Genomic DNA, 72,089 nt, shown 5'->3' on the forward strand with positions numbered 1-72,089 from the left:
CATTACAGTATCTAATTCTGCATCCATTTATTCCTGTATTGGAATTTAACCCTGTATGAGCTCCCTCTTTCTAAGAAAGCTTAACTCAAGCAATTCCAGATAGAAGATGCAAAGAGAACTTAATACTTTAAAACTGTAGATTCCTTGAATGTTTTAAACATTTAAGGATCTCATTGAATATTTACACAAATTAAGTTTTCAATCTGCGGTATACAAATTATTTATATTATGTATGTATTTTCATAAAATTGTATAAATTGAAATCAATTAGAATCAGTTATACACACAGATATGCACACACACAGATCACTTAAATAAATGTTTCCTTTGTATTATGCTGAGTTGATGATGCTACATTTCACAAGTAAATTGATCAAAATTTGGTGTTAAAGTTTCAGCTTACTTCTAGTATTGTCATTTGTTAGAAATGTATCATTGATCTGCTGAATTTACTTCTGTCAGCCTGTAGCCTGCAAATAAAACAGGCATAAGAGTTAAATGAGGATATACAGTGACTGCTTAGCACCTGGGACATGCAAGTGGTCAGTGTGCTGGTTCCTAACTGGAGTGGGAACTGCCCCCGTGCAGATGCCTCCTGCCATGTCCAAAGAAGTTGGTATACTGGGGAGTGCTACTGGCATCTAGCAGATGCTGCAAAATACAATACACAGGACACTCAGAGAACAAAGTTATCTGGCACAAAATATAGCTATTGCAGAGGCTGAGAAACTAAATTAATGGTAGCTTTGATCTTCTTTTCCATCTTTTCTTCATTTACACACTCATCATCTAAGATTATACAATGACTTTTTTCATATTGTTCTTATACTTCTCTTTTTTTCATTTTTCTCCTTATACTCTTATTTGATTTTCATAAAAACAATGCCATCTTGTCCATGCTATTCCTGTTATGCCAATTTTGCTAAAGGTTAGTGCACAAAGCAGCATGTAACCTCTTCCCCCTCACCGCGCCAACATTACACAGAGGAAGCAACACACTCTAGTACAATTGTGGAGGACTTGACTCAAGTGTTGTCTTGATTCCCGGAGATCTGTGTAGCCCAGTTCAATTCCTTTCTCACATGAGTGGACACTCCCCAAGCCTGTGTCCATCTCAGTTTGGCCCTTATCTCTTACAATTCAACTATCATGTCCTTAAACTGGCTCTGAAGACAAAACAAACACAAAACTGATGTCTGTACGTGTTCTGCAGGCACTCTGTTAACATTGTTGTATAAAAGGCTCAGCGCTGGCATCTCCCATAGCCTTATTATGAAATCTGTCTGTTAATGGACCCTGAATCTCCTTCAGGACATTTAATCACATGGGCAAAGGGTGATTGAATATGGAACTAAAATGTATATAATCATTTGAAGTGCATACATGTGAATATCTTAATTGCCTAGAGTATATAATCCACATGAAAATGTCACAATACAGACTTTGTCACCTTTGCTGTCACCTTCATCTGCTCTATGTCAGAGATTCTGCAGCAGGCTCTAGCCACATCACAGCAAATGCCCTTTCCCACAGTCCTGAGTCCCCTTCCCTGAGACGTCCAATGTGTTATATCTTACTTATATTCTATTTCTTTTTTTAAAAGATTTTATTTATTTATTCATGAGAGACAGAGAGAGAGAGAGAGAGAGAGAGAGAGGCAGAGGGAAAAGCAGGTTCCATGCAGGGAGCCCTATGTGGAATTCAATCCCAAGACTCCAGGATCATGCCCTAAGCAGAAGGCAGATGCTCAACTGCTGAGCCACCCAGGAGTCACAATTTTAACTATTTCTTAAATAAAGCACTTTATACAAATTCATTTGGTTAGCTCAGGATAAATACATTTTTCTGCCATTTGTCATTCTATTCTGGTTCACCTATATTTTTATTTTAGCATCCATCACTCATATCATCAGGTTTCAAGTGTCTCTATTTCATGGATATGGCAGCATTGAGGGTAGGGCTATGTCTTATTCCCCATATTCAGGTACACAGTTCATACATAACATCAAACACTTCACTATTTTTCATCTTCCTTCTATCGTGGATTATTTGTGATCAAAAAAAGTTCTTCTCAGAATTGAAGATAATGCAAGTTTTAGACATAAGTAAAATTTTGTCTTTAAAAAGACCACAAGTATCCATCTGATTCTTTGAATTTCACTTTATTTCTTAAAAATTTGTGTATATAGTAATTTATATACATTACAACCCAAATATAATTTTTTTGAATTCCTCTATTTAATGAGATGTGGATTCATTAGTGAGTTATCCCAGGGCTTAAGACAGAGCAGTTGTTTACTAATTGTATTTAAAGTGTTCCGACAGCATTGGAGGTTTCACCATAAAAACACAAGTTAGAGCCAATACATCACTGTCTTTCTCACTTCTGGGCAGTGCCACATACATTTCCCAAGTAATAAACCTAGAGTACATTCTGTAAAAAGGTACAAACTCACCTCTACCTTCTGTACATAACATTTCAGATACACCCATGGAGACACATCTACAATCATGAGTATGGGCTTCTATACTTAGAGGTCGAACATAGTATTTGTTGTCTTGTCTGTGTTCATGTGTCAATGACCCCTGAGAATAGGATGGAGAGAGTCACTAATAATACAGAATGGCCTCAAGCCAACCTAGGGGGAGGGGTTATGAAAACTTCCTAGATATTTTCACAAAATTTTGTTTCTGTCAAATCCTTGGATAAAAAAAACATTATCTATTTTAATAATGCTTATTATTAAAAATAATTTTATTCAAGTTTTCTGATTTATCTATTACTAATATCCAATAAGTGAATAGTTAAGCTATGCTTACACATACTATTAATTTGATAATTTTTATTAAATTGATCAGCTAATCTAATAAATTAAAATGGGATAATTTAACATATATAATTATATATAATAGGTTGTGTACTTAAATATTATATATTTAGGTAACATTTATTATAATATATATGCATCTTTATGTACATATATGTACATGTATAAATGTACAGAAAAGAAACATGTATATATACATATAGTATATATGATATATATCCATATATTTACATATACTATATACATATGTATAAAAACAAAATGTTATTTACTTTAATATTTGTTATTATTGAAAAAATAATTATATTCAAGGTTTCTGTTTTTTTACGTACCAATATCTAGTAAATGTTTACTATGTAATCTCATAAATTAAAATTGGATAAATTAGCATATATAATCATATTCATTAAACATATAAGGTAATATATATCATGATATACATGTATATATGTATATATCATAATATATATGTACATATATGTGCATGAATACATGTACCCACCAGAAAACATGTATATATGTATGCATATTGATATATTAGGTATATTTTATATGCATATGTATATGTTTTATATTTGGTATATATTTATGTATATATGTGATATATGTATATATCATATATATAGTAAGTATATACCTAAATTCTTTTGTGAAGATTAACAGTTGATTTTCACATTAAAAATTGAAAAAGCAACAATGTTTGAAGATAGAGTTTTGTTTGTTAAGATTTTATATATTTAGTTGAGAGAGAGACAGACAGAGAATTAGTGAGGAAGTGATGAAGGGAGAGGGAAAAGCAGGTTCCTCATGGAGGAGCACAGGAGGATGTGGGTCTCCATCCCAGGACCCTGAGATCATGACCACCCTCAAAGTCAGATGCTTAACTGACTGAGCAACCCCGTCAATATGAAGATAGTGTATATTTTCTCCTATTTAGAGGACAAAATAAAAATGATGACAGTTTTAAAGAACTTTATTTGACCTTTAGAAGAAAGTTAGGGAAAAAATTCTACAAAGAAGTAAGATATTTTGTACTCTGCTTAAAATGACCCCTGGTCAGAAGGATAGTTATGGGGGATCTGATAAGCAGTGCCCTTAGAGGAATTTGGAAATGCTAATCTGTGGGTTTTTTGTGGTCTGCAACTGAGAGCAAAATCATCCCCAGAGAACCACAGTGGGCAGTACATAGGATGGCTATAGGAGAGTAGAGAGGTCAGGAGGGCTGTGTGTCTCCAGTTACCAGCACAGCCTGGAGAATTGTACAAGGTTATGGCATGGGATTGGCTGGTGCTTGGAGCAGACAGTGGAGGGAAGATAAGGCAGAGCTTGGAGGGCACTGATGCCAGTGAAAGACAAGCTGGAGGCTCAGCCAGCATGTGGGAGAGGACGTCAGGACACTATTCCTTATTCCACACAGTGCATATCCTGTGCCAGGAGAGCCAAAAATGAGGAGGATAGGATAGGGATACATCAACGTCAGACTCAGGACCACAATTAGGATCAATATATCCAAGGAAGCTGGTGAGAACCAGAGAATTATCTCAAGCCACAAAGTTCTCTAATTGCAGTTATAATCATAAGACCTTTCACAAAACCACTCTGATATCTTTACTGAGTCCCAGGAAAAAAAGGAGGAAAAAGGAAAGAAAAGATTCTTGATGTAGCCAAATATAAATCTTGGACCAACATCTTGTAAAGAAAATCATACTTCAGTTACTTGAAAGAGCAATGTTATAGTTTTAAGTTTTTTTTTCCTGTGAATGAAAGTAGGGTCTCATAAAATAAGATGATTCAATTCAGATAAATAAACTAGTATTTTAGTAAATGATAATGATAGAATACAGGAAGCAAAATATAAATGAAATCAGAATGAACAAAATGCAAATCGACATGGACATTCCTAACACATTCACTAAAAGTACAATTACCTGTTTTATTTCCAAATACTCTTAAAAATATTAATTATAAAGAAAATTTTAAAACATTTTATTTATTTATTCATGAGAGACACACAGAGAGAGTCAGAGACATAGGCAGAAGGAGAAGCTGGCTCCCTGCAGGGACCCTGATGCAGGACTCCATCCTAGGACCTTGGGATCATGGCCTGGGCCAAAGGCAGACACTCAACCACTGAGCCACACAGGTGCCCCCTATAAAGAAAATTAATATTACTTAGGAATTTATGTATATTTTTGAAATAACCTGATTAAGTCTATTTTTTCACATTCTTCTAAAATATACAGAGGATGCTACACTTGCAATTTTTAAAAGAAGAAAAAATTTCAGTCATTTGTATCACCATATATTTTCCATAAGCATATCACAATACTTGATATTATGATGAATTCTTCCCAAAGGAGGCGGGACAAGATGGCGGAAGAGTAGGATTCCCCAAGGCACCTGCTCCACCAACTTACCTAGATAACATTCAAATTATCCTGAAAACCTAGGATTGGGTCTGAGATTTAAAGAGAGAACAGCTGGAATGCTACAGTGAGAAGAGTTCGCGCGTCTATCAAGGTAAGAAGGCAGAAAAAAATTAAGAAATAAAAAAGCATCCAAGGGGGAGGGGCCCCCGAAAGGAGCCCAGCTAAGGCGGGGCACCGAATGCCCCCAGGAGAAGAAAGGCCCATCCTGGAGAAGCAGAAACTTCACCAATCTTCCCGGATGGAAAGGTGCTAGCAGGGAACTTAGGCAGGATCCCAGGAGGCGTAGGGATGCCCTCAGGCTCCCAGGGGCACTAACAGAGGAACTGCGCCCCGGGGGAGCGTGCCACACCCCACGGCCGAGCTCCCTGAAGGGCTGCAGCGCTCTCCCAGCAGGGTCTCGGGAGCAGCTCCACAGCTCAGGCAGCGGCTCCTTGACGATGGGGCTGCCCAGCCCCAGGAGCGCGATTCCAGCAGTGCAGGCCCCGGAGCCCAGGGCGCCAGGGGACACAGCCCAGGATCTGGCAATCCTGGGAGAGGTGGAGGACAGGAAGACCCAGAGGAGCAAGGACGCACCTGCCACCCGGCACCCTGAGCTTTACAGATCAGCGCCCCCATCCCTGGAACATCCAGGCCTCTGAGGACCTAGCTAACTGCGGTAGCTACTGCAGGAGCTGATTCCAGGGCTAGATAGCTGGCCGCCACCACTGTTGTTGTTCCTCCTGGTGTCACCTTGTACCTGGAACTGAGCAGGGGCATAACAGGATAAAGAGCTCTCCCACTGAGCCCTGCACCTGGCAGGGGGCTAGGCAGCTCTCCAAGGACCACACACGACAGCAGGCCCCTCCCCCAGAAGACCAGCTGAAAGGAAAGAGGAAAAGAAGTTATTGACCAAGCAGCACTGGAAAGTTCCAGGGGAAGTCAAGGGATTTACAATATAAAAAATCAGATGATACTCCCCCTTGTTTTCTATTTTTTTCCTGTTTGTTTCCCCCACCCATTTTTTCCCTCTCTCTTTTTTTCTCTTCTTTCCAGTACAACTTGTTTTTAGTCACTCTGCACTGAGAAAAATGACTAGAAGGAAAAACTCACCACAAAACAATCAGAAACAGTCATCTCTCCCTCAGAGTTACAAAATCTGGATTACAATTCAATGTCAGAAAGCCAATTCATAAAAACAATTATAAAGCTACTGGTGGCTCTAAAAAAAAAGCATAAAAGATTCAAGAGACTTCATGTCTGCAGAATTTAGACCTAATCAGGCTGAAATTAAAAATCAATTAAATGAGATGCAATCCAAACTGGAGGTCCTAATGCCAAGGGTTAATGAGGTACAAGAACGAGTGAATGACATAGGAGAGAAGTTGATGGCAAGGAAGGAAGCTGAGGAAAACAGAGAAAAACAATTAAAAGATCATGAGGATAGGTTAGGGTAAATAAATGACAGCCTCAGAAGGAAACATCTATGTTAAATGGGGTTCCAGCAGGCGCCGAAAAGAGACAGAGGACCAGAAAGTGTATTTGAACAAATCATATCTGGTAACTTCCCTAACTTGGGAAGAGAAACAGGCATTCAGATACAGGAGATAGAGAGAACCCCTCCTAAAATCAATAGAAACCGTTCAACACCTGGACATAGTGAAGCTTGAAAATTCCAAAGATAAAGAGAAAATCCTTAAACTAGCAAGATACAAGAAAAGCCTAACCTTTACGGGGAGAAGTATTAGGTTAACAGCAGACCTATACAGAGAGACCTGGCAGGCCAGAAAGGGCTGGCAGGATATATTCAGGGTCCTAAATTAGAAGAACATGCAGCCAAGAATCCTTTAACCACGAAGGCTCTCGTTGAGAATAGAAGGAGAGATAAAGAGCTTCCAAGATAGGCAGAAACTGAAGGAATATGTGACCTCCAAACCAGCTCTGCAAGAAATATTAAGGGGGACTCTGTAAAAGAAAGAGGAAGTGCAAGGAAACAAACCACAAAAGCAGGGACTTAATAGTTATTATGATGACACTAAATCCATATCTTTCAATAGAAACTCTGAATGTGAATGGGTTTAATGACCCCATCAAATGACACAGGGTTTCAGACTGGATAAAAATGCAAAACCCATCTATTTACTGTCTACAAGAGACTCATTTTAGACGTAAGGAAACCTACAGCCTGAAAATAAAAGGTTGGAGAACTATTTACCAATAAAATGGTCCTCAAAAGAAACCAGGGGTACCATCCTCATATCAGATAAATTAAAATTTGTCCCAAAAACTAGTAAGAAATGAAAAAGCGACACTATATCATATTTAAAGGATCTATCCAACAAAAGGACCTAACAATCATGAATATTTATACCCCGAGTGTGGGAGCTGCCAAGTATATCAATCAATTCATAACCAAGTTAAGACATACTTAAATAACAATACACTTATACTTGGTGACTTGAACATAGCGCTTTCTGCAATCAACAGATCTTCTAAAGACAACATTGCTAAAGACACAAGACCTTTAAAGGATACACCAGACCAGATGGACTTCACAGATATTTGCAGAACTTTACATACAAATGCAACTGAATATGCATTCTTCTCAAGAGCACATGGAACTTTCTCCAGAATAGATCACATACTGGGTCAAAAATCAGGTCTTAACTGATACCAATAGATTGGGATCCTCCGATGCATATTTTCAGACCATAATGCTTTGAAACTAGAACGGAATCACAACAAGAAGTTTGGAAGGTTTTCAAACACATCGAGGTTAAGGACCATCCTGCTAAAAGATGAAAAGTCAACCAGGATATTATGGAAGAATTAAAAAGATTCATGGAAACTAGTGAGAATGAAGATACAAACATTAAAAATCTGTGAGATACAGCAAAATCAGTCCTGAGGGGGAAAAATTTGCAATACAAGCATCCATCCAAAAACTGGAAAGAACTCAAATACAAAAGCTAACCTTGCATCTAAAGGAGCTGGAGAAAAAAAAAACAGCAAATAGATCCTACACCCACCCAGCAGAAGAAGAGAATAAATAAAGATTCGAGCAGAACTCAATGAAATAGAGACAAGAATAACTGTGGAACAGATAATCAAAACCAGGGGTTCGTTCTTTGAAAGAATTAATAAGGTAGATAAACCATTAGCCAGCCTTATTAAAAAGAAGAGAGAAAAGACTCAAATTAATAAAATCATGAATGAGAAAGGAGAGATCACAACCAATACCAAGGAAATACAAATGACTTTAAAAACTTATTATGAGCAGCTATATGCCAATAAGTTAGTCAATCTAGAAGAAATGGATGCATTTCTGGAAAATCACAAAATACCAAAAATAGAACAGGAAGAAATTGAAAACCTGAACAGTCCAATAACCAGGGAGGAAAATGAAGCAGTCATCAAAAACCTCCCAAGACACAAAAGTCCAGGGACAGATGGCTTCCCTGGGGAATTCTATCAAACGTTTAAAGAAGAAACCATGCCTATTCTACTAAAGCGGTTCCAAAAGATAGAAAGGGATGGTATATTTCCAATCTCATTCTATGAGGCCAGCTTCACCTTAATTCCAAAACCAAAGACCCCACCAAAAAAGGAGAATTATACACCAATATCCCTGATGAACATGGATGCAAAAATTCTCAACAAGATACTAGCCAATGGGATGTAATAGTACATTAAGAAGTTTATTCATCATGACCAAGTAGGATTTATCCCTGGGATGCAAGGCTGGCTCAACACTCGGTAAGCAATCAATGTGATAGATTGTATCAGCAAGAGAAAAAAAAAAAGCAAGAACCATAGGATCCTCTCAATAGATGAAGAGAAAGCATTTGACAAAATACAGCATCCATTCCTGATCAAAACTCTTCAGAGTGTAGGGATATAGGGAACATTCCGCAGCATCTTAAAAGCCATCTACAAAAAGCCCACGGCAAATATCATTCTCAATGGGGAAACACTGGGAGCCTTTCCTCTAAGATCAGGAACAAGACAGGGATGTCCACTCTCACCACTGCTATTCAACATAGTACTAGAAGTCCTAGCGTCAGCAATCAGACAACAAAAGGGAAAAAAAAGGCATTCAAATTGGCAAAGAAAAAGTCAAACTCTCCCTCTTGGCAGGTGACATTATACTGTACCTACAACACCGAGAAGACTCCACCCTAGAACTGCTGGAACTCATACAGCAATTTGGCAATACAGCAGGATACAAAATCAATGTCCAGAAAACAGTGTCATTTCTACACACTAATTATGAGACTGAAGAAAGAGAAATTAAGGAATCAATCCCTTTTCCAATTGCACCGAAAAGCATAAGATACCTAGGAATAAACCTAACCAAAGAGGTAAAGGATCTATAACCTGAAAAATACTGGACACTTCTGAAAGCAATTGAGGAAGACACAAAGAGATGGAAAAATATTCCATGCTCATGGATTGAAGGAATTAATATTGTGAAAAGGTCAAGGCTACCCAGGGTAGTTTACACATTCAATGCAATCCCTATCAAAATACCTTGGACTTTCTTCAGAGAGTTGGAAAAAATCATCTTAAGATTTCTGTGGAATCAGAAAAGACCCCAAATAGCCAGGGGAATTTTAAAAAAGAAAACCGTAGCTGGGGGCATCACAAAGCCAGATTTGAGGTTGTACTACAAAGCTGTGGTCATCAAGACAGTGTGATACTGGCACAAAAACAGACACACAGATCAATGGAACAGAACAGAGAATCAGAAGTGGACCCTCAACTCTATGGTTAACTAAGATTCGACAAAGCAGGACAGACTATCCACTGGAAAAAAGGCTGTTTCTTGGATAAATGGTGCTGGGAAAATTGGACAGCCACATGCAAAAGAATGAAACTAGACCATTCCCTTACACCATACACAATGATAAACTCAAAATGGATGAAAGATCTAAATTTGAGACCAGATTCCATCAAAATCCTAGAGGAGAACACAGGCAACACCCTTGCTGAACTTAACCACTGCAACTTCTTGCAAGATACATCCATGAGGGCAAGAGAAACTAAAGCAAAAATGAATTATTGGGACTTCATCAAGATAAAAAGGGCCGCCTGGGTAGCTCAGTGGTTTAGCACTGCCTTTGGCCCAGGGTATGATCCTGGAGACTCAGGATTGTGTCCCACATCGGGCTCCCTGCATGGGGCCTGCTTCTCCCTCTGCCTGTGTTTCTGCCCCCCCCCTCCTGTGTGTGTGTGTCTGTCATGAATGAATAAATAAAATTTTAAAAAAGATAAGAAGCTTCTGCACAGCAAAAGAAACAGTCAACAAAAGTAAAAGACAACCTACAGAATGGGAGAAGATATTTGCAAATGACATATCAGATAAAGGACTAGTATCCAAGATCTATAAAGAACTTATTAAACTCAATCAAAGACACAAGCCATCCAATCATGAAATGGGCAAAAGACATGAACAGAAATCTAAAAGGGGAAGACATAGACATGGCCAACAAGCACATGAGAAAATGCTCCGCATCACTTGCTATCAGGGAAATAAAAATCAAAAGCACATGGGATACCACCTCACACCAGTAAAAAAGGGGAAAATTAACAAGACAGGAAACAACAAATGTTGGAGAGGTTGTGGAGAAAGGGGAACCCTCTTACACTGTTGGTGGGAATGTGAACTGGTGCAGCCACTCCGGAAAACTGTGTGGAGGTTCCTCAAAGAGTTAAAAATAGATCTTCTCTACGACCCACAATTGAACTGCTGGGGATTTACCCCAAAGATACAGGTGCAATGAAATGCTGGGATGCCTGCACCCCTATGGTTATAGCAGCAGTGTCCACAATAACCAAACTGTGGAAGGAGCCTCGGTGTCCATCGAAAGATGAATGGATAAAGATGTGGTATATGTATGCAATGGAATATTACTCAGCCATTAGAAATGACAAGTACCCACCATTTTCTTCGACGTGGATGGAACTGAGGGTATTATGTTGAGTGAAATAAGAAAATCAGAAAAGGACAAACATTATATGGTCTCATTCATTCACTTGGGCAATAAAAATTAGTGAAAGGGAATAATGGGGAAGGAGAGAAAAATCAGTGAAAATATCAGTGAGGGTGAGAAAACATGAGAGACATCTAACTCTGGGAAATGAACAAGTGGTAGTGGAAGGGGAGGTAGGCATGGAGTTGGGGTGACTGGGTGATGGGTGCTGAGGGGGCACTTGGCGGGATGACCACTGGGTGCTATGATATATGTTGGCAAATTGAACTCCAATAAAAAAATTAAAAAGAAAAACAGATGTGCTTATGTCTTACTAGCAGAATGGAACAGTGAAAGAAGATAAAGACAGATTCATTTTCCGGAAGAAAAAATAATAAAGTTAGCAAAATATTAAGAGAAATTCTGATAGTATGTTGTTGTGTATTTTTTTAATTTAATTTAATTTTTTCTAAATTTTTTTAATTTTATTTATTTATGATAGTCACAGAGAGAGAAAGAGAGAGAGGCAGAGACACAGGCAGAGGGAGAAGCAGGCTCCATGCACCGGGAGCCCGATGTGGGATTCGATCCCAGGTCTCCAGGATCACGCCCTAGGCCAAAGGCAGGTGCCAAACCGCTGCGCCACCCAGGGATCCCTGTTGTTGTGTATTAAGGCATTCAAAGTTAAGTATTACAATAAGCAATTTAATTCCTTTAAGATAGCAAAGCTCTCTTGTGACAATCAGATATTGTGAAAGAAATGTGATTGTGTTCTTTCTTTTGCAGTTGTATCCTTCTGAATCATGTGATCACCAAAGTCTCCATGGAGAAGTCAGAGATGGATGGCTGGAAATGATACATTTTACTCTTTTGTACTAACTTCACATAGTTATTATTTAAATTTCACGGCATCTGGGAAATATGGAAGGTCATCTTGATATTTGTTAAGCACTGTCTTTGGCACATATGCTGCATATAATGTAAAAGAAATTAATGAACAGTTACTATTAATGAAGAATGGTCTTATATCTTAATAAATGAGGGAGCTGAGAAATCTAGGTAATTCTTATATTCAATTTTGTTTCTTTTTGACAAAGGAGGAAAGACAGTCTCTTCAATAAATGGTGCTGGGAAAATTGGACATCCACATGCAGAAGAATGAAACTAGACCACTCTCTTTCATCTTTTTATTGGTTTAGAATAATTTGCCTCTGAGTGGGATTTTAAAATATATCTATAAATATTAATGAACAAATGAACATGCATCAGTAAACAGAGTTAAGAGATAAAGTCACAAATGACCACTATTAGAGGAAGCGGTTTTTAAATACTCATACTACAACTATGAGAAGAGCTTGTTATTTAACAAAGTACAAATAGGGAAAAAAATACTAAGACTAAATAAATTGTCCAATCTAAGTGTATTAGAGATCGTAAAATAACAAAATGATCCCTGGCACAATTTATCACTAAGCAAATGTACATAGATCATAGATTGACAGTTTTATTGATTACCAACTCTCATTATTATAAATATGACCCAGTCAGGCTTTACAGTACTGACATATTACTCTTTGAACTTGCTACTTCATAGCCTATATATTTTAGGTATGAGTCTTTTTTTTATAATTTTTTTTAATTTTTATTTATTATTTATGATAGTCACAGAGAGAGAGAGAGAGGCAGAGACACAGGCAGAGGGAGAAGCAGGCTCCATGCACCGGGAGCCTGACGTGGGATTCGATCCCGGGTCTCCAGGATCACGCCCTGGGCCAAAGGCAGGCGCCAAACCACTGCGCCACCCAGGGATCCCCATAGCCTATATATTTTAATAGAAGCTCTTGTAGAAGTGATGATCAGTGGCAGCAGAGATTTAAGAATACTGACATTAATATTCCAACCCCAGTTTGACTTGCTATGGTGTAGGCTTTGTGTGATGTACTGGAAAGTCTCAGAAAAGGAAAACAGGGTGAAAGGCATAGGTATCAAGATATTCTTTCTCCTAATAATGACCAAACTCTACAGTCCGAAAATCTTTGTGAGACTAGTTAACACATATTTCAGGCCTGGTATTCCCAGCATGTAGCTCAAATAATTAATGTGGTATTCCATATCAGTTTCTTGATTGCTTTAAATACCATGGCTTTTCAGTTTTCTTTATTTACCTATACTTCCTAAAATGGCATTAAACAGGCAGAAAGTTAAGGAGTGTTGAGTATTCCTATAATTTTTAATCAAAGAATTATTAAGACAACTGGTGGCCATTTTTCAAATCACACTATTAACTTCATTTATGACAAGGAAGAAAACAACAAACAGTGATACCAATAATGGGAAAGTTACACAGAATTTTGATTCACTTAAGGAAGAAAAATCAAGCCTTATTGGATTATATTCATGTTAATAGATTCTAAAAGGCTAGTTTCTAAACCACTGAAAGGATATTGCACATAAACACCTGATTTCTAGTGTAGCAAACCCTAAGTGTTAGTTTTTAATGGCATACTATGATCCCAGGTGATGACAACCTAGAGTCCAAGACAGTGGGGTAAGCGTTCTATCAATTTTTTATTTTTTAATTTTAATTTTTTTAATAAAAAATTTATTTTTATTGGTGTTCAATTTGCCAACATATAGAATAACACCCAGTGCTCATCCCATCAAGTGCCACCCACCCCCCGTGCCTGACACCCATTCACCCCCCACCCCCCGCCCTCCTCCCCTTCAACTACCCCTAGTTTGTTTCCCAGAGTGAGGAGTCTTTATGTTCTGTCTCCCTTTCTGATATTTCCCACTCATTTCTTCTCCCTTCCCTTCTATTCCCTTTCACTATTATTTATACCAAATGAATGAGAACATATAATGTTTGTCCTTCTCCGATTGACTTATTTCACTCAGCATAATACCCTCCAGTTCCATCCACGTTGAAGTAAATGGTGGGTATTTGTCGTTTCTAATGGCTGAGTAATATTCCATTGTATACATAAACCACATCTTCTTTATCCATTCATCTTTCGATGGACACCGAGGCTCCTTCCACAGTTTGGCTATTGTGGACATTGCTGCTAGAAACATTGGGATGCAGATGTCCTGCCATTTCACTGCATCTATATCTTTGGGGTAAATCCTGAGCAGTGCAATGGCTGGGTCTTAGGGCAGGTCTATTTTTAATTCTTTGAGGAACCTCCACACAGTTTTCCAGAGTGGCTGCACCAGTTCCCATTCCCACCAACAGTGCAAGAGGGTTCCCCTTTCTCCGCATCCTCTCCAACATTTGTTGTTTCCTGTCTGGTTAATTTTTACCATTCTCATGGTGTGAGGTGGTATCTCATTGGGTTTTGACTTATATTTACCAGATGGCAAGTGATGCGGAGCATTTTCTCATGTGCTTGTTGGCCATGTTTATGTCTTCCTCTGTGAAATTTCTGTTCATGTCTTTGGCCCATTTCATGATTGCATTGTTTGTTTCTTTGCTGTTGAGTTTAATAAGTTCTTTATAGATCTTGGACACTATCCTTTTATCTTATATATCATTTGAAGATGTCTTCACCCATTCTGATATGGTCTATCACATTGATTGCTTTACGAGTGTTGAACTAGCCTTGCATCCCAGGGATAAATCTCACTTGGTCATGGTGAATAATCTTCTTAATATATTGTTGGATCCTATTGGCTAGTATCTTATTGAGAATTTTTGCATCTGTGTTCATCACGGGTATTGGTCTATAATTTTCACTTTTCATGGGGTTTATCTCTGGTTTTGGAATTAAGGTGATGCTGGCCTCATAGAACGAGTTTGGAAATATTCCATCTCTTTCTATGATTATGAACAGCTTTAGTAGAATATGTATGGTATGGTTTCTTCTTTAAACATTTGATAGATTTCCCCTGGGAAGCCATCTGGCCCTGGACTTTTGTGTCTTGGGAGGTTTTTGATGACTGCTTCAATTTCCTCCCTGGTTATTGGCCTGTTTAGGTTTCTATTTCTTCCTGTTCTAGTTTTGGTAGTTTGTGGTTTTCCAGGAATACGTCCATTTCTTCTAGATTGCCTAATTTTTTGTATATAGCTGCTCATAATATGTTTTTTTAAAATTGTTTCTATTTTCTTGGTATTGGATGTGATGTCTCCTTTTTCACTGGTGATTTTATTAATTTGAGTCTTTTTTGTTTTTAATAAGGCTGGCTAATGGTTTATCTATCTATTAATTCTTTCAAGGAACCAACTCCTGGTTTTGTTGATGTGTTCTACAGTTCTTCTGAACTCTCTTTCATTGAGTTCTGCATGAATCTTTATTAACTCTCTTCTGTTGGTGTAGGTTTTATTTGATGTTCTTTCTCTGGTTCCTTTAGGTGCAACATTAGCTTGTTTATTTGAGGTTTTTTTTTCCAATTTTTGGAGGGATGCCTATATTACAATGTATTTAGATCTCAGAACTGCTTTTGCTGTAAACCAAAGATTTTAAACGTTTTTATCTTCATTCTCAAAGTTTCCATGAATCTTTTTAATTCTTCTCAGTTTCCTGGTTGACCTTTTCATCTTTTACCAGGTTGGTCTTTTACCTCCATGTGTTTGAGTTTCTTCCAAATTTCTGCTTGTGATTGAGTTCTAGTTTCAAAGCATTATGTTCTGAAAATATGCAGGGGGCAAAGCAATCTTTTGATATCAATTGAGACCAGATTTGTGACCCAGTATGTGATCTATTCTGGAAAAAGTTCCATGTGCACTTGAGAAGAATGTGTATTCAGTTGCATTTGGATGTTAAGTTCTGCAAATATGTGTGAAATCCTTTGGTCAGCGTAACATTTAAAGCTCTTATTTCTTTGGTGATGTTGTGCTTAAAAGATCTGTCATTTGCAGAAAGTACCATGTTGAAGTCTCCCAGTATTAGTGTATTTTTATTTAAGTATGTCTTAACTTTGGTTATTAATTGATTGATATACTTGGTAGATCCCACATTTGGGGCATAAATATTCATGACTGTTAGGTCCTCTTGTTGGATAGATCCGTTAAGTATGATATGGTGTCCCTTTTCATCTCATACTACAGTTTTTGGGACAAACTATCATTTATCTGATATGAGGATGCTACCCCTGCTTTCTTTTGAGGACCATTTGAACGGTAAATTATTCTCCAACCTTTTTTTTTTTTCAGGATGTCTGTGTCCTTAGATCTAAAATGAATCTCTTGTAGACAGCAGATAGGTGGGTCTTGCTTTTTTATCCAATCTGAAACCCTGCATCTTTTGATGAGATCATTAAGCCCATTCACGTTCAGAGTTACTATGGAAAGAGATGAATTTAGTGTCATCATAATACCTATTCAGTCCCTGTTTTTTTGGATTGTTTCCTTGTACTTCCTCTTTCTTTTACAGAGTCCCCCTTAAAATTTCTTGCAGAGCTGGTTTGGAGGTCACATATTCTTTCAGTTCCTGCCTGTCTTGGAAGCTCTTTATCTCTCCTTCCATTTTGAATGAGAGCCTTGCTGGATTAAGTATTCTTGGCTGCATGTTCTTCTCATTTAGGACACTGAATATATCCTGCCAGCCCTTTCTGGACTGCCTAGTCTCTGTGGAGAGGTCTGCTGTTATCATAATATTTTCCCCATATAATTTAGGGGTCTCTTGTCTCTTTCTACTTTAAGGATTTTCTCTTTATCTTTGGAATTTTTAAGCTTCACTATTAAATGTCAAGGTGTTGAACAGTTATTATTGATTTTAGGGGGGAACCTCTCTATCTCCTGGATCTGAATGTTGTTTTCCCTCCCCAAATTAGGGAAGTTCTCAACTGTGATTTGTTCAAATACACTTTCTGATCCTCTGTCTCTTTCGGCACCCTCTGGAACCCCAATTAAATGTAGATTTTTTTCTTCTAAGGCTGTCATTTATTTCCCTTAACCTTTCCTCATGGTCTTTTAATTGTTTTTCTCTTTTGTTCCTCTGCTTCCTTCCTTGCCATCAACTTGTCTTCTATGTCACTTACTCATTTTCCTACCTCATTAACCCTTGTCATTAGGACCTCCAGTTTGGATTGCATCTCACTTAACTGATTTTTAATTCGGCATGATTAGATCTAAAATCAGCAGTCATGAAGTCTCTTGCATCTTTTATGCTTTTTTTCAGAGCCACCAGTAGCTTTATAATTGTGCTTCTGAATTTGCTTTCTGACATTGAATTGCAATCCAAATATTGTAACTCTGTGGCAGAGAGTACTGTTTCTGAATCTTTCTTCTTTCGTGAGTTCTTTTTTCTAGTCATTTTTGTTCAGTGCAGAGTGGTTAAAAACTATTTGTACTGGAAAAAGGAAAAAAAGAAAGAAAACGAAGAAACAAACAAACAAACAAACAAACAAACAAACCAAGGAGAGATATCCTCTGGTTCTATATAAGTAAATCCCTCAATTTCCCCTGGAGCTTTCCTGTGCTGCTCAGCTAAGAACTTGCTCTCCCCCTCTCCTTTCAGCTGGTATTCTGGGGGAGGGGCCTGCTTTGTTGATTATCAGGTATGTGCACTGCTCAGTGGGAGCTCTTTATCCTGTAAGACCCCTGTTTCCTGGCAACCCTGCTCTATCCCAGGCACAGGGTGACACCAGGAGGAACAACAACACTGGTGGTGGCTAGTTCTCCAGCTCTGGAGTCAGCTCCCGCAGTAACTACCTCAGTCTCCCAGTCCACACTGGACTCGCTGCTCCGGGGTTGGGGGACACTGATCTGCACAGCTTGTGGGTGCCCAGCAGCAGGAGAGTCCTCACTGTCCTGTGCCCTCCCCACCTCTGCCTGTCCTGGGGGTAGCATGGGTTCCTGGCATGTGTCTACTTGGTGCCCTGGGATTCAGGGCTGTGCTGCTGGAATAACGTTCTTGGGGCCACAGCTCTGAAGGCAGCATGGCACAGCCTCCTCCATCTGGAGCTGCTGCCCGTGCTTCTCCCAAGGCCCCGCCGGGCGAGTGCTCCAGCCCTTTACCGAGTTTGGCCCAGAGTCTGTGGTGCACTCTCCCCTGGGCGCACTTCCTCTGTTAATGACTCTGGGAGACTGGAAGCTGCCCCTCCTGCAGTTCTCCCTTGTTTCCCTTCCAAGTGCCTTTCCATCTGGGAGGAATCTGGTGTGGATTTTTAAAGTTCCTGCTTTTCTAGGAATGAGCTTTCCTATCCCAGAGGCTCTAGCTGCCTGGCCTTAGCCCAGCTCCTCGCTGGGACCCCTTCCCGACTTCATTCTTTTTTATTTTTCCCCTCTTCCTACCTTGTTAGAAGCTCAAACACTTCTCTCTGTAATTTTCCAGCTGTTTTCTCTTTAAATCTCAGGCCAAATTCATAGGTTTTCAGGATGATTTGGAAGGTATCTAGGTAATTTGGTGGGGATAGGTGATTTGGGGACCCTATTCTGCCATCTTGCCTGATTGTTAAAATAATTATGTATGACACTTATCGTTCATTTGCTTTTTTCTGATGCAAATATTTACAAATGATTAAGGTATAATGAATAGAAGAATATAATTAATTCTAATATAAATTGTGTGCTTTGCTAGCTTTCATAAGAAATAATAAAATTCATAATAAAAATGTAACATTAAAGGATGTAATAGTTTCAGCTATTAATTTCCACTGCATCCATGAAGTTTTCAGGAAAAAAAATATTATTTATCCATGTTTCGAAAATGAAGGGAAATTTGGAAAAGAAGAGGAGCCAACATCCTGGGGTGGAGAGAGGCTTTGTGCCTCTGCAAGCAGGAGCCACAGGGGCATCTGCGCCCCTCAGGACTGAGCTTGCAGTGCAATGAATGCTGCAGACTCCTGCAACCCGGCTAGTAGGAAGAGGTCCTTTCAGGTCCCCTCTAGGCTCTGTGGAGGCCCCGGCCTCTCTGTGGTTGCTCAGCCAGGGTGTGGCTGAGGCATGGCCAGGGTGAGGCCAGAGGAGTGGCCAAGGCATGGCTGCAGAAGGATCCCAGGAACTGTGATATAAGCAATGTGTTAGTAGCTCTTGATGCAACTGCTTCCCTCACAAAATGAAGAATAAATATGACTTGGTGATAAAATTGCTGAGTTTTAACATCTCTGTTCTCTGGATATTGCCTGAAGCTTTGACTACCATGGAATGAATGTGGAAGGGAAGAGCAGATGTAAAATTGTATATCATTTTAAATTATCAGTCCATTTTATTATTATTATGGTTACTATTAAATATGAAGGTTTGAGCTCACTGGGATGATAAGGAATTTTATTTATTCAATCAGGTATTGGTGGATTCCTTCTGAGTCACCACACTGTTTGGGACACTACCTGGCCCCTCTTGGCAGCACATGGTAGGAGATTACTGACTCTCTGTGTTAAGGGCCATGAAATACCAGATATTGATTTTAACAACATATTCTCAAGACGTAACATTTACCTAGGATTCATGATGTGGAAAATGTATAACCTAGTCTTTCTTGTTGTTTTGCCACATCCATATTCTTTCTTCCACATGAACAATCTTTCTCACCATTTGTAAGGTTACATTTTCTTGTTTCTTGTTTCTTGTTTTAATTTAAATTCTAGTTAGTTAACATATAATGTAATATTGATTTCAGTTATAGAATTCAGTGATTTATCACTTACGTGCAATACCCAGTGCTTATCACATCCTGTGCCCTCCTTAAAGCCCATCACCCATTTGGCCCATCCCCCCAGCCACCTCACTTCATCAATCCTCAGTTTGTTCACTAGAGTTAAGAGTCATTTATGGTTTGCCTCTCTATCTTATTTTTTTCCTTCCTGTATGTTCATCTGTTTTGTTTCTTAAATTCCACATATCAGCGAAATTATAAGTTGTTTGCCTTTCTCTGACTGACTTAATTCAGCTGGGAACCATGAAATATGATATTAATAACATCATTATCAACAATAGCGAAACTATGGAAATACCCAAATATCCATTGAGTGATGAATGGATAAAGGATATATATATATGCAATGGAGTATTACTCACCCATAAAAGAATGCAACTTTGCCATCTATGAAGACATGGATGGAGCTAGAGTATTTTAAGCAAGGCAAAGATATCTTCCAACATCTAAGGGTACATGTATCCTTCCATCCTTTCTGGTGCTCTTTAGATCATTCTTTTTTGTTTCTCTTTCTTGCTGAGAACTGGACAGCTCTGTCTGTATATCCTGTTCTGTTCCATCTACAGCTGCTTGTCTGACTTTATTTTTACTCTATGCATCCTGAATGTGACCTACTCATCCTTTCCTGATTTGGCCCCTGATATCTACCCATGGCAAACTTCTCTCACCTCATTAAACTTTCACACCATCCAGGACAGAATGTTGTTGATGAACTCTTTCACATCTAACACATGGGGCTCACTGTCTCCCCGAGGCTATACAAGCTCTTCCTCATTGGTGTCATTGTTCACAACATCTGGGTGTGTGTTTCAATGTCATTTCTAGCAGAGTGACTGAGGCCTAGGGGTGATGCCACAAACCAGGAATTTTCTTCAAAGAGAGTTTGCAAGGACAAGTGGGAAAAATGGTTTGTTAGGAGAAGGAAAAGGAGGGAGGACCCCCACCACCTTGGAGTCCTATGTCATGTAACTTCTGCAGGACAAAATAGCCACCCTTTGATGGGTGACATGTGTTGCCATCTGCCGAGGGCACAGCTGATATTTCTTTGGTCAGATATCATTCTCATACTGTTATGTAGTTTTTAATACATGACTACTTTTAGTTCTTTTTTAATAATAAATTTATTTTTTATTGGTGTTCAATATGCCAACATACAGAATAACACCCAGTGCTCATCCTGTCAGGTGCCCCCCTCAGTGCCCGTCACTCATTCACCCCCACCCCCACCCTCCGCCCCTTCCACCACCCCTAGTTCCTTTCCCAGAGTTAGGAGTCTTTATGTTCTGTCTCCCTTTCTGGTATTCCCCATACATTTCTTCTCCCTTCTCTTATATTCATTCCCTTTCACTATTATTTATATTCCCCAAATGAATGAGAACATATAATGTTTGTCCTTCTCCGATTGACTCATTTCACTCAGCATAATACCCTCCAGTTCCATCCACGTTGAAGCAAATGGTGGGTATTTGTCATTTCTAATGGCTGAGTAATATTCCATTGTATACATAGACCACATCTTCTTTATCCATTTATCTTTCGATGGACACGGAGGCTACTTCCACAGTTTGGCTATTGTGGACATGGCTGCTAGAAACATCGGGGTGCAGGTGTCCTGGCGTTTCATTGCATCTACATCTTTGGGGTAAATCCCTAACAGTGCAATTGCTGGGTCGTAGGGCAGGTCTATTTTTAACTTTTTGAGGAACCTCCAAACGGTTTTCCAGAGTGGATGCACCAGTTCACATTCCCACTAACAGTGTAAGAGGGTTCCCTTTTCTCCGCATCCTCTCCAACATTTGTGGTTTCCTGCCTTGTTAATTTTCCCCATTCTCACTGGTGTGGTTTTGGTTTGTATTTCCTTGATGGCAAGTGATGCAGAGCATTTTCTCATGTGCATGTTGGCCATGTCTATGTCTTCCTCTGTGAGGTTTCTCTTCATGTCTTTGGCCCAATTCATGATTGCATTGTTTGTTTCTTTGCTGTTGAGTTTAATAACTTCTTTATAGATCTTGGAAACTAGCCCTTATCTGATACGTCATTTGCAAATATCTTCTCCCATTCTGTAGGTTGTCTTTTATTTTGTGAGTGTATCCTTTGCTGTGCAAAAGCTTCTTATCTTGATGAAGTCCCAATAGTTCATTTGTGCTTTTGTTTCCTTTGCCTTCGTGGATGTATTTTGCAAGAAGTTACTGTGGCTGAGTTCAAAAAGGGTGTTGCCTATGTTCTCCTCTAGGATTTTGATGGAATCTTGTCTCACATTTAGATCTTTCATCCATTTTGAGTTTATCTTTGTGTATGGTGCAAGAGAGTGGTCTAGTTTCATTCTTCTTCATGTGGATGTGCAATTTTCCCAGCACCATTTATTGAAGAGACTGTCTTCCAGTGGATAGTCTTTCCTCCTTTATAGAATATTAGTTGACCATAAAGTTCAGGATCCACTTCTGGGTTCTCTATTCTGTTCCATTGATCTATGTGTCTGTTTTTGTGCCAGTACCACACAGTCTTGATGACCACAGCTTTGTAGTACAACCTGAAATCTGGCATTGTGATGCCCCTAGATATGGTTTTCTTTTTTAAAATTCCCCTGGCTATTCGGGGTCTTTTCTGATTCCACACAAATCTTAAAATAATTTGTTCTAACTCTCTGAAGAAAGTCCATGGCTTTTTTTTTATAAATTAATTTTTATTGGTGTTCAATTTACCAACATACAGAATAACACCCAGTGCTCATCCCGTCAAGTGTCCCCCTCCGTGCCCATCACCCATTCACCCCCACCCCCCGCCCTCCTCCCCATCCACTACCCCTAGTTCATTTCCCAGAGTTAGAAGTCTTTATGTTCTGTGTCCCTTTCTGATATCTCCCACACATTTCTTCTCCCTTCCCTTATATTCCCCTTCACTATGGCATTTTGATAGGGATTGCATTAAATGTGTAAATTGCCCTGGGTAACATCTTTAGTTCTTTTAACGTATTTAAGACAGCTTACCTAAATTTATTTGTCGTGTAAGTCCAAAAATAGGACTTCCTCAGAGATACTTCTGTAGATTTTTCCCCTGTGAATGGGTCATACCTCCTTATTTCTTTTCATAATTAATAATTTTGGTTGAGAATTGGACATTATAAATAACACAGTATGATATCATTGGAAATCATATCTTTCCTTGTCCCTAGAGTTTGTTATCACAGTTGATATTGTCATTTGTTTTAGTGATTTTTAAAATTAATATTATAAAGTCTGTTTGTCATATGTAGCCAATGATACCCCTGCTCAGAGTGATCACTGGCCAGCTAATGTATTATAAGGTTTTCTTTAAGTGTTTGCAACTAATAAGTCTCCCAGGCTTTGTCGGACCTAAGTTTATATGATGGGACATGCCTTTATGACAATGGACAAATCCACTCCAGCCTTCACTTCCTGCTTATATTGACCCTCATTATTGGATGTGGGCCTTCTCATGTCATTCCTGAGCATGAACATAGTTCTGTGAGGGTGCATAACCTTGTGAGTGCACAGGGTCTTCATAATTCCCAGGAATTTGTTAGAGGTTTTCAAAATCTGGTATGGATATCTCATTCCCAGTATTTTCTTTTTAACTGTTTTAGATAACAAATACCTTCTCCCTCCCAACAGTTATATATCGTTCTTGCAAGCCTGGATGTTCAACAATTATCTTTATTTTTGTTTCCTCCAAATTCTCTTGAGGCCTATTTGTATTGGATGATTGCTGAGTCAAATTTAAAACAACAACAACAACAACAACAATAATAATAAATAAAATCTTGCTAAAGGAGTTTTCCAGGAAATCATTAAGCCAATTAAATAATGAGAGTTGTCTGGGGATGGGGCTTTGAAAGATATCCAACTTTGTCTTGTCCCTCCAATGGCTGCCCAGTTCCTGTTTCACACCATCATTGCAGGCTATTGGTTTTCAAGGAGAAGGGAGAATAGGGACAGACAAGTTAAAAGGCCACAATGTTCACTAATTTCACAGGATTCAGTCTTTTTTTATTGAACAAATCATCTCCAGACTGCTGAAATCCTTTCTTAATTTCCAGAATTCTGAAAAAGTTGGTTCTGGAAAATTTATTAATGTTTATATTGTTTTTATATAAGTGACATATATTTTCAGGAGTTCTCACTTTGCCATTTTTGCTAACATTCTTTTACCTTCATTTTGAGATGTTTTTACTGCATATATAATTCTTGGTTGGTATGTTTTTCTTTGCATAATCTGAAGATATCTGTCCATTACCTGTTGGATTGCATTGCTTTTGATGTCTCCTGTTATTCTTACTCCTTTGGTTCTATACATAATCTGTTTTTCTTCTTTCTCAATGTTTTAAGATTGTCTTTTATCACTGATTTTAAGCGATTTTTATTATGATGTCCCTTATAATACTCGTCATCTTACTTCCTGTTGCAGGTTTATAGTTTTTTTAAAAAAAATTTATTTATTTATGATAGTCACACACAGAGAGAGAGAAAGAGAGAGAGAGAGAGAGAGAGAGAGGAGAGAGAGAGAGAGAGGAGAGAGGCAGAGACACAGGCAGAGGGAGAAGCAGGCTCCATGCACTGGGAGCCCGACGTGGGACTTGATCCTGGGTCTCCAGGATCGCGCCCTGGGCCAAAGGCAGGTGCTAAACCGCTGCACCACCCAGGGATCCCCACGTTTATAGTTTTTAACAAATGTTTTGTTTAAATGTATTATTTAGGGGCACATAGGTGGCTGAGTCAGTTAACGGTCTGTCTTCAGTTCAGGTCATGATCTCAGGGTCCTGGGATCCAGCACTGCATTGGGTTCCCTACTTAGTGGAGAATCTGCTGCTTCTTCTGCCTCTGCTCCTTTCCCCCAGCTTCTGCTTGCTCTCTCTCTCTCTCTCTCACACACACACACACGTAAATAAATAAGTAAATAAATCTTATGAAATAAATGAATTAAAAATAAAATAAAATAAATGTATTGTTTAATACTCTTCATAATTAGCAGCTCCTTGTTGTGTGTGTGTGTGTGTGTGTGTTTAGACAATAGAGAGGTATCAGCATAGAGGTGATTATATTACTAAAGAGAAAATACGTTGTTTTCCCTCTGGAGATGGGTGGTTTTGTGGTTAGATGTTTATCAGGGGCTAGGCAAAAGGAAGGTCTCAGAATACTGATAGTTAGAACAATTAGGCAGCATTATGTTCCTCTGCTTGGTGTGGGTGGCAAACTTGTGGATTTGGTAGGAAAATGAAGTATAATTTGGCAATGGGCATTAAGGAAGACATGTGATATGATGGGCACTGAATGTTATACACAACTAATTAATCATTAAAAAATGAAAAATATATAAATAAATATAAAAGAAACACAAAACTTTAAACTTCAAATTTTTCCATTAGAGTTACCTTGAAAAGTGAATTTCAGAGGGGCACTCATTTCATAGAAAAAATAATGCCTCTCTTTAAAGGCATAGATACAGGCAGCTATATGTTGGTCAATTAGCTCTCAAAATATTTCCTAAAATGAAACAAACAAACAAAAGCCCTGGCTGATAGTATCTGTTAGTGCCCACAGTTTAAATACTTCTACCATGGCCAATTTTAAGCTACTAATTCTTTAACAATCAACTTTCAAAATTACTGAAAATTTAACACTTGGGTCTTTATGACTTGGGTCTCTTGGTTCAGTATGAACCAGCTCCAGAATACTGGTTGTGGAATGTGTGGCATATGCCACGAACTTTAGGGAAAACAAGCCAACTATAACCTAGAACTCAGTGAACTTTCACCAAGACCTGACAGTAAGCCAGGAATCATTCAGATGATAGACAAGTTAAGAGGAAACATTTAGTAGCATATGAAATAAAAGAAAATATGAGTTATACAGTCTGTTTTTGAGTGCTTCCTCTACTTTGAGAAGTTGAAGGTTGCTTGGAAACTGTGATGGATGAAGCTATGGCAGGGAAGGGGAGGCAGTTTGTGTGAAAGCGAATTAGGACTGTTTTTCTAGTGATAAAGACATCTTGGATAGAAGATGTGTGGAAATGAGGAAACAAAGAATTCCTTAGAGAATAGTTCTGGAAAATGAAGTCTGCATTGACTAGTTTATTTCCTGGTTCTATGTCTTACACTTCACTGACTTTACCTAAAAGCATATAGAAAAGAAAAAAAAAGTGTGTTTACGAAAAGGAAAATCTGTGTTTTTGTAGATTCTTGCAAAACTTTTCCATTTTGTTAACATACACCTTTCACTTCTGACTCTATTAGCGATAGTCAAATGTGTGCAACATTTTGAATGTATGGAAAATTCCATTTTGTTTATCATTATTAAGTAGTTGCTTGGTTTAGTGAACACAGAAATTTGGATTGAAAGCCTGGTGATCAATACCCCAAGAACATGGTAACATAGTTTTGATATTAGTGAGAACAGTTCAGACATGACAGAAATATCAGACTCTCAAGTTCCAACATGAGGATAGATTCAACTGACAGAATAAAGAAGACTGAATGTGGCTGCCTACACTTTGATTCATACTTGATGGGTTACTGAATGCAAAGAAGCATCAATAATGACAGCATATTGGTGGCTCTGTCACTGTAACTCAAATGGCTTTTATTTGCATCTTGTTGCTGGTGTCAAATGGGTAATTCTGAGAAATTCCAGGGGCGCCTGGGTGGCTCAGTCAGTTAAGTATCTAATACTTGATTTCAGCTCATGATCCCATGGTTATAAGATTGAGTACTTCACTGGGCTCTGTGCTGGGTGTGGAAGCTGCTTAAATTCTTTTTCTCCTTCTCTCTCTGCCCCTCCTCCACTGAGGGTGTGCTCTTTCTCACCCTGTCGTTGTCTCTCAAAAAAAAAAAAAAAATCTGAGCAATTCTAGTGTCAAATCTTCAGAAGAAAGTCACCTAGTGTTAGATTAAATTGGAGGAAACATATCTGGGCAGCTCTGGATGTACAATGCCGTGAAGTAAAGATGAAGTTAAAAAGGATTCATTCAATTGATTGATATTTTTTTCATAATATCATATATCCACATAGTTGGAATCATTCAGCTTGTAGTGCAGTATATATCCAGCATTAGAAAGTTAGCTTGTAGGGGCACTGGGTGGTTCAGTGTTTGAGCATCTGCCTTCAGTTCACGTTGTGATCCCGGGGTCCTGGGGTCAAGTCCTGCATCAAGCTCATCACAGGGATCCTGCTTCACCCTCTGCCTATGTCTCCTCCTCTCTCCGTGTGTCTCTCATGAATAAATAAATAAAATCTTAAAGAAAAAAAAAGGTTACCTCAGAATTTATATTGCTTAGTAAGAATGGAAGTAAGATAGGACAAAGAAGCATTCTGGAGGTCAGGAATATTATTTCAGTTCTGAAATTCCAATAAAAGGAGTAAATTGCTTGGACTGCTTATCTATACCCATAACTATAAATATGGAAATGGATTAATATTAGGTATGAAAAATTAGTTTTAATAACTAAATGACTGATAATAAAATTTAAACAAAAAACCTCCAAAAAGATAAAAATTTTTAAAAAAAGATAAAGTGTAAACACTTGGTTGTTTTCTTTAGAGTAAGAAAAAAAAATATCATTTCATAAGATCTCTAAAAATATAAAACTTTATTCAATGAACATTCAAATAAGTTCTGTTCACAACACTTTATTTCTTTTTGTTATTATTATTATTATTTTCAATAATAAATTTATATTTATTGGTGTTCAATTTGCCAACATACAGAATAACACCCAGGGCTCATCCCGTCAAGTGCCCCCCTCAGTGCCCATCACCCATTCACCGCCAGCACTGCCCTCCTCCCATTCCACCACCCCTAGTTTGTTTCCCAGAGTTAGGAGTCTTCATGTTCTGTCTCCCTTTCTGATATTTCCCACACATTTCTTCTCCCTTCCCTTCTATTCCCTTTCACTATTATCTATTTTCCCCAAATGACTGAGAACATATAATGTTTGTCCTTATCCGATTGACTTACTTCACTCAGCATAATACCCTCCAGGTCCATCCACGTAGAAGCAAATGGTGGGTATTTGTCATTTCTAATGGCTGAGTAATATTCCATTGTATACATAGACCACATCTTCTTTATCCATTCACCTTTCGATGGACACCGAGGCGCCTTCCACAGTTTGGCTATTGTGGACATGGCTGCTAGAAACATCGGGAGCAGGTGTCTTGGCGTTTCATTGCATCTGTATCTTTGGGGTAAATCCCTAACAGTGCAATTGCTGGGTCATAAGGCATGTCTATTTTTAACTCTTTGAGGAACCTCCACACAGTTTTCCAGAGTGTCTGCAACATTTCACATTCCCACCAACAGTGTAAGAGGTGTGTCCTTTCTCCGCATCCTCTCCAACATTTGTGGTTTCCAGCCTTGTTAATTTTCCCCATTCTCACTGGTGTGAGGTGGGATCTCATTGTGGTTTTGATTTGTATTTCCCTGATGGCAAGTGATGTGGAGCATTTTCTCATGTGCTTGTTGGACATGTCAATGTCTTCCTCTGTGAGATTTCTGTTCATGTCTTTGGCCCAATTCATGATTGGATTGTTTGTTTCTTTACTGTTGAGTTTAATAACTTCTTTATAGATCTTGGAAACTAGCCCTTATCTGATACGTCATTTGCAAATATCTTCTCCCATTCTGTAGGTTGTCTTTTATTTTGTTGACTGTATCCTTTGCTGTGCAAAAGCTTCTTATCTTGATGAAGTCCCAATAGTTCATTTTTGCTTTTGTTTCTTTTGCCATTGTGGATGTATCTTGCAAGAAGTTACTGTGGCTGAGATCAAAAAGGATGTTGCCTGTGTTCTCTTCTAGGACTTTGATAGAATCTTGTCTCACATTTAGGTCTTTCATCCATTTTGAGTTTATCTCTGTGTATGGTGCAAGAGAGTGGTCTAGTTTCATTCTTCTGCATGTGGATGTGCAATTTTCCCAGCACCATTTATTGAAGACACTGTCTTTCTTCCAGTGGATAGTCTTTCCTCCTTTATGGAATATTAGTTGGCCATAAAGTTGAGGGTCCACTTCTGGATTCTCTATTCTGTTCCATTGATCTATGTGTCTGTTTTTGTGCAAGTACCACACTGTCTTGATGACCACAGCTCTGTGGTACAACCTGAAATCTGGCATTGTGATGCCCCCTGCTATGGTTTTCTTTTTTAAAATTCCCCTGACTATTTGGGGTCTTTTCTGATTCCACACAAATCTTAAAATAATTTGTTCTAACTCTCTGAAGAAAGTCCATGGTATTTTGATAGGGATTGCATTAAACGTGTACATTGCCCTGGGTAACATTGGCATTTTCACAATATTAATTCTGCCAATCCATGAGCATGGAATATTTTTCCATCTCTTTGTGTCTTCCTCCATTTCTTTCAGAAGTGTTCTATAGTTTTCAGGGTACAGATCCTTTACCTCTTTGGTTAGGTTTATTCCTAAGTATCTTATGCTTTTGGGTGCAATTGTAATGGGATTGACTCCTTAATTTCTCTTTCTTCAGTCTCATTGTTAGTGTATAGAAATGCCATTGATTTCTGGGCATTGATTTTGTATCTTGCCACACTGCCAAATTGCTGTATGAGTTTTAGTAATCTTGGGGTGGAGTCTTTAGGGTTTTCTAGGTAGAGTATCATGTCATTGGCAAAGAGGGAGAGTTTGACTTCTTCTTTGCCAATTTGAATGCCTTTAATGTCTTTTTATTGTCTGATTGCTGAGGCTAGGACTTCCAGTACTATGTTGAATAGCAGTGGTGAGAGTGGACATCCCTGTCTTGTTCCTGATCTTAGGGGAAAGGCCCCAAGAGCTTCCTCATTGAGAATGATATTTGCTGTGGGCTTTTCATAGATGGCTTTTAAGATGTTGAGGAATGTTCCCTCTATCCCTACACTCTGAAGAGTTTTGATCAGGAATGGATGCTGTATTTTGTCAAATGCTTTCTCTGCATGTAATGAGAGGATCATATGGTTCTTGGTTTTTCTCTTGCTGATATTTTGAATCATATTGTTTTACAAGTGTTGAACCAGCCTTGTGTCCCAGGAATAAATCCTACTTGGTCATGGTGAATAATCTTAATGTACTGTGGATCCTATTGGCTAGTATCTTGTTGAGAATTTTTGCATCCATTTTCATCAGTGATATTGGTCTGTAATTATCCTTTTTGGTGGGGTCTTTGTCTGGTTTTGGAATTAAGGTGATGCTGGCTTCATAGAATGAATTTGGAAGTACTCCATCTCTTTCTATCTTTCCAAACAGCTTTAGCAGAATAGGTATGGTTTCTTCTTTAAACGTTTGATAGAATTCCCCTGGGAAGCCATCTGGCCCTGGTCTTTTGTGTCTTGGGAGTTTTTTTATGACTGTTTCAATTTCCTCCCTGGTTATTGGCCTGTTCAGGTTTTCTATTTCTTCCTGTTCCAGTTTTGGTATATTGTGGCACTCCAGAAATGCATCCATTTCTTCTTGATTGCCTAATTTATTGGTGTAGAGCTGTTCATAATGTTTTTAAAATCGTATGTATTTCCTTGGTGTTGGTAGTGATCTCTCCTTTCTCATTCATGATTTTATTAATTTGAGTCTTCTCTCTCTTCTTTTTAATAAGGCTGGCTAATGGTTTGTCTATCTTCTTAATTCTTTCTAAGTATGTCTTAACTTTGGTTATTATTTGATTGATATATTTGGCAGCTCCCACATTCGGGGCATATATATTGAGGACTGTTAAGTCCTCTTGTTGGATAGATCCTTTAAGCATGATATAGAGTCCTCCTTCATCTCTCACTACAGTCTTCATGGTTAATTTTAGTTTATCTGATATAAGGATGGCTACCCCTGCTTTCTTTTGAGGACCATTTGAATGGTAAATGATTCTCCAACCTTTTATTTTTCAGGCTGGAGTTGTCCTTTTGTCTAACATGAGTCTCTGGTAGACAGCAAATAGATGGCTCCTGCTTTTTTTATCCAGTTTGACACCCTGTGCCATTTGATGGGGTCATTAAGCCCGTTCACTTTCAGAGTTACTAATGAAAGATTCCTCAAAGGCCAAGAGGGAACAATCAGGATGAAAATATTTATGGAGTCTTCACATCCTATAAGAATAATAATGGGAACCCAAACCAAGGCAATCAAGTTGTAATCACACTTAAAAAAATATGGCAAAACTATCTGTGAGTTTGAAGAGGTAGGATGGTTAAAGTATAATAAAATGGCCAAAGAGGTAGCATCTAACTCATTAATGAGAGAAAAATTCAAATAAATGAACTGAAATGAGGTTAGAATAATTAGTTAAAATTTAGGAATTATTTACTGTATTTAGTAATGAGATGCTGTTTGATAGTGAAGATGTAAGTTATCTAATTGCTTATTTCAAATGAAGAGGCCAATAAGGGACCAGTGGCAATTTAGATCATCTAGGAAAAGCAGTTTTTGTTTTAGTGATGCTTAAGTGTATATTAGAGATGTTACAAGTTTTCTCATCAATGAAATCCCAATCTACGAAGAGGGAGGAGGTGTTTTCCCATTCTCCCTTACCCTCACGCTGTCACAATTCTTTACATCACTTTACATTTTGTCTTTTAAAGTGTCTCATTTTGTTTCTTTTCATATATTTGGGGAATGTGATCGTGCTACATAACTTTATCTTCTCTTTTTAGGCATTTCTAGAGAAATGTTTCCAATTGTATGAGACAGAACTGGTTTCTGCTACATAGCTTTGGTCTCCATAAGGAGAAATTGGACAAGGTAATGGACTTCTTAGAGGTGCTGAGCTGCCTAGTATTTTTTCCTAATGCTGAGTTCAGTTGAGCATGCTTTGCATTTACCAAATTTCTATTGACAATTAGTGTGACATCTGCAATGGAGAGCAAATGAATGAGAAGTTTACCTGAGGATTTTCTCTTCCCAACCATTCTCATTTATTATCTGTCAATAATGTCAATGTATTAAAGCCCCATTTTATTCATGCATGGAAAAAGAGGGTACTTATACAACTTTGTGTGAAGCCACCAGACGCTTAAAGCAAACAAGAACTATGGATCTCACTTCCTTTTTCAGCTCAAGTCCCATCCAAGTGGACTCCTACTACTTCATCCAAGTTGTGGAAGGGAACTCTGTCATAATGGTTGTTGGGATGAACTAAAGTACTTTAGGTAGTTAATGAGACATAATAGTTGTTTTCCTATAAGACATACGACTTTTCCAAAACTGTGATACCACTTTGCTGAAACAAATTGAAGCAGAATGGCCAATTTGAGTAGATATTTAACTTTTTGGGTAGGACATTTATAAAACACTGCCTCTCTTGTTTTATTTAGTGTGAAATAATGCTTATATTGGAAAGAAAACTGAAGTGCAAGGAACTCAGCTTTATTGTTAGAAATAGAAATGCTAAAAAATAATAAATAGAAACACTGAAACCTGATCACTGAGTAATGTTTACATGCTAAAGCTCACATCCTTGCATATGTGCTCACTCAATCACTACAAAAAATTTCTGGTTTAGCGGTGTCTGGCTGTCTCAGTAGGTAAGGCATGTAACTCTTGATCTCAAGGTTGTAAGTTTTAACACAACACTGGATGTAGAGATCACTTAAAATTAAAAAAAAATCTTAAAATTAAAGATATATTTTTTATACTTATCTCCAACCCACTCTGCCCTACACTTCAATTGATACATACATTTCTTCCTTGCACAAATAATTTATATTAATCATTTATAGGAGGAATATCCTAAAACTTTGTTACTTATCCATTTTGTAGATCAAAATATTTCATATAATCCTCAACACATTTCAGATTTAAAAATTAATAATCTTTATTGTTTCCCCTAGAGATTTAGGGATCACTTTCTAATTTTCAAATTTTTCTCCAGGTACATTTATTCCTCACTTTTCTTTCTGGAGGTTAAATAATTGTATATAAATAAGTTTACATTGTGTTACCTCAGTCACCCAACCAGTACAATTAAAATATGATGAATGTACTAGTAAATTATTAAATAGTTTAGGTTCTATTAAAGTCTATTTGTGTTCATACTGTCAGATGTTAGGACAGGAATACTTCCACATTTATAGGGTCAGCTTCATTCATTCTATTTCCCCTTATGCTAAAATGTGAGTATTTATTCTTTTGACATTAAGTAGCAGAAAGTCACTAGAAATGAAAAAAAATAAAATTCATTCCAATGATTAAGCCTCCAAATAACTATTTCCATCATCTAATATAATTATCTATTCTTAAAAATAAAGAGTTGAAACAAAAAATAGTCTTGCTTATATAGATTCTTTTCAATAATTGGGAAATTTCATAAAATAATTTAAATTTTAAATAGAAGAAAGAATATTTAAAATAGAATAAATTAATTGACTTTTTTAGGGTATATAATATAGTCTATTCATTTAAAAGATTGGAAGCCAAGAAAGCAATTTAATTCTTATCTTAACTTATGGATCTATGGAAAATGGACCATCCATAGACTTTCTGTGGTGATTGGCCTCTTTCGAGGATCAAAATTGACATACCTGCCCTTTGTAGTTGAAAAAAGGTATCATTAACCAGTTCCTTTTTTGCTGAAAAGGAACATCATCATCATTACCATCACTATTTCCAATAACTTAAGTACCAGCACTCCAACTACACTATCATCACATCTACCACCACCATCATCACCACCATCAATCATCATCAACCCTGGAGTGCCTAACTCCTGGAGGCTCACAATCTGAGAATGTGGGTTTAACATTCTCAAAGAAACATGAGAAGTATATTTCACCAGATTTTTGTATATATAAACTGAATCCCTAAAGCCAGTGGTCCCATTGCAATTTGAAGCATGGAAAGATCAGAACTAGGACCTGACTAGAGTAAGACTAAGCAAGACTGACTTAGACTGAAATAGAGATAGATAGTAACTGACATTCATCTTATGGTCTAATGTGAGGTTAGGCGTCCCAACATGTTTCTCAGAACACCCACTACCTCCTTGTTCCTCAGACTATATATAAGGGGGTTCATCATGGGGGTGAGGATGGCACCAAGCATAAAGAGAACCTGGTCCAGCTTGGGACTGTGGTAAGAACTGGGCCTCATGTAAACCAGCATTGCTGGACCAAAGTAGAGGCTCACCACAGTCAGGTGGGAAGAACATGTGGCCAGGGCTTTATTCCTGCTCTCCAGGGAGTTCATGCGGAGGACAGAAAGGAAGATGAGAGCATAAGAAGACAGGATAAAGGACAAAGGGATGAGGAGCACCACAATGCTTGTCATTACTACAGCCTTCTCATAGGCAGAGATGTCCTCACAGGCCAATTTTAGGATAGCCATGACCTCGCAGAGGAAATGGGAAATCTCTCTGGAACCACAGATGGGGAAATGCATAGCATATGCTGTGTGCATGAGTGATATAAGGGCACCTCCAGCCCAGGAGACAGTAGCCATTTGCAGACATACTTTCTGGCTCATGATCAGGGTATATCTCAGAGGGTTGCAGATGGCCACATAACGGTCAAAGGCCATAAGGGTTATGATAATACACTCAGCAATTCCTACAGTCAGGAAGAAAAATATCTGAGTACCACAGGCCACCTGTGATATATTCCTCTTCACTGAGAAGAAATCACTTGCCATCTTGGGTACAGTGCTAGAGATCAATGTCAGGTCCATGAGAGCCAGTTGGCTAAGCAGAAAGTACATGGGTGTATGGAGGTGAGAATCCACCCAGATCAGAAGTATAAGGATGGAATTTGTGGTGAGAGCCACAGTGTAGATCAGAAGGATGACAGAGACAAGGAGGTTGATGTGTTTTATACCAGGGAAGAGGCCCAAGAGGATAAAATCTGTACTTGAAGACTCATTTCTTTTATCCATGTCTTTATCTTGTTAGAAGTAATCGACCCTAGGAACAAGCCAGATTTAGAAAAATCACAAAGATTTATTGGATTATGTTCCCCTAGGCTCTTTATTACTCTTATCAGCATCAGCAGGCTGTGATATTTCTGCAAATTATAGCATTTTAACAAATTTCATGACTAAGTAGACTATCTCATGCCCCCATCTATCCTCTTTATTCACAGAACAAATTGGCACCATTTGGGACAGTTAATGTCTAAATTGCTTCTAATAGCAGTTGCTCAGAGGGAATACTACTCCTCTCCTCATGTCTATGTGTTTTCTAAGAGACCCCATCCCCTCTCCACTCTTATGCTATCTCACTGCCCTACTTGAACCTTATAAAAGTATATGACACTTGTTTCTTCCTCATTCAATCACACGTTTTCATCCTACTATATTCAATTCACTTTGTGAAGTCTTAGCAAGACAAAGATGAATAAAACATAATTTCTGATGCAAAGACTTTTAATCTTATTGAAGAAGATGGCCATGGAGATGTACATATTAAAAAAGAAGAAATGTGTTATAGTGGAAGAATATAGATGCTACACTGTACAATAGAGATGGAAAGTATCCTTCATTTTCAAAAACTAGAAGAATTGCATGATGAAAGTCTAACCTCACATAGACTTAAATAAAATAAAACAAAACAAAAAAAAAAAAAACGACAGACATCAACTCTGTAGGCATTTAGAAGGGAAGATTGTCTCAGAAATTATGAAGCCCAGAAAAGTTATGTGGCTGGTCCAAGCTCATATAATTACCGAAGATAAGATCCAAGATCATATTATTATTAAAGATAAATGACTAAAAGTCACATCCCAGTGTTTTTTTTCTCCAATTACAGTCCACATTCAGATTCTTATTAAGTATATTTATATTAGAGTTCTCATTAAATTAAGCCTTGAATTGTTTTGTTCCTTATTTATTAGGATAATTCTAGTTGCTTTAAGAGATCATCTTCAGAATCTTAGTGGGTTAAGATAAAAAAAAACTGTACTTATTTCAGATGAAGTAAAAATAGACTTTTCCAATAGGCATATGGCTTTTTTAAGTGACATTTAGGGACCCAGGCTCCTCATATCTTCTTGCTCACCATACTCAACACGGACATCTAAACTCATTAATCTCATCTGTATCAAGTAGGAAGCAGGCAGGATATGGATATTCAGGGCCAACCCTGAAAGTGCTTCATTGGCCTTTCCCTGGTAAATATGAGTCCAGTCACAATTTGAGCAATAAGTCACTGCATGGAAGGCTGGGAAGTTTATTTAGATTAGTGAACAAGGAAAGAGAGGAAATAGATTGGATAACCAGCTGCCAGTTCATGCCACATCTACATTATGTTGCACAAACCCTGTAAATTTGTTCACAGTGAGGATACTCTTTCGTACTCCACCACTTTACTTGAACGTATGGCTATCCTGTAAGCACTTGTTGAATTGAACACACCTGCTATCAGGATAACAGTTTCTCATTCCCCTTCTATTAATCCAATTCTTGTCCCTTTAAAATAGAAGTGATCTTTCTTTGGAGACCATATTAGTTATCTACTGCTGTGTAATAATTATCTCAAGATAGAATAGCAAACATTGATTACCTCAGAGCTCTTCCCACCAGGAATCTGAGTGAAGCTTGGCTGGGTTCCTCTGCCTAAAAATTTCCAACTAGATTGTAATCAAAATGCTGGCTGGTGCTACAGTTTCACTAATTCTCAACTGGGAGAGGATCTGTTTTCAAGTTCCCTGAGGTGTTGTCAGCATCAGTTTAGTCCTCCTGGGCTGTTGCACTGAAGGCTCTAATTTCTTGCTGGCTGTTGACAGGAAGCTTCCTTCACTTCCTTGATTTTCCATGGGGTATTTCATAGTATGGTAGCTAGCTTCCTTCAAGAAAGAGGTAAGAGAGAAGAAAGACAGAGGTGGAGAATAAGAGCAAGATGGAGGTCAGTCTTTTTTTAACCTAATATCAGAAGTAATAAGTGATAAGATTCAAACCTTGCTCAATGGGAGAATACACAAAATCATAAATACTAGTGGGCAAGAATCACTGGGGCCAGAAGTTTGTCTATCACAAAGATTCTCTAAAATCATTGTATTTTTGTCAAAACATTGAATTTTAGATTTAGAAGCTACCTTAGAAAAATCTACTTTACTCTTATCCCTAGTAATTTTTAGCTCCCTGTTATTTTGGGGATGAAGAAATTAAAGTTTATAAAAGTAAATTATTAGCCCCAGATCATTCAGCTAGTTAATAATGAAGGAACTATACCCAGTTCCACTATTATTTTGATTTTCTTGAATACATGCAGAACTTACTATAAATTATTTCTTATTTTCAACTTAATCACATTAATTATTTTACTTATTGAACCCTTAGGGAAGAACTAAACATGCTCCAAATCAGTGTAAAATTCACTCTCATGAATAAAGACTGTGAAAGAATGTTTAGAAAAACAATATAACCAATTTTAACTTTTAAATTACAGCTATATGTGGATTTTTTATCATGTAGATCATGCCTTAAATATGAATGCACTTCAATTTTATGTATTAATAAATTTCATATGTGCATAAAACTTTGAAATGTCTACCCATTTAAGTGATATCCATCACGCAGCCCTTAAGTCTTGAATGAAGACGTGTCATATTTTGGAGTATTTCCATGTCTTGATGTATTCATTTAATAGCTATCCTGTTTACAATTATCAGGCAAATGAGTCATGTCTGTTAGGTGACAATGTGATATGACCAGCTCAGCCAGATTAGTAGATTCAGTCATAGTGGTTACATTTTACAGTAGATTATGCTACTTGACTTAAACCTGAGTTAGTACTTGGTGTTATACTATATGTTGGCAAATTGAATTTAGATTAAAAAAAAAAAGGAGCGGGGAATAAAGTATTAAAAACAAAACAAAACAAAAAAACAAAAAAACAAAAATCTGAGTTAATCGCCTGCCCTGCAACTTTTCTTTTCCCAGGTCTTATGCCTGGTATTACCTGGACTCAGACCTTCGCTTCCCACAGCTCTCTCCCTAGCACAAAGTAGTAAATATGTTTATTTTCCTGAGCAAAGTGTGTTAACCTTTCGAGTCTCTGGTGAGCTTGTGTGACAATGATTTTTTTTTATTAATGATGATGTGACCGAGTACATTCAATCTGAGATCTGTCCCATTTCCAACATTATCTTCTTGGTAAACTACTTTCTTTTTATTCTGGAAAGGCTTGGTACCCTCTTGTTTTGACACTGTATCCTTTACTAAATGCCTTCCAGCAAAGGATTAGGTAAATGCATGCCCTATGATCTAACAGGCTATTCTCTATGAGGAGACGCTGAGCTCCTCAGGAAACAAAGTAAAGGGTTGAAGACACAGATGTCTGAAGAAGTCACAGTTGGCCTGAGAGAAGCAGAGTGTGGAAACATTCTTGGTTCCCATTCACACACAGAGCAAAATCAGTATCTCTTTGCCCTATCTCTTTTTATTCATCTATTGATTCTTCTTTATCCATACACTTATTGACTTCAATTCTATACACTGAATAAAGACAAGTGTTAAGTTTCCAAAAAGCATATCCGTCTTCCTTTCTCTCATTTAAAATTGCAAAATCCCACCCACCATTCCTTTCTCTCTCTTTTTTCCCCCTTGGATAGCCATCAACTCTGTTACATCTTTTTTCTATAGTTCCCTAAGGAGACCACCCCTCAAATTCTTTTACATTCAGTCTCTCTCTTTTCACTGGAAAATCAAAACCTAATTTCCCTGATGGTTGCCAGGAGAGGAAAATATATTTGTACAGAAAATTTGCCTGTGGTATCTAAGGAGATGAACTTTGCTATTTCTGGATTATTGACAAAAAATATGCAATGAGACATTTTTTCCTTTACACATTACAATTCACAAACATAAACCCATAACCCACAGATACTTCTGAGGGGCTTTATTTTTTTATAATTAAGTATTCTAAGTTTAATCACTTCTCAGAAAATCCTTTATCAATTTAAAGTTAATTCATCACTAGAAAAGAAGACATGGTTTGCTTATTATCTCAGGTTTGAAGGGAATCATTTTCATAGGCAATTGAACATAATGCAAACACATCTTAAACTTAATCTGAAACTTTGGATTGGTTTGTGAAATATTATTTATCTTAGTCAAGAGAATAGGCATCTGACATCAGTGAAATGAAACTGCTATGACATATGTTAAATACAATTGAGATAAATGTTATATCATAAAGGAAATCATTTTCCCTTTTTTTTTAAAAAAAAAAAGGTTTTATTTATTTATTTATGAGAGACACATACACAGAGAGAGGGGCAGAGGCACAGGCAGAGGGAGAAGCAAGCTCCATGCAGGGAGCCTGACATGGGACTTGATCCCAGGTCTCCAGGATCACACCCCGGGATGAAGGCAGTGCTAAACTGCTGAGCCACCTGGGCTGCCCTTTCCCTTTTTTTCTTACCTCAGTTTTCTAGATGAATCCATGAATACATTTAAAACTATATATTTCTCTGCTTTTGTTCATTTTCTTGAGCTAATCTATTCAAGAGGACAGAACTGACATATTTTGTTGCCATCTACACAGGAAAATCCAGAAATTGTTGAGTGGGGTTTTTATCCTTAAGAAGTTCTGGGCAGCCTGGGTGGCTCACTGGTTTAGCGCCGCCTTGGGCCCAGGTGGTGGTCCTGGAGACCCAGGATGGAGTCCCACGTTGGGCTCCCTGCATGGAGCCTGCTTCTCCCTCTGCCTGTGTCTCTACCTCTATCTCTCTGTATCTCTCATGAATAAATAAATGAAATTTAAAAATAGAAGTTCTTCCTCTTTTTGGATTCCAAACAGTTAATGTGAGCACTCCTTTCTTTGAAGTTTTCTGCAATGACAAGAATCATCACCCACCCTTTCTATGTTTCCTTTTCCCAAATGACTCAATGAGAGCAGATTCACAGCCTTCCCTGGTGACCTATAGATCTTTCTGTTATGCTGACTGCCTCTTCTGGGCTTTGCCCTAAATGAGTTGTGTATAGAAAAAGTTATGGGTGTGTTGTTGAGATTTATATGGTTCTGCTTTGAGATTGAAACAGCAAATTTTATTTATATTGGAATTCAGATTTGACAAAAACTTTTCACTTATTTTATGTCACCTAATCCTCAAAATGCAATGTGAGGTGAAGACTGTATACATTCTCATGTTAACAGTTGGACAGTGAAAATGATATTTAAAATCACACATTTACTAAGATTCATGGTTGTGACCAAAACACTCTTCTCCAGATTCCAGAAGGCATTGGCTTACCTTTCTTTTTTTTTTTAATTTAATTTTATTTTTTTAATAAATTAATTTTTATTGGTGTTCGATTTACCAACATACAGAATAACACCCAGTGCTCATCCCATCAAGTGTCTCCTTCAGTGCCCGTCACCCATTCACCCCCCACCCCCCGCCCTCCTCCCCTTCCACCACCCCTAGTTCATTTCCCAGAGTTAGGAGTCTTTATGTTCTGTCTCCCTTTCTGATATTTCCTACCCATTTCTTCTCCCTTCCCTTATATTCCCTTTCACTATTATTCATATTCCCCAAATGAATGAGAACATACCCTGTTTGTCCTTCTCCGATTGACTTACTTCACTTGGCTTACCTTTCTAAGAACTCTTGGTAGACTTGTGTGATTTCCAAAACAACCAGTAGCAAAATGAAAATTCCTATGAGCCTTTCATCTAACTTTCCTAAACTCTAGGAGATTGCATAAATGGGAAAATACTAGTTTTTTTTTAAAGACATTTACTTAAAAAAAAAAAAAAACAGTTCATTCACTTGTTTAGATTCATGTTGGAGTGTGTGTGTGTGTGTGTGTGTGTGAATGCAAATGCATATTCAGTGAGTATAACAATTATCAGGGCACATATAGTTGATTTTGTAAATATTTTCAGGTAGAAGCACATTCAGATGGGTACCATTATAACACTAATATCCATAATATAAACTCAAAGGATTAGCAGTAACCCTGAAATGCTAGTGGTGAGTTAACCAGGCATTTAAATTTTTATCACATATAAAATTATTCTGCTAGCATGAATGAAAATATTACACATGATTGGTCTAAGGAATGCATATCCTTCTATTGGAGTATATGATTTAGTTTCAATCCTTAACAACCATATCATACAGGGCTTGTCTAGAATTTAGACTGAGTTGATCTATCAATTTCAGCTGTCCTCTGGATATATACACCATTCTATTTGTTGTGGGTAAAACAACACCAGTCATAATAGCTAACATTCATGGAATGTTTTCTAAGTGCTTGGCACTCTGCTAAGGTCACTCTGTGTGTTACATCATTGAATGCTCATAATTTTCCCAACAGCTGCTTGAGATAATCAATAATAGTCATTGCAACTTGTTCTATCACTTGCAAAGATTTAAACAGCGGTGTGCATGATAAAATCCGAAAGCAACTTCTCTGATGTCTACTATGCAAGGACTGCTCTTTTGTTACAGTCTTTTGGAAGCATGGTACATTTTGAGTTTATTCTGTGTGAAGACTGTTGAAACCCTGTCCATGTATGAGATAAAAGTATATACTTTACAGATATTAATGTAATACATATATTCACATCCTTCTAGGGACAGTAAATTGCTCTCTTATTCTCTGAAGGAACATTTAGGGAATAGGTACAAAATTGAAGGCAGAGACTATAGGACATGGTTTAGAGTTCTTTCTAATGGCAGGCCTAGACTATCTTCAGAATAAACATGTTTTCCAAATTTTACTTAACTAGGCTCTAGAGCTCTGGACTTGGCTTTAGTTGAATGGTTTTCTAAAGAAATTCAACTGTGTTTCCATTTTCTTTGTCTTCTTCCATTGGCTATTATGAACCTTCCCAAGTGCAATGGGTGTACTCATAACTTGCAGTCTCTGCACATTGAGCAAATTCTCAGAAAATCTAATTAGCTTTATTTTTATTCTTTTTAAGTTTTTATTTAAATCCCAGTTTGTAAACATACAGTGTAATATATGTTTCAGGTATACAATATAGTGATTCAACATTTCCATACATCGCTCAAAGCTCATCACAACAAATACATTCCTTAATCCCTCTCACCAATTTGAATTATCCCCCCAAACTCCCCTATGATAAACATCAGTTTGTTCTCTAGAGTTGGAAGCCAGTTTCTTAGTTTTCCTCCCTTCCGTTTTCCACCTTTGTTCGTTTGTTTGTTTGCTTTTTCCTGAAATTTCACAAATGTGAAATGATATAGTATTTGTCATTCTCTGACAGATTTTTTCACTTGGGGTAAAACATTGTACCTCAAAAAAAAACATTGTACCTCCATCCATGTCAATGCAAATGGAAAGATTTCATATATATGAAATCATATATAGATGATCATATATATGTGATTCAGGGTTTTATATATATACATATAAATATGTATATATATATATATATATTTCTTTATCCAATCATCAGTTGAAGGAAACTTAAATTGTTTCCATAATATGACTATTGCAGATATAGCTGCTATAAACATCTGGGTAAATACCCTTTCATTTTTTTTTTGTAAATACCTTTTCAAATCAGTATTATTGTATCCTATGGGGAAATACCTAGTAGAACAATCTGTAGATCACAGAGTAGTCCTATTTTCAACTTTTGAGCATTTCCATACTATTTTTCCAGAATGGCTGCACTAGTTTACAATCCTACCAAGTGTGCAAGAGAGTTCCCCTTTCTCCACATGCTAGCTAATATCAGTGGTTTCCTGTATTGTTAATTTTAGTCATTCTGACAGGTGTGAGGTGATATCTCATCATGATTTTCATTTGTATTTCCCAGATGATGAGTGGTGTTGACTATCTTTCCATGTGTCTCTTAGCCATCTGTATATCTTCTTTGGAAAAATATCTATTCATGTCTTATTCCCATTTTTAAAATATTTGTTTTTTGGGTGTTCATTTTTCTACATGCTTTACATATTTGGATACTAAACCTTTATGAGATAGGCCATTTACAAATATCCTCTCCAATCCTGTAGGTTGCCTTTTAGTTTTGTTGATTATTTCCTTCACTGTGAGAAAATTTCTATCTTGATGAAGTCCTGATATTTTTGTTTTTTTGCTTTCATTTCCCTTGCCTCAGGAGAAGTATCTAGTAAAAAGTGCTACAACTAATGTGAAAGTCTTTATTGCCTATGTTCTCCTCTAGGATTTTGATGGTTTCCTGTCTCACATATAGGTCTTTCATCCATTTTGAGATGATTTTTGCCTATGGTGTAAGAAAATGGTCCTGTTTTATTATTTTACATGTTGCTCTCTGGTTTCCCAAAACCATTTGTTGAAGATACTGTAGTTTTTCCATTGGATGTTGTTTTCTGCTTTGTCAAAGATGAATTGACCATATAGTTGTGGGTCCATTTCTGGGTTCTCTATTCTGTTCCATTTATATCATCTATCTATATCTATATCTATATCTATATCTATATCTATATCTATATCTATATCTATCTATCTATCTATAACATTCATATCTATATAGATATGGTTTTGTGCCAGAACTGTACTGTCTTGATGATCACAGCTTTGTAATACAGCTTGAAAAACCAGAATTATGATGTCTCCAGCTTTGCTTTGCTTTATCAAGATTACTTTAGCTATTCAGGGATTTTGTGTTTCCACACAAATTTTAGGATTCTTCTAGTTCTGTGAAAATTGCTGATGATATTTTGATAGGGATTGCATTAAATGTGTAGATCGCTTTGTGTAGTATAAACATTTTAACAATATGTGTTCCTCTGATCCATAAGCATGGAATTTTTTTCTATACCTCTGTGTTCTTTAAAATTTCTTTAATAAGTGTTCTATAATTTTAAGAGTACAGATTTCACCTCTTTGGTTAGGCATATTCCTAGGTATCTGATGGTTTTTCATGAACTCAAACTGGAATTGATCCCTTGATTTCTCTTTCTGCTCCTTCATTATTCACATACAGAAATGCAAAATATTTTTACATCAATTTTTTCTTCTGCAACTTTACTTTTTGTACTGGTATTAGCAATTTTGGGGGTGTGGAGTCTTGGGTTTTCTATATAATGTATTCTGTCTTCCACAAATAGTGAAAGTCTGACTTCTTCCTTGCCATTTGGGATTATTTCATTTGCTTTTGTTGTCTGATTGTTGAGGCTAGGACTTCCAGTGCTATGTTAAATGATAGTGGTGAGAGTGGATATCATTGCCTTGTTTCTGATCCTAGAGGAAAAGCTGTTAGCTTTTCCCCATTGAGGATAATAGTAGCAGTGAGGTTTCCCATATATGACCTTTGTTATGTTGATGTTTGTTCCATCTATCCCTACTTTGTTAAGGTTTTTAAAAAAAGTTCTATTTATTTATTTATTTATTTATTTAATTTATTTATTTTTAAAATTTATTTATTTTAAATCAAGAATGGATGTTGCATTTTGCCAAATGATTTTTCTGCACATGTAGAACAGATCATATAATACTTATCCTCTCTTTTATTAATGTAGTGTATCACATTGATTGATTTGTGATTACTGGACCATCCTGGTAGCCTAGAAAAAATCCCACTTGATTATGGTGAATGATTATTTTCATGTACTATTGGATTAGATTTGCTAGTATTTGGTTGAGAATTTTTGCATGCATGTTTATCAGGAGTATTCTTCTGTAGTTCTCTTTTTCATTGGAGTGTTTGTCTGGTTTTGGGATCAAGATCATACTGGCCTTATAGAATGAGTATGAAAGTTTTCCTCCCATTTCTTTTTTTTTTTTTTGAATAGTTTGAGAATAATAGTTATTAACTCTTCTTTAAATGTCTGGTATTCATCTGCAAAACCATGTGGCCCTGGACTCTTGTTTGTTGACAGATTTTTGATGAACTGATTCAATTTATTTCCTGATTGTTTCTGTGTTCATGTTTTCTATGTCTTCCTGTTTTCAGGGTTTTTTTTAAGATTTTATTTTTTATTCATAAGAGACAGAGAGAGAGAGAGGCACAGACACAGGCAGAGGAATAAGCAGGCTTATGGGACTCAATCCCACGTCATGCCTTGGGCAGAAGGTGGCGCTAAACCGCTGAGCCACCCAGGCTGCCCTGTTTTCAGTTTTGATAGTTTACATAATTCTAGGAATTTATCCATTTATTCCAGATTGATTTTTTTGGCATATAAGTTTTCATAATATTTTCTTATAATTTGTTGTATTTTGTGGTGTTGGTTGTTACTTCTTCTCTCTCGTTTGTTATTTATTTGGTTACTTTACTCTTATTTTTGATAAGCTTGGCTGGGTATTTATCAATTTTTTTTCAAAGACCCAGCTCCTTTTTTCACTGATCTGTTCTGCTGTATATTTAGTTTCTATATCACTTATTTCTGTTCTATTTTTCCCCCTTTTCTGCTGTTTTTAGGCTTCATTTGTTTTTCTTTTTCTAGCTCCTTTTTGTGATTAGTAGTTTATTTGCGATTTTTCTTGCTTCTTGAGGTAGGCCTGTATTGCTATATATTTCAGTCTTACAGCCACTTATATTGCATCCCAAAAGTATTAGACCATTGTGTTTTCATTTTCAGCTATTTCCACGTATTTTATTTTATTTATTTTATTTATTTTTTAATTTTTTATTGGAGATCAATTTGCCAACATATAGCATAACACCCAGTGCTCGTCTCGCTAAGTGCCCCCCTCAGTGCCCATCACCCAGTCACCAATGTATTTAAAAAACAATTCTTCTTTAGTTTCATGTTTGACACATTCATTCATTTGTGGCATGTTGTTTAATATTCATGCATATTGTGGTCTTTCCAACGTGTGTGTGTGTGTGTGTGTGTGTGTGGTGGACTTCAAGTTTCATAGTATTATCATCGGAAAGTAGGCATGGTTTGATTGCAACCATTTTGTACTTGTTGAAACCTTATTTATTTATTTACTTATTTATTTATTTAAACAGTTTCTTTTTTTTAAAGATTTTATTTATTTATTCATGAGAGACACAGAGAGAGAGAGAGAGAGAGAGGCAGAGACACAGGCAGAGGAAGAAGCAGGGACCCCAGGATCAGGCCCTGGGCCAAAGACAGGCACTAAACCGCTGAGACACCCAGGCATCCCTTTAAACCTTATTTGTGACCCAGCATGTGATCAATTCTGGAGAATGTTCCATATGTGCTCAGAAGGAATGTCTATTCTACTGCCATAGGATTAAATGTTCTGAATGTATCTGTTGTCTCCATCTGGTTCAGTGTGTCATTCAAAGCCATTGTTTCTTGATTGTCTGGTTAGATGATCTGTCCATTGATGCAAGTGGGGTAAGAAAGTCTACTCTTACTGCATCATTATCAATGAGTTTCTTTATATTTGTTATTAATTATTTTATAGATTTGGTTGCTCCCAACTTGGGTGCATAAATATTTGCAATTGTTAGATTTTCTTTTTTGGATAGTAGACCCCTTTGTTATAATATAGTGCCCTTCTTCATCTTTTGTTGCAGTTGTTGACTTAAAATCTAGTTTGTCTGATATAAGTATTCCTATGTGGGCTTTCCTTTGATGTTCTTTTGCTTGATAGATATTTCTCTAACTCCTTTCAATCTTCAGGTGTCCTTCTGTCTAAAATGAGTGTATTGAAGGAAGCATACAGATGGGTCTGTTTTAGTGTGTGTATGTGCGTGTGTGTGTGTGTGTTTTAATTCACTTTCACACTCTATATCTTTTCATTGAAGAATTTCATTCATTTGAATTTTGAGTAATTATTTATAGGTACACATTTAGTGTCATTTTATTACTTGTTTATTATGGTTTTTGGAGATTTGCTGTGTTCCTTTCTAAACGTTGTCAGTTTTAGATTTTCTTCTTCACACTCAAAGTGATCCCTTTTCTATTTATTGCTGGGCTTGGTTAGTGGTCAAAAATTCCTTTAGTTTTTGTTTGTGTGGGAAATTCTTTCTCTCTCCTTCTATTCTGAATGACAGCCTTGCTAGATAGAATATTCTTGGCTGCTGGTTTTCCCCATTCAGCATGCTGAATATATCATGACACTCCCTTCTAGCTTGCACTATGTCTGTGGAGAGATCAGTAGATAACTTTATTCATCTTCCCTTGTAAGTGAGGGACTTCTTTTGACGTGTCACTGTCACATTTAGGATATTTTTTTAATATCATATACCTCAAATTTAATTACACTTGGTCTTGGTGTTGACTCTGTTTTGTTCATTCTGAAGGGAGTTCTCTGTGCCTCTTTAATTTGGATTTTGTTTCCTTCCCCAGCTTAGGGAGGTTTTCAGCTATTATTTCCTCAAATAAACCTTCTGCTCCCTTTTCCTTCTATTCTTCTGGGACTCCTAAGATGCAAATGTTATAACACTAGATGGAGTCACTGAATTCCCTAAGTCTACTATCATGATCTATCATTCTTTATCTTTTTTCAGCTTCATTATTTTCCATAATTCTATCTTCTATATCATTTATTCACTCCTCTGCTTCTTCCATCCTTTGTCATTAAATCCAGTTGGTTTCATATCTCACTTATTATATTTCTCATTTCTGCCTGGTTGCTTTTTAGCCATTTTATCTTTTTTGGTAAGGGTCTCCCTTATGTCTCCTATACTTTTCTCACATATAGAGAGTTTCCTTATGACTTTGCTTTAAATTTTCCATCAGATTTATCATTTATATCTGTTTCAATTGATCCCTAGCTGTGACCCATTCTTGTTCTCTTTTGGGATTAATTCATCCATTTTGCCATTTTGCCTAAGTCTTTATCTTCTCTGTGTTAGGAAAGCCTATTATGTTTTCTGCCTCTGAGAGTAATGGCTATATGAATAAGATGTTTTATAATGTCCTGGCACTTCAGTGAGATTCCCGTGTGTGCTGCCTACACTCTGCTACTGTGTTTTGGCTGTTCTATCCCTCAGGTCAATCATCTCTAGTGCTTGCCTGCAGTGAAGAGTATTTGGACCTAGGCCAGAGTGCAGTGAGTTTTAATTTGGTGTGCTTTTGATATGTTTGTTAATTAGATCTAATGCTACTTCCACTAGAACACAAGCCTTTCAGAACTCTCTGGTCAGTAGATGTTAGTATGTGAGGGGGTTTGTTCTGGTCTTCCTGTCTTTAGGTACACTTGTTCGGGAAAAGTAGTACCAGGAGAATGTAGGGGGGGTGGGACTTGTTGTAAGCAAGATATTCAGACAGTGTTGATGCTGTCCTGTTGAAGGAAATTGGTTTATGCTGAGGGACAGAGGGGTAAAATAGCACCAGCCAGCTTCTTTGTCCCCAGAGAAGGCAGTTCATACTTACTGCTCTCAAGGCATTACTCCCAGAAGAGCGAATAATTTTCCCACACGCTCTCTAGGCATTTTTCAGATCACTGTTTTCACTCTGTATGTCTCTCTGTTGCTTATCTGTGTAGAGTATCATGGTGCACTTTTGGGTTCTATCACAGCCATGCCTTCTGACATTTCAGCTCCAGAGTTTAGTGATGTGTTGCTCCACATATCTGAACTGGTCTTCTGGGGGAGGTCTTGCTGCACTGGGACTAATGCAGATTTGACCCAGAAAGGCAGTTACATCGGAGCACTCCATTGGCATGGGATTTGGAGCAAAGCAGGCTAAACAGCCAGTACCCAGGATAGCAGACCTCAGCAGCTGTCTCTGTGCTTATATTGAAGGGTGGGGGAGTGAAGTGTCACCTGCCAATTCTTTTGTCCTATGAGAAGCAACACTGCAACTCACAATTGTGTTCCAACGAGTATGAATGCTCTTTCTTTCTCTGGGCACCTTATGTGATCCTCACATCTCGCTGTCTGTCCTGGGGTTGCTTGTCTACCTTCTTTCTAGGTCTAAGCAGTGCCCTAGGTCAGCCAGGCCTGGGGAACTCTAAACCTCTAGTCTTTGAGTCCTGCTGGACGAAAACTCATGGGAATTAACCCCTCTCATTTTCCTAGTCAATGGCTTTGGAGAAGTGTTCTGTTTGTGCATATCCTTGTGCACTCCACTCACTCTCACCTTTCTCCAAAACTAGGGCTCCCTCCTCCTGCAGCACCTGTTATCTGAAGCCCTCAGACCACATCTCCGCACTTACCTTCCTCAATATGACATCTTCTCTACCTCTACTTGTGCAGTTTGTTCTGTCTTTCTCAGGCGGATTTCTTGGATATTCAGAATTATTTGGTAGTTATCCAGCTGTGTTTGAGGTATAAAAAAGCCTAGGATCCTCCTACTCCACCACCATCTTAGTTCCTCCAGTCTTTATTTATTTTTTATTATTTTTAAATATTTTATTTATCTGATGAGAGAGAGAGAGAGAGAGAGAGACAGAGAGATTCTCTGCTAAGCGATGTAGGGCTCAATCCCAGGATACTGAGATCATGACCTGAGCCAAAGGCAGATGCTTAACAGACTGAGCTACCAGTCATTGTTTTAAAATATAATTTGTCTGATACAAGTATTGCTACTCTGGCTTTATTTTGACATCTATTTGCATGATAAATATTTCTCCATCTCCCCACTTTTATTTTATTTTTTATCATTTTTTTAAAATTTTATTTTATTTTTTTTAATAAATTAATTTTTATTGGTGTTCGATTTACCAACATACAGAATAACACCCAGTGCTCATCCCGTCAAGTGTCTCCTTCAGTGCCCATCACCCATTCACCCCCACCCCCCGCCCTCCTCCCCTTCCACCACCCCTAGTTCATTTCCCAGAGTTAGAAGTCTTTATGTTCTGTCTCCCTTTCTGATATCTCCCACACATTTCTTCTCCCTTCCCTTATATTCCCCTTCAATATTATTCATATTCCCCAAATGAATGAGAACATATAATGTTTGTCCTTCTCCGATTGACTCATTTCACTCAGCATAATACCCTCCAGTTCCATCCACGTTGAAGCAAATGGTGGGAATTTGTTGTTTCTAATGGCTGAGTAATATTCCATTGTATACATAAAACACATCTCCCCACTTTTAATCTGAAGGTGCCTCTGTAATTCTGAAGGGAGTCTCTTGTAAGCAGCATATACATGGATCTTGTCTTTTTCCATTCTGACACCTTATGTCTTTGGAGTGTTTAGTTCATTTATATTCAAGGCAATTATTGATAGATATGTATTTTTTGCCATTTTATTTTTTGTTTAGTCACTGTTTCTGAATATTTTCTCCAATAATATCTTGTCTCTTTCACTTTTGGTCTCTGTTTTCCTCTCAAAAATCCCTTTTAATATTTCTTGCAGGGCTGGTTTAGCGTTCACAGATTCCTTTAGTTTTTGTTTGTCAGAAAAACTGTTTGTCCCTCCTTCTTTTTTTGTATATTTTTTTATTGGAGTTCGATTTACCAATATATAGTATAACACCCAGTACTTATCCTGTGAAGTGCCCACCTCAGTACCCCTAACACCATCCCCTGCCCAACTCCCCTTCCTCTGCCCCTTGTTCATTTCCCAGAGTTAGGAGTCTCTTATGTTTAGTCACCCTCTCTGATTTTTCCCCTCATTTTCTCTCCTTTCCCTTATGACCCCTTTCACTATTTTTTTATATTCCCCATATGGGTGAAACCATCTCATGATTGTCTTTGTCTCTCCTTCTATTCTGATTGATAGAATTATTTGTGGCTACAGACTTTTCCCATTCAGCACTCCAAATATATCATGCCCCTGCAGTCTGTCTTGCCAAATTTCTGTTAAGAAGTTTACAGATACCCACCAACAGTGTAAGAGGGTTCCCTTTTCTCCACATCCTCTCCAACATTTGTTGTTTCCTGCCTTGTTAATTTTCCCCATTCTCACTGGTGTGAGGTGGTATCTCATTGTGGTTTTGATTTGTATTTCCCTGATGACAAGTGATGCGGAGCATTTTCTCATGTGCTTGTTGGCCATGTCTATGTCTTCCTCTGTGAGATTTCTCTTCATGTCTTTGGCCCATTTCATGATTGGATTGTTTGTTTCTTTGGTGTAGAGTTTAATAAGTTCTTTATAGATCTTGGAAACTAGCCCTTTATCTGATACATCATTTGCAAATATCTCCTCCCATTCTGTAGGTTGTCTTTTAGTTTTGTGGACTGTATCCTTTGCTGTGCAAAAGCTTCTTATCTTGATGAAGTCCCAATAGTTCATTTTTGCTTTTGTTTCTTTTGTCTTCGTGGATGTATCTTGCAAGAAGTTATTGTGGCTGAGTTCAAAAGGGTGTTGCTTGTGGTCTCCTCTAGGATTTTGATGGAATCTTGTGTCACATTTAGATCTTTCCTCCATTTTGAGTTTATCTTTGTGTCTGGTGCAAGAGAATGGTCTAGTTTCATTCTTCTGCATGTGGATGTCCAATTTTCCCAGCACCATTTATTGAAGAGACTGTCTTTCTTCCAATGGGTAGTCTTTCCTCCTTTGTCGAATATTAGTAGACCATAAAGTTCAGGGCCCACTTCTGGGTTCTCTATTCTGTTCCATTGATCTATGTGTCTGTTTTTGTGCCAGTACCACACTGTCTTGATGACGACAGCTTTGTAGTACAACCTGAAATCTGGCATTGTGATGCCCCCAGACAATGGAATATTACTCAGCCATTAGAAATGACAAATATCCACCATTTGCTTCAACATGAGTAGAACTGGAGGGTATTATGCTGAGTGAAATGAGTCAATCGGAGAAGGACAAACATTATATGTTCTCAGTCATTTGGGGAATATAAATAATAGTGAAAGGGAATAGAAGGGAAGGGAGAAGAAATGTGTGGGAAATATCAGAAAGGGAGACAGAACATAAAGACTCCTAACTCTGGGAAATGAACTAGGGGTGGTGGAAGGGGAGGCGGGTGGGGTGTGGGGGTGAATGGGTTACAGGCACTGAGGGGGGCACTTGATGGGATGAGCACTGGATGTTATTCTGTATGTTGGCAAATTGAACACCAATAAAAAATAAATGTATTATAATAAAATAATAAAATAAGTTTTGAATAAAAAAAAAGAAGTTTCCAGATAGTATTACAGGTCTTTGGTATTGATAATTCATTTCTCTGGTTCTTCTAGCCTCCTGTTCATTCCATCAAGCCTGTGTCCAATCTCATTTATTGCATTCTTCATTTCTGAGTGATCACTTTTTAACACTTTTATTACTGTGGTATGGGTCTCCCAAATCGTTCTATTCTTTTCTCAAGCCCAGGGAGTCTCCTTATGATTGTTACTTTAAACTCTCTTTCATTATCTTCTTTTCATTAGTTTCACTTAGATCCCTAGCCATCTCCTTATATTCTTTTATTTGGGATGAATTCATCCATCTTATCATTTGGCCTAATTTTCTGTCTTCTTCATTGGATTAGAAAGGCCAGTTATATTTCCTGACACTATGAAGAAGAGGTCATGGAATGTGTAGGTCCTGTTACTATAGGGAGTGTCTCTGGTGTGTGCTGCATGCACTCTGTTGCTGATGTTTTGGTTGCTCTGTCTTTAGGTAGGATAGTTGTCTATAGAAGCTGTCCTCGCCTGTTGTGGGCAGTGTTTGGTCCTGCCAAGAATGTGGTGAGTCTTGTTTTTTTTTTTTAATTTTTATTTATTTATGATAGTCACAGAGAGAGAGAGAGAGAGAGAGAGAGAGAGAGAGAGGGAGGGAGAGAGGCAGAGACATAGGCAGAGGGAGAAGCTGGCTCCATGCACCGGGAGCCCGACGTGGGATTCGATCCTGGGTCTCCAGGATCACGCCCTGGGCCAAAGGCAGGCGCTAAACCACTGCGCCACCCAGGGATCCCGAATGTGGTGAGTTTTAACTAGGTGTGCTCTGGTCTGCTTGTGAAATAAGACATGATACTACTTCTATGTGAACTGAAGCCTGCAGAATCTCTGGTTGGGAGATGTGTGTGGGGAGGGGTTTATGATTGTTCTCTTCAGGAAGTACCACCACGCTGCAACTGAGACATGTTTGACTGAGAAAGGTAACCCTGCCAGATCACAATGGAGTAGGGCTTGATATAAACAAGTTAGGTAACCAGGATAGATACTGTGCTGCTTCAGCAGGTGTTTCTGTGTTTATAATGAGGGGCAGAGGCAGGAAATGGAGCAAGCCAGCTCCTTTGTTTACAAGGAAGTGTCTCCTTGAATGCGGCTTGTAGGGACACATTCCAAAAAGAGTAAATGATCTCTGTACCTCCCCCTCCAGACACTATTCAAATTGCTATTTCCATGCTTTCTGTCCCTGAGTTGTCTTCCTTCTCCCCAGCACTAATGCAATGTGCTCCGGCTCTACTTTAGCCAAACCTGCTGATATTCACAACTCCAGGTATTAGGTCATGCTGGTAGTGAGAACGCAAGAAATTCAGCCCTTCTTGTTTCCCAAGCCTATGCTTTGGGGAACTGTTCTTGTGTGCTCTTCTGTGCTGTCTTGCCCTTCTCTGTGACAAGGGCTCCATCCCCTCTACTCGAGAGCTTGTGTCACAGTGTGGATCACCTTGGATTCATCACCCATGGTCCCTTTCTCCCCTAAACCATGTCTGTGTGCTTCCTTTCTTTGATGTGGCCTCATCTCTCACTTTAATTATGGAATTTGTCTTGTGTATCTTCAGGTCTACTTCTGGGGTATTTAGGATAATTTGATTGATATCTAGTTTTGCTTGTGAATAAGATGAGCCTGGGGTCCTGCTACTTCACCACTATCTTCCTCTTCCTCACTCTTCACACTTGTTTGTTTGTTTGGTTGTTGTTATTGTTTGTCACTGGATCAATTTTATTACTTGTAATCAGTCTGTTTAGATTTTGTATTTATTACTGGTTTAATTTGGGAAGATTGTCAATTTCTAGCAATTTATTGACTTCTAGGTGTCAGTTTGCTAACATATAATTTTTCATAGTATTCTTTTTTATTTAAATTCAATTAGCCAACATATACTATATAATTAGTTTCAGATGTAGAGTTCAACAATTCATCAATTGTGTATTACACCCACTGCTCATTACAGCACAAGCCCTCCTTAATGTCCATCACTCAGTTACCCCATCCCTCCACCCACTTGTTCTCCAACAACCCTCAGTTTATTTTCCAGAGTTCAGAGTCTCTCATGGTTTGTCTCCCTCTCTGATTTTTTTTCGCATTCAGGTTTTCCTCCCTTCCCTTGTGGTCCTCTTCACTATTTCTTATATCCTATATATGAGTGAAACCATATGATAATTGTCTTTCTCTGATTGACTTAATTCATTCAGCATAATACCCTCCAGTTCCATCCATATGGATGTAAGTGGTAAGTATTCATACTTTCTAATGGATGAGTGATATTCCATTGTGTGTGTGTATATATATATAATACATATATGTTATATATTATACATAATATAATATATACATAATATATACATAATATATACATATATACATATATTATATACATATATATTATATCACATCTTATCTTCTTTATCCATTCATCTGCCAAAGGATATCAGAGCCCTTTCCACACTTTGGCTATTGTGGACATTGCTGCTATGAATATTGCTTCTCTTATTGTATTACTCAATTTTGATTGATTATTTTTAATATTTTCTATCATTTTATTGAAAGTCTCACTGAATTCTTATACTCTTATCTTTATCCCAGTGAGTATCTTTACTTACTTTAACTGGTTTACCCAGACATATTGGTTATTTCATTAAGTTATATTCTGAATTTATCCTTGTTCTTTTTTTGAAGCATACTCCTCTCTCTCTCCCCATTTTGCTTCATTTTGTTTGTTTCTATGGATTAAGTGGAATAGCTCCTTCTCCTAAGCTTGAAAGAGTGGTCTTGCACACAGTGTTCCATATGTAGACTGTTGCATGTGCTTTGTGACTTTTGCTGGCTGGTTGGTACTGTGGATGTTTATGCTAGTTACTCTTTCTTTTTAAATGATTGTATTTATTTATTTGCGAGAGAGAGAGAGAGAGAGAGAGAGAGAGAGAGAGAGAGAATGAATAAGCAGAGAGAGGGACAGAGGAAGAGGGAATTGGAGAAGCAGACTCTCCACTGAGCATAGAGCAGGACATTGAGCTCAATCCCAGGATGCTTAACTAATGACCTAAGCTGAAGTCTGACACTCAATTTACTTATTCACCTAGGTGCCCCTGCTACTATGGCTTTTTATAGCTAGAAGAAGAAAGAGATAATAATAGAAAAAATAATAAATGTGGCACCTGGGAGGCTCAGTCGGTTAAGCATTTGCCTTCTGCTCAACTCATGATCCCATATTCTTGGGATACAGCCCCACATAGGGATCACTGCACTTTGAGAAGCCTGTTTCTCCTTTCTCTGTCTGAAGCTCCCCCTGCTTGTGCTCACTCTCTCTGTCTCTCTCTCTTTCTCTCTCTGTAAAATAAACAATCTTTAAAAATTAAGAAGAAAAGAAATATAATAAAAAGAAGAAAAGAAGAAGAGAAATAATGAGAAAAGAGGGAGAAAAAGAAGAAAAAGGAGAAAGGAAAGAAAAAAACAATGGAAATAGAAATAAAACATAACATGATTAAATAAATAAATAAACAAATAAATATTAAAAATTAAAAAAATTAAAATGTGGCTTATTTTCTGTACTTCAGCAGAGGGCTTACAGATCCTGCTCACAAGTTCCTTGTGATGTTGGAACCACCTATAAAGGTATCCAGACTTTGCTACAGTATAGGCTTTTAAGGTGGGATGGGAACATAATGCTCTTATTCTCCTATCCCTCTGACCTGGAGAGTAATTTTGCAGGTCCTTAACTGCTTTGTGGAGTTCTAGTGTTATCTCTTTTATATGCTACCTCACTTTCAAACCATGCTTTGTTTTGTTTTGTTTTGTTTTGTTTTGTTTTGTTTTGTTTCTGTGCCCAAGGACAGAGAAATCTGTTCCAAGTCCCTAAGTAGGATTCCTCCTCACTGTCATTTTCAGTGTCAGGGATCAGAGTTCCCTTTGCTGCCATGTCTCCATCTCTCTTGCTGTTCTATTCCCATTCTCTATCTTTTTGTTGTGCAGAAGCTGTTCAGTCAGTCCTCAGTTCTTCTTCAAAAAGGATTGTTTTAATAATAGGTATAATTTGCTGTGTTTTGTGGAGGAGGTGAATTCAGGAGCATGTTACCCTGTCATCTTGGCCCAGAAGTCTGCATTGGTTTCAACTTAAAGTCATCAACTGCATTAGCTCATATTGAGAGAGTCAGACTATTTTTTGACACTTTGAAGCTAGGCATTGATGTCTTTTCTCTAAGTTATGAAAGTCCTACATGGCATCTTCTTCAAAAATAAGGCTGTTTTGTTTACATTGAAAACCTGTTGCTTATTGTAGCCAGCTTCATTAATTATCTCCATTAGAACTTCTGAAGAGCTTGCTGCAGCCCCTGCTGCTTCCCTTGCACTTTGGAGATGGCTTGTTATGGAGATGGCTTCTTTCCTTAGATTTCATAAACTACCCTCTGCTAATTTGAAACTTTTCTTCTGAATCTTCCTCACCTCACTCAGCATTCACAGTATTAAAGAGAGTTAAAGCCTTGCTCTGGATTAGGCTTTGGCTTAAGGAAATATTATGACTGGTTTGATCTTCTATGTGGACCACTAGAAGTTTCTCCATATCAGCAATAAGGCTGTTTTACTTCCTTGTTCATGTGTTGACTGGATTAAAGCTTTTACTTTCCTTCAATAACTTTTTGTTTGCATTTACAATTTTTGTTGCATTCACAATGCAAACTTTTTGTTTGTGTTTACAATTTGGTTGCTTGCAATAAGTGTAATTTTTGACTTATCTTTTTTTCATATAAATTTATTTTTTATTGGTGTTCAATTTGCCAACATATAGAATAACACCCAGTGCTCATCCCATCAAGTGCCCCCCTCAGTGCTCGTCACTCAGTGACTCCCAACCCCCCCCACCTCCCCTTCCACCACCCCTAGTTCCTTTCCCAGGGTTAGGAGTCTCTCATGCTTTCTCCCTTTCTAATATTTCCTACTCATTTTTTCTCCTTTCCCCTTTATTCCCTTTCACTATTTTTATATTCCCCAAATGAATGAGACCATATAATGTTTGCCCTCATCCGATTGACTTATTTCACTCAGCATAATACCCTCCAGTTCCATCCACATTGAAGAAAATGGTGGGTATTTGTCGTTTCTAATGGCTGAGTAATATTCCATTGTATACATAAACCACAGCTTCTTTATCCATTCATCTTTCGATGGACACCGAGATCCTTCCACAGCTTAGCTATTGTGGACATTGCTGCTAGAAACATCAGGGTGCAGGTGTCCCAGTGTTTCATTGCATCTGTGTCTTTGGGGTAAATCCTCAGCAGTGCAAATCATCCTGAAAACCTACGAATTAGGCTTGAGATTTAAAGAGAGAACAGCTGGAATGCTACAGTGAGAAGAGTTCACGCTTTATCTTGTCTTTCAATATGCCTTCCTCACTAAACTTAATCATTTCTAGTTCCTGATTTACAGTGAGAGACGTGTTACTCTCCCTTTCACTTGAACACTGTGGCCATCACATGGTTATTAATTGATCTAATTTCAATATTGTTGTACAAGAGAGAGATAGGGGACAGCTGGTTGTGGAGCAGACAGAGCACACATAATATTTATCAATTAAGTTCACTGTCCTGAAGGTGAATAGGTGCCATTCATCATATCCCCAAACAACTACAACGGTAATACCAAAGATCATTCATAACATCACCATGACAAAATAATAAAACATCTTACAATATTGTGATAATTACCAAACAGTGATACAGAGATAAAAAGTGAGGTAATACTGCTGGAAAAATGATGCCGATAGATTGCTTGATGCAGGGTTTCCACAAACTTTAAATTTATAGGAAATGTAATAGGTGAAGTGAAAAAAATGAAGTGCATAGAACAAGATATCCTACACTCCAAATGCAACTTAGGGAAGATAAACCAAGGAGAAAGTAGAGGGTGGTCACCACGGTTATATTGCTATATCTGATTTCTAAAGCAGTTTAGTAGGCTAGCGATCCCAAGTGCTTCCTATGTCTGCCCTGAAATCTTGACGAGGTGTATGTAGGCGAATATTTTGAGTGCTTATTATGTACAAAGCACTGACCACATGTGAGGATACCACCATAGTGAAGAGAAATCTGGTCACCACACTCAGGGATATTGTGTTCTAGCACTACACACAAAATAAGCAACTAAGCAAATACATTGCTACAGTGTGATAAGAACTATGAAGGAAAGAGTTAAAGTTTTCTGATCAAGAAGTACACCTGTTTTAGGTGCAATGACCAGGAAAGTCTTTTTTTAGAAGGCATTTGAGCTGTAAGATAACCAAAGGAAGAAAAGAAATGAATTGTGCTCCTATCTTGAGGGATGGATACATGTGATATCAGCAGAAGAAAGAATAAAACAAAACAAACAAACAAAAACAAAAAACCCAAAACCTCCATGGCCTTAGTGAAGGGTCCATATGACTGGTACCAAGCTAATGGGCAAAGCACATCATTGTTCAATTTTTCTTCACTTTTCAGAAAGATTTAATTAACCTAGTAGGCTTTTTGAAACTCATATTTCCTGATTTGGGAAGTAAAAATAACAAAAATAATAATGGTTAACAATATTAGACTCTGATCACACACTGGTATTATCCTCAATGTTTGACACTAAGTTTTCATTTATTTTCACAACTTTTTCATGTCCCATGTTATTTAAAGAAATGTTTAAATGGTGCAAATGCCTTACCTGATGACATAGAGCTCTTAGCTCCAGATCCCAATTTGCTTAACACTCCCCAAATTCTTGCCTCACAGATGTACTTCAAGACTAATGAAGTAGTTCATATAAAATACTTAGAATAGCACCTGACAATAGGTAAGAATCCAATAAATTTAAACAATTATTAGTAAGCAATACCCTCAATATTCTTTGTCAGTACCTGAGAAGTACGTTAATATTAAATTTTGTTCCATTTTGTTTATGACAGTTAAAAGACATTATCACAGATCATGATACAGACCCAATTCATGTTCCAATGCAATCCCTTCTTTCTAGACTTCAGACACCGCCATGACTCAAGAAGAGATTGTAGTTTTCTTTTATCTCAGCGAGTCTCTACTTAGAACACTAAAGAATTGGATATTTCAAATTGTTTTTCCCTGAGATTCTAAGGGAATGATATAAAACCATGGCAGGACTTTCCTGCCATCTGGGTTCCCCCTGTTCTTCCTAAAGTGCCTCTCTTGACTGTTAATCCAAGGCTTGGGATCATCAGAGCTTTTGGCCTTAATCTAGAACTCTGTCGAACAACAGCATTAGAGAGGGACAGACCATGATGTATCAGGTATAGTTGTTCAATCTAATGTGGTTGGAGAGTGTAACATAGCGGGTGGGATCAGATGTGACCACCGTATTGAAAAGGTCTGGGACTTTTTATTTATTTATTTTTAAAGATTTTATTTATTTATTCATGAAAGAGAGAGGCAGAGTCACAGGCAGAGGGAGGAGCAGGCTCCATGCAGGGAGCCCCATGCGGGACTCAATCCCTGGACTCCAGAATACGTCCCTGGGCCGAAGGCAGGCACTAAATCGCTAAGCCACCCAGGGATCCCTGGTTTGGGACCTTTTAGCAGGCACAAGAAAATTTTGGAAAGGTACATTAAAAAACCATCTTATCCAACAAGGTATCTTGAATCATGTAAAAATTGTTGGATATAGGGACGCCTGGGTGGTTCAGCGGTTTAGCACCTGCCTTTGGCACAGGGCGTGGTCCTGGAGTCCCAGGATGGAGTCCCACATAGGGATCCCTGCATGGAGCCTGCTTCCCCCTCTGGCAGCATCTCTCATGAATAAATAAACAAAATCTTTTAAAAAATTATTGGATATATATATGCCTAGGTCACTTTCCAGAAATTGGTTTATAAAGTCTAGAGAAACTAGACATTTGTATTACAGTCAATTTAGATAACACTGCTAAATTAGAACTCCTTGTCCCATTGTAATATAGTACACATTACTAAAAATCTGAAAGGAAAGAAGTATACTTTTTGTAATGTGAGTTGAAAATTGAAATTCATGGGGTACCTGTGTAGCTCAGTGGTTGAGTGTTTGCTTTTGACTCAGGTCATGATCCCAGAGTCCTGGGATCGAGTCCCACATCAGGCTACCCAAAGGCAGTATGCTTCTCCCTCTGCCTATGTCTCTGCATCTCTCTTTCTCATTAATAAATAAATAAATAATTAAAAAAAGAAAATTGAAATTCAGAGTTCAGTTTTTCATAATAGCATTAACATTAACTGGAAGAACAATAAGGAATATTTGTGTTTTAAAGAACAAGTTGCATCATCTAATCTGTTTAAACATCAGTTTTCTCCATAGAACCTTCCTCACAGCCCCCCAACATCTCCTTGTTCCTCAGGCTGTAGATGAGGGGGTTAAGCATCGGGATAATGATTACACCAGACACAAAGAGATGCTGGCCCACCTCTGGGAGAAGAGAGAAACCTGGAGTCATGTAGATAAGCATGGTTGGACCAAAGTAGAGACTTACCACACCAAGATGGGATAAGCAGGTAGCTAGAGCTTTGTTTTTGCTCTCCGGGAAATTTACATAGAGGACAGTAAGATAAATGAGTACGTAGGATGTCAGAATGAGTACAAAAGGGATGAGAAGGCGTAGGTTGATATTTTCTCACAAGAGAACTTCACAGAAGTGGTCAATTTTCCTGGGGCCACAAGCAGAGAAGTGCATGCCATAATTTGTGTACATTAAGGAGATGAGCATACTGCTAGCCCATGAACCAATGGCCATTTGCTTACAGTCTCAGAGTGTCATGATAGCCAGGTATCTGAGCACACTACAGATGGCCTGATAGTGGTCAAAGGCCATAAGACTCAGGACAACACATTCAGATACTCCTATCTTCAAAGAAAGAAAGGTTTGGACTCTACAGCCAATGTGACAGATGTATCTATATCCAGAGAAGTTGGTGGCCATTTGATGAGAGTAGTGAGGACTAACTTTATGTCCATGAGGAAGAGTTGGCTGAGCAGGAAGTATATGGGGCAAGCATCACCCTAGATCAGCAGTGACAGGTTGGAATTTCCTGTGATGGCCACCCCAAGAATCAGAAGGACAATGGAGTTTAGGATGCCGAAAGTCAGAGAAAAAGCCCACAAGAATGAAACCTGTGGTGGAGGATCCATTTCCTTGCTCTGGGTCTTAGTCTACTGGCTTGATTTGGAGGATCATGGGAGAGAATACAGTGTTACTGCTCTTCTCATATGAATGCACCACTGTTTCAAATGCGCTCCTGAAACGTGCGTATATATTTGAATGTAAGAAAGAATTGGTACTGATTGTTATTTATTTATTTATTTACTTATTTATTTATTTATTATTTATTCTTTTTATTTTTTATAAATTTATTTTTTATTGGTGTTCAATTTGCCAACATATAGAATAACACCCAGTGCTCATCCCATCAAGTGCTCCCTCAGTGCCCATCCCTCAGTCACCTGGCCCAACCCCTGCCCACCTCCCTTTCCACCACCCCTAGTTCATTTCCCAGAGTTAGGAGTCTCTCATGCTCTGTCTCCCTTTCTGATACTTCCCACTCATTTTTTCTCCTTTCCCCTGTATTCCCTTTCACTATTTTTTATATTCCCCAAATGAATGAGACCATATAATATTTGTCCTTCTCCGATTGACTTACTTCACTCAGCATAATACCCTCCAGTTCCATCCACGTCGAAGCAAATGGTGGGTATTTGTCGTTTCTAATGGCTGAGTAATATTCCATTGTATACATAGACCACATCTACTTTACCCATTCATCTTTCGATGGACACCGAGGCTCCTTCCACAGTTTGGCAATTGTGGACATGGCTGCTAGAAACATCGGGGTGCAGGTGTCCTGGCATTTCATTGCATCTGTGTCTTTGGGGTAAATCCCCAGCAGTGCAATTGCTGGGTCATAGGGCCGATCTATTTTTAACTCTTTGAGGAACCTCCACACAGTTTTCCAGAGTGGCTTCACCAGTTCACATTCCCACCAACAGTGCAGGAGGGTTCCCCTTTCTCCACATCCTCTCCACCATTGTTATTTAAATATAGTGTTTAGCAATCTCTCTGGGAGGATAAGCAATGCTAATGGAAGGTATTGATTTTGGTCTTGTTATATTGCATTACTTGAAACAGTGTTGCCATCATCTCTTGAGGGTTACAGTTTAATTTTTAGTTCAGATGAATATCCCCCTATGTCCTTGAAATGTGATATAGGCTCCAATGTAAATATGATTTCTATTGCATAACCACTGGAATCTCTGTATATCTATTGCTTTCAGATTAACTATGTCTAGATCTATTCTTAGAGCACTCACAAATCACTAAGCAAGTGGCTTGGTTAGTCATGGGTGGGGCATTTTATGGCTGTAATCACTGAGACTAGGCTATAATGTGAAGATGACTGGAACTAGCTATTATGGTATTATGGTATTATGGTCACTGAGACTAGGCTAGAATGTGAAGATGACTGGAACTGGGTATTATGGTCCTTGTGATTTATCAGTCAATATGGGCTGATCAATGGTGTATTATAATTGTTTTGTACACTTTTTATGTCATATTACTTTTTCCATATGCAACAAAAATACCCATTTGTGCAAATCTTTTCGTGAAATTCTGTCATCTCATCTAAAATACTGGCTTTGTTCCTCTGTTATTGGCATTTTGTGCTATCTCTTATGATAGGATGAGGCCAATAGAACGTAAGAAAAAAGTTGTGGCCAAATACTGTCTTGATGTAGAATTGGAAAGGGATGGATTCACAGAAATTTAATAGCAATTTCTCATTGTTTAGTTACTGTAACTTTTTTTTAAATATGATTCAACAGCAGTTTTAACTGACAACATATTTGTATATCCTGGTACTAGAAAATAATCATGAAGACAATAAAAATGTTCATTTAAAATTATGGATATTTTATTTACATGATACCACATAGGTAGAACATTATGGTCATCCAGTCTTCAGCTCCCCCATAGATACAGTGTTAAAGTTTCAGTTGTCAACTTCTCCTGTGATCACATTGGAAGAGCCTAACACTGGAGTTGGACTCGAATATTCCGGAAAGCATACTGCAAGATATTTTGCAAAATGGTTGGTGAAAGATTACTTAGTCTATCTTATAATAGGAAGCTCTTATGAGCATTTTAAGACCCTGAAAATGTTACATTAGAAAATAAATCTCTTCATTTTTTTTAAACCTAGATCTTCTGTACTTTGGCAACGAGCTTGTTTTGCCAATTATCCCTACTAATATTTTCTAAATTCTTAGGCTCACTAATTTAGAAATGTTGAGCTGGTCTTAAGGACATGAGCAATTAATGAGGTGTTATTTTATTCTAGAAATTCTAAATTAAATAAAACTTTTTATTTTGGTATAATGTTTTTGATGTTCTTCTAATTGACAGAGCTCTTTTACCCTTGAGAGGAAAAGTCCACTTTCTGTGAGAACAATGAGGAATAAAAAAATAGAACAAACAGCGTGCACATTTTTATAACTATTTTTGTTAGTGTAAAGATATTTTAACTGTTTTGCCTTAAAATATAAATAACTACAATATATTGACATCTTGCTTTTAAAATAAATTATAGGAAGCACAACAATTATTAAATGAGTAAAAATAAATACTCTAGATTCCTAGTGTTGTTAATTTATGTAGAAAGACATAAAAGAGAAGAGAAGGTAGCATTAAAAAAGGTAAGAGGGAGTGGGCACCTGGGTGGCCCAGTGGTTGAGTCTCTGTCTTTGGCTCAGAGCATGATTCCGGGGTCCTGGGATTGGGTCCCACATTGGGCTCCCCACAGGGAGCCTGTTTCTGTCTCTGCCTATGTCACTGCCTCTCTCTGTGTGTCTCTCAAGAATAAATAAAAACTTTTTTATTTCAAAAAATGAAATAAGAAGGAAATCTGGAAAAAGAGACATAGACTGGTTCTGCCAACCAAGTTAAGTAATGAATTCACTCATCAAATACACATTTTGAACATTTTGCAAGCCATGAGACATACAGAAGGAGGTATTAGTGCTGGACAGAGATAACTATTACCCAGTCAGCCTGGTAGGGAACACAGGAAGTAGCACAGAGTGAGAGGCATTGAATTGAGATCTGTCAAGGGAGTTGACAGAGTGGGGAATGGGGACTAGGGTGGCAAATGATTTTCTATGTGTGAATGTGCAGAATTTGGAGAGAACATAACACCTGAGGATGCTACAAGCTGCTGGGTATTGTGGGAGCTCAAGCAGAGGGTGGAATTTGTGGGTAGACTTACTGAGCCATGTCATACAAAGGTCTTGAAATCTAAACTGACCTGTGACCTTAGATAAACCTCTGTATTTTCTTCCCAAGCACACTACAATTTTCCTATATCTTTCTGCTGTGTCTAAAAGAAGGAAGAAGCACCTTCCATTTCAAGTGACACAAATGAAGCAAGATGAGAGGACTAGATGAGAGCTCATATTCACACAGAGAATTAGTTATGATTTAGACCTCTTGAAAGCAGTATAATTTTTGTTTTCCTCTCTGCTTTGATAATTAATTTGTTTTATTACTTAAAACTGATACTATCGGGATATAAAGATAAGAGGAGAGGAAATGAAGACACAGAGAGTCCCATTGTTTCCTCAGACTGTGCAGCCTCCCAGGGATATTTGAATTCTCAAGTTTTCTGTCTATTCATTGAAACGTGCAAACCTATTTTGAATGGACAACTTCCATTACCTTCTTCATTGAGTCCACAACCTCCCTGTTCCTTAGACTGTAGATGATAGGGTTCAGCATGGGAGTGAGGATGGTGTCAAACATAAAGAGAGCCTGGTTCAGAATGGGGGTGTGGGAAGATCCAGGCCTCATATATATTAGCATGGCTGGACCATAGTAAAAGATGACCACAGTCAGATGGGAAGAACAGGTAGCCAGAGCCTTTTTCCTTCCCTCATGGGAGTTTATTCGCAGGACCTGAAGGAAGATGAGGATATAGGTGGTCAAGATGAAGCTTACTGGGAGAAGAACCACGACAATACTAGTCACTACTACTCCTTTCTCATAGGCTGAGATGTCCTCACAAGACAGCTTCAAAATGGCTTTGACCTCACAGAAGAAGTTGTGGAGTTCCCGGGGGCCACAGAGGGGAAAATGCATGGCATAGGCTGTGTGGGCCAAGGATGCCAGAGTCCCTCCCACCCAGGACCCAATGGCCATTCTCTGGGAGACCCGAGGGCTGATAATAATTGAGTACTTGAGAGGATTGCAGATGGCCACATAGCGGTCATAAGCCATGAGGGTCAAGAGTAGGCACTCAGCAATCCCCAGAGTCAAAGTGAAGAAGATCTGGGTCCCACAGCCAACCAGGGAAATATTCTTCTTTCCTGAGAAAAAATTAACCATCATTTTTGGGACTATGCTAGAGATGAAAGCCAGGTCAATGAGAGAGAGTTGGCTAAGCAGGAAATACATGGAGGTGTGGAGATGGGGATCCACCCAGATAAGGAAGATCAAAGTGGTGTTTCCTGTGATAGCAATGGTGTAGATGAGGAGGACAACAGAGACAAGAAGTCTGGTATGTTTCATTCCAGAGAAAAGGCCCAGGAGAATGAAGTCTGTGCTCAATGTCTCATTTCGTATCTCCATGCTTTCTCCTTATCAGCTTCACCTGAAAGATAATGGAGCCTTTCATAACACATGTATATGAAGCAGTTCTATAAAATATGGTAACTGATTGCAAAACATGAACTATTTTGGCGGGGGGGGGGGGACTGAAAACAGAATTTCCCTACTTCAGAAAGATGTTTAAGTCACAGGATAGGAATTATTAACCAGATCATGGAAATGAAATTATTTTTTTTTCCATCAATGCTGCAGCCCATTCTGCATTTACTTTTTGTACCTCACCTTTAATTCTCCTCTTTTGATAATCTAAAGAATTCTTAAATTCATACAGTTTTTTTCACATTAATGGTTATAATCAAAACAATGGCATAGCATAAGGATGCTGTAATAAAATATTTCTGTGATTCAGGGTTAACATAGATTAGATATGTCATGTGAAGTAAACAGCTATATTTTGGGAAACCCCAATATCATTTATTTAACTTGTTGAAGTTCCTTCAGTGAGTAGACCATTGAATATTCCAACACATACTTGGCCTCAGTAATATTTATCTCTTCACTAGAATGAATTTTGTACTCTCCCTCATCATCTGTATTCAGAATCAACAAGCAGCAAACTTAAATTTGATGTCTCCAAGAAGGGTGAGAAAGGAAATACCTCCTCCCCTTTTTTGAATTATATTTGGTAGACAGTGTCACATTAGCTTAAGATGTACAAGATAGTTATTGGACAACTTGATATGTTATGCTAGTCTCACTCCAGGTGTAGCTATCATTTGTCATCATACAAAGCTATTTTAATACCATTGGCTATATTCTCTATGTTGTACCTGTTATCCCATAGCTCCCACTCCCTTTCACTAATTTTTGCCCATCTCAGCCACCCTTCCACCCTCTAGCCACAATCAGTTTGTCCTATGTATTTATGGATCTATTTCTACTTTTTTTGTTTTTCTGCTTTGTTTCTTCATTTGTTTTATTTTTTAGATTCCACATTTAAGTGAAAGCATATGACATAAGCTTTTTCTTTCTGAATTATTTCACTTAGCATAATAACTTCTAGGTTCATCCATTTCACAAATGGCAATAAGACAAGGAAAATAGGCAAAAGGGATCCAGATTGGTATGGAAAAAGTTAAATTGCTGCTATTTGCAGATGGTATAACACTATACATAAAAACCCTAGACTCCACCAGAAAACTATCAGAAGTAATAAATATATTGATTAAAGTTACAGAATACAAAATTAATACACAGAAATCTGCATTTCTCTGCATTAATAACAAAGCAGTTGAAAAATAAATTAAGAAAATGATTCCATTTAGAATGGCACCAAAAAGAACAAAATACCTAAAAATAAATTTATCCACAGAGTTGAAAGAACTGTATGCTGAACACTATAACACATTGTTGAAAGAGACTGAAGAAGAAAAAAGGAAAGATATTCCAAGCTCATGGACTGGAAGAATTATTATTATTAAAATGCTGATACTACTCAAAGCAGTTTACAGATCCAATGCAAGCCCTCTCAAAATACCAGTAGCATATTTCAAAAACCTAGAATAAATCTGGATGCCTGGGGGGCTCAGTTGCTTAAGCATCTGCCTTTGACTCAAGTTATGATCCCAGAGTTCCAGGATTGAGTCCCAAATTGGGCTCCCAGTTCAGCATGGTGTCTCCTTCTCCCTCTGACTCCCCTCCATCTCATGCTTTTTTCCCTCACTCTCTCTCTCATAAATAAATAAATAAATAAATAAATAAATAAATACAATCTTTAAACAAAACTAGAATAACTTGGATGCTAAAATGTGTAAGGAGTCATAAAAAAGAATCCAAATAGCCAAAGCAATCCTGAGAAATAATGATGTTGAATATATATATATATATATATATATATATATATATATATATCACAATCCTACATTTAAAAATATACTAAAAAGATATAATAATCAAAACAGGGTGGTAATACCACAGAAATAGACATTTAGATCAAAGAACAGAAAGAGAGACCAGAAATAAATCTACACTTTTATGGTCAAATAATCTATTAGAAATGAGGTAGGGATATGCAATGGAGAAAATACAATCTATTCAATAAGTAGTGATAGAAAAATTGGACAGCTACATGAAAAGAATGAAATGGGACCACTTTATTAAACTCTACACAAAAGTAAACTCAAAATGCATTAAAGATCTAAATGTGTGACCCCAACCCATAACAATTTTAGAAGAAAACATATCTAGTAATTCGATTGACATTAGCCTTAGCAACAGTATTCTAGATATGTCTCCTCAGGCAAAACTAATAATAATAAAACAAAACAAAACACAATAAATTACTAGGACTACACTGAAATAAAAATATTTTGCACAGTGGAGGAGACCATTAATAAAAAATGCAATCTAACAAAAGGGCAAATATTTGCACATTATATGCCTGATCAGAAATCAACACCAAAAATATATACATAAGTTATACAACTCAACACCAGAACAAATGAATAATCCAATAGGTCAACACCTCATCATCTAACACTGAAATTTTCAAATCTCAGAGATAGAGAAAATCTTGAAAGCATCTCAGGAAAAAAGGTCCATAATATACAAGTTTATAAACATCAGACCAGTATCAGACCTATCCACAAAGACCTGGCAAACCAGAAAGTACAGATATGATGTACTTTCAGGGTGCTAAACGTCAAAAATATCCATCCGAGAATACTTTATTTTGAAAGCCTGTTATTCAAAATAATAGGAAAGATAAAAAGCTTCCAGGATAAACAGAAACTAAAATAACTTGTGATCACTAAACCAGCCCTGGAAGAGAAGAAGATCCTTTAAGCAAAGAGAGAGCCCAAAACTAACATAAACAAGAAAGAAACAGAAAATATACAGAAACAGTGACTTTACATATAATACAATGGCACTAAATGTATATATTTCAATAGTTACTCAGAATGTAAATGTGCTAAATGTCCCAATTAAAAGACATCAGGTATAAGATTGGATAAAAAAACATGACCCATCCATATACTGTCTGTAAGATACTTATTTTAGTCACAAAAACAACTCTAGATTGAGGGGGTAGAATATCATGTATCATTCTAATGGACATCAAAAGAAAACTGAAGGAGCAATCCATATGTCAGACAAATTAGATTTTAGCCCAGACTTGATAAGAGATAAGGAGGACACCATATTATCATAATATATCATAAAGGGTCTATCCCACAAGAAGGTCTGACAATTGTAAATATTTATGCCCCTAACATGGGAGCAACCAATTATAGAAACCAATTAATAGCAAAATTAAAGAAACACAATGATAATAATACAATAATAGTAGGGTAATTTAACACCCCAACTCAGTACAATGAACAGATATTCTAAGCAGATGGTAAAAAACAAAACAAGGGGTTTGAGTGACACACTGGACAAGATAGACTTCACAGATAAATACAAAACATTCTATCCAAAAGCAACAGTATATACATTCTTCTCAAGTGCACATGGAATATTCTCCAGAATAAATCACATATTGGGTCACAAATCACGTCTCAACAGGTACAAATTTTAGGATTATCCCCTGCATATTTTCAGAGCACAGTGTTTTGAAACAAACTCAATCACAAGAGGGAATGTGGAAGAAACTCAAATACTTGGAAACTAAAGAGTATCAAACAAAAGAATGAATGAGTTAAGAAAGAAGAATTTAAAAAGTCACAGAAACAAATGAAAATGGAAAACGCAACTGTTCAGAATCTTTGGGATGCAACTAAGATTATCCTAACAGGGAAGTATATAGTAATACAAGCCATTCTCAAAAAGCAATAAAGGTCTAAAATGCACAACCGAAACTTATACCAAAAGGATTTGCAGAAAGAGCGCAAATAAAGTCTAAAACAAGCAGGACAAGAGCATTGATAAAGATTAGAGAAGAAATCAATGAAATAGAAACCAAAAGAGCGGCAGAACAGATCAACGAAACTAGGAGCTGGTTCTCTGAAATAAAAAAAAAAAAAAAAAAAAAAAAAAGATTGTTAAACCCCTGACCAGGCTTACTACAAAAAAAAAAAAAAAAAAAAAAAGAAAAAGAACCCAGATTAATAAAGTTGTGAATGAAAGAGGAGAGATCACAATCAACACCAAAGAAATAAAACAATTATAAGAATATATTATAAGGGATGCCTGGGTGGCTCAGAGTTTGAGTGCCTGCCTTTGGCTCAGGGCGTGATCCCAGATTCCCTGTTTCAAGTCCTCCATCAGGCTACTTTCATGGAGCCTGCTTCTCCCTCTGCCTGTGTCTCTGCCTCTCCCTGCCTGTGTCTCTCATGAATAAAGAAATAAAAAAAATTTAGAGAACATATTATGAGCATTTACATGCCAACACAGTAGCCAATCTGGAAGAAGTGGATGCATTTCTAAAAAACTGAAATACGATGAAATAGGAAACCTGAACAGGCCCATAACCAACAGGAAATTAAAGCATTAATTAAAAATCTTGCAACTAACAAGAGTTCAGGGCCAGATGGCTTCCCAGGGGTATTCTTCCAAATATTTAAAGAAGAATTAACACCTATTCTTCTGAAGTTATTTCATAAAAATAGAAATGGATGCTAAACTTCCAAACTCATTCTATGAGTCCAGCATTACCTTGATCCCAAAGCCAGATAAAAACACCAGCAAAATGAGAATTACAGACCAATATCCTTAATAAACATGGATGCCAAAATTCTCACCAAGATGCTAGCTGATAGAACCCAATAGTACATTAAAGGGATTATTCACCACAATCAAGCGAGACTTATTCCTGGGCTGGAAGGTTGGTTCAACATCTGAAAATAAATCAGTGTGGTACATCAAATTAATAATAAGAAAGACAAGAACCACACGATCCTCTCAATAGATGCAGAAAAAGCATTTGACAAAATACAGCATCCTTTTTTTTATTAAAACTCTCCACGGTGTAGAGATAGAGGGGACATACCTCAATATCATAAATGCCATCTACAAAAAGCCCACAGGGGAAATCACTCTCAATGGGGAAAAATAGAGAGCATTTCAACTAAGGTCAGAAACAAGACAGGTATCCACTCTCATCACTGTTGTTCAGCATAGTACTTGAAGTCCTAGCCTCAGGAATCAGATAATAAAAAGAAATAAAAAGTCATTCAAATTGTCAAAGAAGTCAAATTCTCTCTCTTTGTAGATAACATGCTACTTTATGTGGAAAACCCAAAAGACTCCACTCCAAAATTGCTAATACCCATATAGGAATTATGCAAAGTGGCAGGATATAAAATCAATGCATATAAATCTATTTTATGTCATTAAAATGGTCAATAAATCTATTGCATTTCTATACACTGACAATGAGACTGAAGAAAGAGAAATTAACGAGTTCATCCCATTTACAATTGCACCCAAAACTATAAGATACCTAGGAAGAAACCTAACCAAAGTGGCAACGGATTTGTCAAAATCCTAAAACTATACAACCTGCATGAATGAAATTGAGGGAGACACAAAGAAACAGAAAAATGTTCCATGTTCATGGATTGGAAGAACAAACATTGATTAAATGTCCATGCTACTTAGAGCAATCCATATATATTCAGTGCAATATTTATCAAAATACCATTAACTTTTTTTCACAGAGGTGGAACAAACAATCCTCAATTTTGTATGGAAACAGAAAAAAACACAAAGCCAAAGTAATATTGAAAAAGAAATCAAAGTTCATGCATCACAGTTTCAGACTTCAATCTCTATTACAAAGCTGTAATGAACAAGAGAATAGGGTAATGATACAGAATCAGACACAGATCAATGGAACAGAATAGAGAACCCAAGAGGAAATGTGTGGGAAATATCAGAAAGGGAGACAGAACATGAAGACTCCTAACTCTGGGAAACGAACTAGGGGTGGTGGAAGGGGAGGAGGGCGGGGGTGGGGGTGAATGGGTGACGGGCACTGAGGGGGGCACTTGACGGGATGAGCACTGGGTGTTATTCTGTATGTTGGTAAATTGAACACCAATACAAAATAAATTTATTAAAAAAAGAGAACCCAAGAATAGACCTTCAACTCTATGGTCAACTCATTTTTGACAAGGCAGGAAAAATATATACCAGAAAAAGACAGTCCCTTTGACAGTCCCTTCCACAACTAATATTGGGAAACTGAACAGCTACATGTAGAAGAATGAAACTGGACCTTTTCTTACACTATACACAAACATAGACTTGAGATGGTTGTAAGACCTAAATGTGAGACAGGAATCCAATAAAATTCTACAGGAGAACACAGATAGCAACCTCAGATCTTGTCTACAGCAACATCCTGCAAGAACCATCTCCAAAGGCAAAGGCAACAAAATAAAAAATGAACTATTGTGACTTCATCAAGATAAAAGCTTTTGCACAGCAAAGGAAAAGATCGGCAAATCCAAAGGACAAGTGACAGAATGGGAGAAGATATTTGCAAGTGTTTTATCAGATAAAGTGCTGGTATCCAAATTTAGGTCTTATCAAACTCAACATCCCCAAAGAATAAATAATCCAATCATGAAATTGGCACAAGACATGAACAGATATTTCCCCAAAGAAGACATACAAATGACCAATAGACACCCAAAAGTACTCAACATTACACAGTATCAAGGAAATACAAATTGAAACCACAATGAGATACCACCTCACACCAGTGAGAAAGACTAAAATTAACAAGTCAGGAAACAAGAGATGTTGGCAAGGATCCAAAGAAAGGGGAACTCTCTTTCACTGTTGGTGGGAACGCAAGCTGGTGTAGCCA

General features: G+C 37.6%; 2 protein-coding genes across 2 annotated transcripts; both read right to left on the minus strand.

Moving 5' to 3' along the window:
• Positions 1-33,716: 33,716 nt before the first annotated feature.
• LOC129515011 (olfactory receptor 56-like) lies at positions 33,717-34,652 on the minus strand. The gene has a single exon (XM_055333711.1). It carries the CDS (start codon positions 34,650-34,652, stop codon positions 33,717-33,719), a length of 936 nt encoding a protein of 311 aa, XP_055189686.1.
• Positions 34,653-64,357: 29,705 nt separating this feature from the next.
• LOC129515013 (olfactory receptor 2AJ1-like) lies at positions 64,358-65,293 on the minus strand. Its single transcript, XM_055333712.1, has one exon. The coding sequence runs from the start codon at positions 65,291-65,293 to the stop codon at positions 64,358-64,360; it is 936 nt and encodes a 311-aa protein (XP_055189687.1).
• Positions 65,294-72,089: the final 6,796 nt, after the last annotated feature.

This window comes from Nyctereutes procyonoides, unplaced genomic scaffold, assembly GCF_905146905.1.
Source record: "Nyctereutes procyonoides isolate TBG_1078 unplaced genomic scaffold, NYPRO_anot_genome, whole genome shotgun sequence".
NCBI lineage: Eukaryota > Metazoa > Chordata > Mammalia > Carnivora > Canidae > Nyctereutes > Nyctereutes procyonoides.

What these genes read in the sequence shown, in the direction of transcription:
- LOC129515011 (XM_055333711.1), bottom strand. Translation starts at nt 34,652, where the DNA reads ATGGATAAAAGAAATGAGTCTTCAAGTACAGATTTTATCCTCTTGGGC.
- LOC129515013 (XM_055333712.1), bottom strand. Translation starts at nt 65,293, where the DNA reads ATGGAGATACGAAATGAGACATTGAGCACAGACTTCATTCTCCTGGGC.